Here is a 72089-nt window from a genome sequence, read left to right on the forward strand (position 1 = left end):
GTGTACATGCAACCCTAAATACCTTGGATCTATGTTTTCTCTATTATACATACAATTATGAACATCCAAGGTATTATCCTAATCTAGCATACAAAATAATAAATATAACAAGATAGAATACATACCTCTTTGATGTAGAATGTCTTCATGAAGCTTGAGTGCCTAGTGCCCCAAGTGTGACAGCTCAAATGGTTCACACAACACCAAATACACTTGGAATAACTTGAGAGAAACTTGAACACTCCTTGAAATCGTCTAGCCCTCACACTCACACATTAGTCCACGATTTCTTGAGCCATGGGATTCTTTTATATGGTGGCTATTAGGGTTACACCATGTAACTCATAACTTTACCCATTCCTTATGCTCCATGGATTTTAACCTCCATGGAGTATCCATGGGTCACCCCATGGACTTAGTCCAACATAAGGAATCTTAGATCACAAGCCCACATATATAAGAATGAATGATTTACACAATCAACCCATATATTTAATTAGTCTCCTTTTGATCACTCAATTAATTCCAAATTAATTCTTGATCAATACTAATTAAATAACCTTATTAATATATTAGAACTTATAATATATGAACCAACCTTAAGTGTTATTTCTCTCATTATAGTCTATCCAAATGCATGATGCCATGCAACCCAAATGGACCATGCCGGGTCGGGTCAAGTCTTACCAATTATAGTTATGGAATTAGACATTAATCCAACAAAGGATAAGCTGCTAAGCAACGTTAAAGCAATGAGGATCATCAGGTTTTCTTTGCCACCATAAACTTTTCGTTTGGTTAGTTCATGCGACACAGCAAAAGGCATTTGGGATAGGCTTAAGGAACTATATTTAATTGATGCTGATCTTGACCATTCTATTCAAACTCTACTGCTTTCAGAGTTTGGAGCATTTATATAAAAGTCTGAAGAGAGTATAGATCAAACTTTTGATCGCTATAATCATCTGCTCAGTAGGATGATGAAGCACAAGATTAGACGTGAACTGCTCGAGCAAAAAGTCATGTTCATGAACGGGCTAAGATCTGAGTGGAAGGCTGTAGTTTCCACTATAAAAGCACATGAGCAGTTCAAGAACTACACGTTGGCGAAGCTAGTTGGAATACTAAGGTCACATGAAGATGATGTGACGAAAGAAGGGAAGATAGTTTCTAGGATGGGATCACTGGCCCTTGTTGCGAAGGGTAAAAAGGAAGTAGATGATGATGGTTCGGAGTCTGATCTCTCTGATTGTGAACTTTCCAAGGAAGAATATGCATTCATGGTATCCAATCCAAAGAAGTTTGCAAAGAAGAACTTCAGTCGCAACAAAAACCGAAACTAGCAGGGTAGTTATAGCTCTAAAAAAGTAAAAGAGGAGAGTATGAATAACTCTCAGAAAGAAGAAGCGAAGAAGGATAAAAAGCTTATGGGGGACTCTGGCTATGATTGTAATTACTATCATGGCAACAACCATCTGGCCAAGGAATGCATGCTGCAAAGATTGAACGAGAAGAAGGAGGGAGAGGATGACAAAACATATTATCTCTGAAAGCTGGAGGAGATAACAAAGAAGAAGAACACTGATAACACCATGCCTGCTTTTATTGTGCAGGAAAACGAAGTTGAAGATGAATTTGGCAGAGTCGAGGTTTGGTCAACTGACTCTGAAGATGAACAGGTTTGCAAACCTACTCATGGAAGGAGCTTCGTAGAGAAGGATGAAGTTTCACAGTTCAATGGAAGATGTTTGATGGCTACTAATGAAGTGTCAAAGATGAGAGGTTATGCAACTGATGGTGGACGTGGCGCTGATAGTTGTTTCGCTACGAAACCAGTTATGGAGCAGATAAGCGAGTGCGAGCAGGTGATCAACAAGGTAAACTCTATTCTTGAATCATTGAATATACATGTGTCTAGATATGAAACTAAACTGAACGACTTAAAAGACACATTTTCAAGTTTCGGTGATAGTCTAAAACAAACTCGTTTAACAAATTCTAACTTAACCTATCAACTCGGCAGGGTTTCGTCAAAAAGTGAAGAGAGACACATGTGGATTGAAAGTTGGAATCTGATTTGTCTAAGTCTAGGGATGAGTTAATTTATTTGCAGAGAGATAATTTAGATCTTTTAAAACAGCGTAATATTTTTTGTTTGATTGCCAAAAGAATTTATTTTTATATTACTCAGCTGCATCTTAATTGTGAGATTGGAAAGAAAATTCACAAGATGATTTTGCCATTCCTCGAATTAAAAGAGGACAAAATAGATGTTGACTGCTACACGTGCGAATCCATTGTCTCATTAGACGAAGTTTTAGATGCATATAAATTAGGACTAGACAAAATCGAATCTTATATACAGTCCAAAGACCATAAAAACATGCTTAAACAACTTTTGGATGAAAAAGACAAAGAGAAAATCAAATCCGAAACTGTACAGAAGTTTGACTCCCTAAGCACCAAGTTGAGTTCAGAAAATAAACTTGATGTTGAAAACGTTTCTGAATTCGACGATGAAAGTGTTATGAGTGAAATCTCCGTAGAGGATGAGGTTGACTGCTTTGAATTTGTTAAAAGCGAACCTGAACCTGCTAAAGTTTTAATTTCTGAAAATTCAGTTGAGTTCGCACGTATTTCTGAGAACAAATCCAAAGTTTTGACAGAAAAAGCAGTTGTTTTCCAAAAGGTTCGTACTGTACCTAACCAAGTTTTTACAACTAAAGGACTGAACAAAAATCAAATAGTTGAATTACCGTCCATGGTTGAAGATGATAACAAAGATGGCTGTGATGAGTTCTTCTTATCTACTCTGATCGACAATGCAGACGAAACCAAAGGTCTGTCTGAAATGACCTCGTGGAAAACGAAGAGCCGCTATGTAGCAGAACCCTTAAACAAAGTCAATTCAAGCTACGAAAAAGGAAGTCCAAGTGGAACTAAGAACGTTCCAAGTGACACATCATCTGTTCGGACCGAAACTCCTATCAGAAAGCCAAAACCTATGGCTAGTATTCACAAATCCTCTAAGCAGTTTGCAGCTCAAAAATGCCAAAGGAATGCTAGATACAACAAAAATATCAAGGAAAGAAAGCAGTTATGGCAGTCTAAGAATCCCAACTTTGTTCACAAAGAAAAATCCAATCCAAATACGAAAGTCTCTTCACCTACAAAACCAAAGAATTTCCAACGAAATCAGTCTCCACAGGTTACGAAACAAAAAGTTTTTCAAAAACCATCCTTTTCAACTCATGTGAAACTTGTGCAGACAACCAAGTCTCACTTTTCTGCTAACATGTATGTTTCACATTCAGCCAAGACATTGCAAGATGTTAAAGGCAAAGGAAAGATAGTTTTGGAACCTAAAATTCCTCTCAAAAGATCCGAAACTAATCCCAAGATAGTTGAAAAGAAAATTGTCAAACAGCAAATCTAAAATAAACAAAAGAAACTATCCACCAAGGATACGAACTCAAAAGACAATAGGATTACTGTTTTTCAAATCACAAAGAAAGATAAAAATAAAATTAATAAAACGAACTTATCTGGTTGATCCTGCCATTTCTTTTCCTGTATCTGTGAAAACCACATGAAGGCCCAAAAAACTTTGGGTTCCTAAATCTGCTTAACTTTCGCAGGTAATACGTGACGAGCAGTTCGATTCGGAATGGTACATCGACAGTGGCTGCTCACGTCACATGACACGGAGGAAGGAAGAACTATGAGAGTTTAGAGCACTAAAGGATGGAGGAAGAGTGAAGTACGACAATAATTTACTTTGTGAAATCAAGGGTTATGGGATGATAACAAATGGAGAGTTTTCTATTCCCAAAGTTGCATATGTGGAAGGACTACAACACAACCTCATTAGTGTTTCGCATCTAGTAGTTGGTACAGGACTGAAAGTATCATTTGATGATGAAGGATCAGAGATAATCGAAAAGAAGTCCAAGACAGTGCTTCTGAAGTCAAAACGAAAAGGCGAAATGTATCCGCTAAATATGAATCCCATCAAAGGGAAGCCTACAATCTGCTTACTTACGAAAGCTTCTACTGATGATAGTTGGCTATGGCACAGGAGACTCTCGCATCTCAATTATAAAGATATCAACAAGCTTGTTCTTGGTGATCACGTACGAGGGTCACCACTCTTGAAATTTGACAAAGAACATCTATGTGCAGCCTGCGAAATGGGGAAACATAGCAGGAAGAGTCATCCAACAATTGTCAACACGAAAGTCATTGAGCCACTTGAACTTTTGCATATAGACCTTTGTGCAATTGAAACCATCGCTGGTAATAAATATATTCTCGTAATCGTAGATGATTTTTCTAGATTCACTTGGGTGCATTTTCTTAAGAAGAAATCAGAAGCCACTCCCAAGCTCAAGGATTTCATAAAGCAGATAGAGCTACAACTGCGAAAGTTGGTTCGTAACATTCGCAGTGATAACGGTCTGGAATTCAAAAATCAAGCGTTTGAAGAATTCCTGACTGCCATAGGAGTAACTCATAATTTTTCAGCTCCTTATACTCCTTAACAAAACGGGGTAGTCGAAAGACAAAACCGTTCATTGTGCGAAGCTGCGAGAACCATGTTGTCATTTGCGAATCTGTCACTTTACTTCTGGGCAGATGCGATAGGAACTGCTTGCTTTACCCAAAATTGCTCAATCCTGAATAAGCGATTCTCTGTCACCCCATACGAAATCATAAATAATCGAAAACCTAATGTCAAGTTTTTCCATGCTTTTGGTTCCAGGTGCTTTATCTTAAACTCAAAGGAGCAACGTAACAAATTCGATGTGAAGGCTGACGAAGGTATTTTCTTGGGGTATTCTTTAACTTCTAAAGCATATAGGGTTTTTAACAAAAGGTCCAAAAAGATAGAAGAAACCTACTATGTCACTTTCGACGATAATTACTTGAAGAAGGTTCAGAAGAATGACAGTTCATCACAAGAGATCTTTCCCAAAACGAATCCTGCTACCATACCACTCTGCAATCTCTACGAGGAATTCATAAACTTATTTGATGAACCAGAAAAGGCAATCTCCTCAGAGTCCAAAGCAGCAGACAACAAGGAAGACGAACTCAAGAAAATCATTGATGATGCTGCGAAAGATATGGAACATGAGCACCCCACTACGAAGGACCCGAAAGCTTCGTCTCAATCAACAAGTGCGAATGCTACACCACAGGGGGAGGGCTCAACGTCAACCTCCACATCTAATCCACCAGTTCAGGGGGAGAACGAAACTCCTGTAGTCAACTTAGAACTACCTTTCCATGGGGAGAATCTTAATCCAGAAGAAGATATATATATATCATTCGAGGGGGAGAGTGGAAATGTGAATGATGATTCTGATGTTCAGTCAGAGTTTGAAGAAGTGAATGTCGAATTGGATCGAACATATAATCCTAATTACCATCCATTGGCTAAATGGACGAAAGATCATCCTAAAACTCAAGTCATAGGAGATTCGTATTCAGGTGTTCTTATGAGAGCTCGACAAAGGGCGAAGCAAACTGCACTATTCTTCAAATTGCTCTTGATCATTCTGATTGGGTGCAAGTAATGTAGGAGGAGCTCAATGAATTCGAACGAAACAAGGTTTGGAGACTAATTCCCACTCCAAGCTGGATAAGGAAGGCAATGTGATAAGAAACAAGGCATGACTCATTGTAAAGGGATATTGTCAGGAAGAAGGTATTGACTACGAAGAAACCTTCGCACCCATTGCAAGGTTGGAATCTGTTCGTATCTTTCTGGCATACGCATCACACAAGAACTTTGAAGTATATCAGATGGATGTCAAGTGTGTATTTCTTAATGGGGAACTAGAAGAAACAGTGTATGTGGAACAACCACCAAGGTTCATAAACAAAAAGTATCCGAACCATTGTTACATTCTGGACAAGGTAGTTTATGGTCTGAAGCAAGCTCCAAGAGCCTGGTAAGAAACTCTAACTCGTTTTTTAAAACATGCTAAATTTAAATCGGGATCGGTCGACCCAAACTTCTTTCACAAGAAAGATGGTGACCACTTGATGATCGTCCAAATTTTCGTTGATGACATCATTTTTGGATCAACTAACCCCAGCTTAACAACTGAATTCTGAAAGTTTATGGAAACTAAGTTTGACATGAGCTCCATGGGTCCGATTAAATTTTTCCTTGGCTTGAATATAAGACAAAGTCAAGAAGGTATTTTCATCAATCAGGAGGCTTATACAAAGACCTTACTCTCCAAATTTGGAATGGTGGGAGATTCAAAAGTGAAGGTTCCAATGGCATTCAGAATGAAATTAACTCCATCTCTGGACAAGCCGGTTGCTGATATGACACTCTATCGTCAAATGATAGGTTCATTGATGTATCTGACTGCTAGTCGTCCAGATATCATGTTTTCGGTTTGCTATTGTGCCAGGTTTCAAGCGAATCCTCGCGAACCTCACACGACTGTTGTTAAGAACATATTTAGGTATCTCAAGCGAACATCCTCACTAGGAATATGGTATCCTTCGAGTTCGGGTTTCTTTGTGCAAGCGTTTTCGGATGCAGATCTTTGAGATTGCGGTCTAGATAGAAAGAGTACAACGGGAGGATGCCAATTTCTTGATGGCAAACTCGTGAGTTGGCAATCTAAAAAGAAAACTTGCATCTCCCTATCAACTATTGAAGAAAAGTACATAGCCGCTGCATCTTGCACTTCACAAGTAATCTAGATTCAGATTCAGCTTCGTAACTATGGCATCAACATGAAACAAATCCCCTTGTATTGCGATTCAGAGAGCGCCATTCGCATATTTCACAACCCAGTGCAACACTCCAAGAATAAACACATCAGACTGAGGTATCACTTTATCAAAAATCATGTGGAAGATGGAAATGTCGAGATACCATTTGTAAGATCCACTGATCAGTTAGCCGACATCTTCACGAAAGCCTTACCTGAACAATCCTTCAATCGCATTCTACAAGGCTTAAGAATGATAGAGGCTGAATCCATTCTAAAACCACATGCGCAGTCATAAGTTTTTAATAGGCCTGCGAATTGATGCGAACGTTCGCAATGACATGCAGTCATCTTTTCATCTTGTGTATCGGTACGAACGCTCGCAGTAACTCGCAACCAACTGTTCACACAGCGAATTGGTGGGAATGTTTGTAGTGACTCGTAGTCTACTGTTCATTCGTGGTTTGGAACTTTTTGTATCCTTTGTACATTTTCATTATTTCTTTTTATTTCTTTCTGTTTCTAATTTCTTTTCAAAAAAATCAAAATTTTAAAAATATTTTGTTTCTTTCTGTTTTTATTCCTTTTTCATAAAAACAAAAATACAAAAATATTTTCTTTATTTTCATCATTTATTATAAAATTATAAAATACCAAAAATATTAGCTAATTGGGCAGGTTTCAAGGCAAATATCTTGGTGATCTCAATTACGAATGATATGGCAGATATAAATTCTGAAACTTCACACTAGTTAAGTGTCCCTAGAAGCATGTTGTTGTATGTCGAACAAAGCCTCAAGACTTTCTATGTAGAAGCCTTAATGAATCGATAACACCAATCGTTTCTTCTCAATAAGGCTGTTTATTCACATAAGTCATGAGCTACCTTACTCTTCTCACATTGAGTTAAGAGTTAACTGCTTGGTCACTTTCGCATACCATAGGCATACTGTTTCTTTGGAACCACCTCTTACCAATTCTCCATCACTTTCGCATTAAAAAATGTAACCCTGGAGACTCTCAGAAGTTACCCCTGAGGTTTATGGTTACAATCAATTTTGTGTTCATGAGCTTAAATTCGTTATAACCACAAATTGAGTGAAACCCAAAATCCAACACATATATACATATTGTGAACAATATACATGTTCTAGATATTTCACCTTGGAATTAACGAATGTCCACCTCCGTGCTCAGTACCAAGAAATCTCTTTTTCTATCTGCGTGATCTTAATGAGATGTTCTAGACCTAAGAGGATTGTTCCCAATAGATCCAGTTTTTATTTTTCTTGAGATTTCTATACTTATCCTTGTCACTTAAAATAATTCCAAAGCATACTTGTTTTTATGGCTACACCAGTCAGACAAGTACTTCACCCGAACGTTCAGACTTATATTAAGTTTCGTAGTTTGGTTGAAGATAAAACCACCTTAAATCCTAATGAAAAGATGCCTTTCACTGTTTCTCAATAAACATGTGATCGTAATTCAACGGGAAACCACATAGACACTTTAGAGTCTCTCTTGACTCCGAAGGAAGAGATCATTTCACGGGATCCATCTGTTTGGTGTCCTAGTTAGACATCACTAGAATCCCTTAGAATAATATTGATTTATTTCTTTATCTTTGGCGCACTCTCGCACGAATATCCTTATGATTTTCCAAAGTCTGGTTCATGGTCATCATATTTACTTTTAGTTTCGCAGACAGGTTGATGATTGTTCACTGCGAAAGTTCATAACAGAATCCACTGAGAAAACGCGTAACTGACACGGCATCTTAAATGATAAGATTAGGCACGAGAATTTGAAACGATGTTGATTTGACGCCGCCTGACACACATCACATCTATCAGTCACGCCTTTTTAGGCGCCTTTTCAGTAACCGATGCAACCAATCGACGCTTCTTTAATTAATTACCACTCTCAAAAAGCAAACAAGTCCTACGGCGATCATAGTCTCTACTGTTCATCGTCTTCTTCATCAAGCTTCAATGGAAGCTACTTCAGAGACCCCTTCAGTTGCAAAAAACGCGGCATAGTCCTCAATCCTCAACCTGAAAGCCAATAAAAACTTGATCCTTGATATTGATCCAACGAAATATGAAGTGTTTCTCTAACCAATCGTCGAGTGCCTTAAGTACTCCCCACTCGTTATCGCGCTTACCAAGTCTGAAATTATTCCTCTGGTGCATCTCTCAAAGGCTTACTCCACTGCTAGTTATACAAAAGGGGAAGAACGGATCTCGTTCGAGATCTTCAATAAAAAGACCCAAATAACAAAATCGAGGTTCTGTCAACTCATAGGGCTTCAAGAGGGTCGTGACCTAATTTCCCCTGAGAGCGTCTCCAACTCAGCAATTCTTGAGATGTTCTACCAGATGGGCTGCAAGGAAATATTGGTAGCAGTTTCTAAGTTCAAGAAGCCTAACTTGTCGCCGATGTGGAACGGTTTATTCACGATGATCTTTAAGAGCTTCTCGGAAAGGGTTACTGGCTCGGACTGTGCAAGCAATCTGTTCATGATTGTGTTGTACGGAATCTACTCCGGCATCAACTTGGATTACGGGTCTATTCTTTGGGCTCAGTTGGTTCAAAGCACTCTTTCTTCCTCACGACACAGTGAAATCTCCTGTGCTCGTTTCTGGACCATCATCGTTCAATGGGCGATAAACAAACTCAAAGTTCCTGCCTTAGAAGGGTCTTGTTTGGCTTCGATCCAAATTTTTCACACAACGAACATCATACTCTCTGATAACTCCAAGTTCAGCTTTATCGGTTCCATTCTTGAAGCAATGTTTCGTGATGTTCCGGCAGCGAGTGATGTGATGTGAGCCTATCGCAGTTTGCCCATCTCAGGCTTTCGCCCATTGTCTGATGAAATGTGAAAGGTTCTCGATGAGGTGGACAAACCCAAGAAGGGAGTCAAGAAAAAGGGTGCGAACGATGGCCCATATGAACCAGCACAAACACCCAAGAAGGACAGGAAAAGGAAATCCAATGAAGGACCCTCCGGCTCTCCTCAACCTTCTAAAAAGAAGAAGATCAAGAAAGCTGCTCGCAGGACATGATCTCCAACACCGAGTGTACACAAAGATTCACATTAACACACGGTTTCTGAGATTCGTGTTCAGGAGGAGGTTCACAACGAAAATGAGGCAGACGCTACTTCTCATCCGAAGGTAACCTTTGAGATCCAGAGGTAACCTTTGAGATCCCAACCTCCGTTCCAATAACAGATGACTTCTTTCAAGATTTTTTTGTTCCTTTACCCACATTTACTGTCACAACTCCAATCACCATTGCTCCATGCCCACCAGTATCTTTGGGTGTTTCGCAAACCCAAACCCCACTCTTTACTGAATCAACCACAACCACACCTACATTTACTGTTAGTCACTTTACTCCACCTATTTCTCCTCTTAGACAAGATGATTTGGATACCATTTTTGGTGGTGATGTTCGTTTTGAAGATTTTACCTCCAGTCCTTTCCATGTTCTTGACGAAAGTGATGATGATGCTCCAGTCACTCAAAAGCAAATCAAGGAAATCAATGACAAGATGGACTCGCTAATTTAATCTTCCAGTACTTCATCCAGCAATGCTTATTCTTAGGAAGCAATCAAGGCCTTATTTGAAACAACTTTAAAGGAACATGATGCGAATATGGAGAAGACAAACAAAGTTGTGGAAGATTATGCGGTCACATGCAAACAAGCGACCAAAAAAGTCAATAAACTAATTACTGATGCTAGATCGTTCATGAGCACCTTTCAGAACTCTTTTAAGTCCAAGAATATGAAAGCTAATAAAGCTATTTCAAGTCTGAGTATTTCTCTTTGCAAAGAGAAGGAGGCTCTCAAGAATGTTCTCACTAGGATCAAGTCTGATAACTCCAAGCTCAACACCTCCATCACATCCAAAATTGTAAAACTTCAAGAAGACTTGGTTGTTGAGAGTAACCTAATGGATGCTCTTGCATGCAAGACAGAAAGAGTTCAGGTATTAAACGTCAAACTTGCGACTGCTGAAAAGAAAATAGATGAGCTCTGTACTGAGAGAGCTGTTGTAAAAAGCTGTGTTTCGGATGTGAACTCCTTGCTGTCCAACATTATTGAGGCTCGTGATCCTTTGATTCCTATCACTCTTCGGAAGCATCTGGCAGATAAGCTTAGGCCTGCATTCACAATTCTCAACAGGCTTGAAGGTGTTTCGGAGTCCACGGTCCTTCCAAAACAAGTGGGAGAATAAACGAAAGAACCAACCCCGAAGGCTGCTGGTACTTCTGTTAAAACCAATGATTCTAAATCATCAAACGAACTGAAGGTTAATGTACCTTTGGGTTCAAAAGGAAGGAGAAAGTGACATAAGAAGAAGAATAAGAAGAAGAAGAAGAAAATGAAAATGAGAAATTAAAGCGCAAGGCTCGTGATGCCATTCTTGATGAAAACTTACGCATTGCGAGAGAGGCAGAAGCAAGAGAAAAGGCAGAACGTGATGCTCAAACTGCCCTAGCTGCCAAGAAACTGCTATGTCCTCCTTAGTCCATGGAGCGAATCCTGAATGAAGCAATAGACAATCCGACCCTTCACTGGTTGGAACCAGTAACTACTTTCGAGCTGGTGAAATCTTTCGATTCGCAGCTCGATTTCCCCTTCACACCGAAAGCATTCCTATTTCGTTGTTTTGATACGGTTGCGAACACTCCAGACTCTGATGCGAATGTAGACAAGTCTCTAATGAATTTTTATCTGAAGTATGGCAAACCTCAGTTTCAGACTTGGAGTTCGTAGAAGATCAATGTCGTCAAAACTTACCATGCTTAAATCCTTATGACTGGATCGTCCTAGTGTATTTTCTGATGCAAGACGAGAAGAAATATGAACCTGTTGTTGATCACATCAAAAGGATGTTGGTTTCTTATATACTTGAAGTTGCAAAGTTTGATGTTGAAATCTCTTCAGTATTACGAAAGAAACCAACAGTCCTTCCCTTAGGCCCCGCAAGTGAGATTGAGAAGATGCAAATGGGGAAAATTGAAACCGATAACTAGACGGTTATGTTTCAGAGAGGTTCAAAAGAGAGAGAAGACATTCAAAAATGTTTGTTCGCACTGCCAGATAAGCATCTATTTTCTACAGTTTGCTTGAACTTCATTTTGGACATCACAGGCAGTTGCAATGCGAACAATGCTGCTGCGAAAAAGTGTTTTTCTGACATGATTCGCTGGTACATCGCCTTTCGCAACACTCTTCTCAGTATTATGCCCAAACTGTTCAAGACTCAAAAGCGCATTCAACAATGAAGGCCTTCCTCCCAATCGACGCAAAGTGGGAGATTGTTGGGTATTTAGTGGTATTTAGTGTTGCATCTTTATGGGCTCTTTACTTAGTCCATATTTTATCCGGGTTGGCCCTGTCCACCCATGATTAATGATTAGGGTTTTACTATTTAAGGTGCATGCATGCATCATGTATTAGTTAGTCATGATATTGTAAACCCTACATAGCCTCTACAGTAGCAGTTCTTAATCGAGCTCTTCTGAGGCTGTGACTTATAATCATTCGACACATTCTTGATTCATATTCTGTGTTTGATTGTTTTTACTTGTTTGAATCTATTCGATCTTTAGAATTTTATTGTCTACGCTATAAAATGACCGTCATTGGGTATATACTCTTACCCACCGCTCTCTTGTATAATGAGGGTCATTAAAAAGTATAATACTATTAAAAGTAACTAAACCTTTTATTAAAAAATCACAATCTTAGTTACTTTAGAAAAATGTGAATTTGTATGCTAACCCATGAAATTACACATTACACTTTATAATTCGTTAGTCGAGCATGTGTGGTTAACCAGCACACTAATAGGGACTAATAAAGAGTTGTAATGGGTATCTCATAAATTATCATTGTTGATGGAGCATGTGTGTTTTACCGGCACATCAACTGAGATGAGAAACGACATTGAGGTTACCAAGCACATTTTCATGGTTATTCACATCTTTTTTATGATCCTCGGTATCCCAGTCACAAATAGAAGAGCATAATGTGAGATTAAACATGCCATTGAATAGTTTCAATGAATCTCAAAAGACCTTGGAATTTCACTAAACTTAATTTCTTTTAAATTTCGTTTTCCATTGGTGGAATTGGGAAATCATCATTTACCTACCTTTATAAAATTTACATTTAGATTATGGCATCCTTTTTCTAAGTTGTGAATTATATAGTTGGATCCTAGCCTTAACATTTTATTATGGTTTTATATTAAGGATTATTGTTAACTAACTAAAACTACTTTCTTTTATAGATGTCTTCCAAGGCTGAAGCTTCTGCTTCCTCATCCTCCTCCCATCATAACTTCTCCTTGCTATCGATCTGCTCCAAAGTCATATTGGATGGTTCCAATTATAATGATTGGATGCTAAACATCAAAATGGCACTTCGCTTCGAGAACAAAGAGTATGTCCTCGAAAAAGAACTCATTGAAGTCGAAGAGGCCAATGTCACTCCTGAAGAATACACATCTTATCAAAAACACTACGAATATGCAACAAAAGTTGCTTGCATCATGGTCGCCACAATAACCTCCGAGTTGCAGAGATTATGTGAGGATTACAGGCCATATGAGATGAACAAGGACCTTATGGAAAAGTACCATAAGCGAGCTCGTCAAGAAAAGTACAAGGTGGTAAAGTCCTTCATGGCGTTCAAAATGAAAGAAGGAAAATCTGTTTGTAGCCACGTATAGGGAATGCAACGTTATGTGGAGTGCCTTGTTAGTCTTAATGTGCACTTTGATGAGGAGTTGGCTATTGACATAGTCTTGAACTCCTTACCAAGTTGTTATGATCAGTTTATTCTAACTTATCATTTGAAAAACAATGAGACCACCTTGACTCGGTTGCACAATCTACTATAGACAGCTGAGGCAGGAATGAGGGGTAAGAACTTAAACCCTAATCCTGGTAGTGCTCCTGTTCTGGATATTGGTCAAGGAGAGGGGAAGAATATGAAAGGTCCTCAAAAACAAAACTAAAAGGGAAAGTATCATGTTGGGTCATCAAGTAATGGACCCAAAGGGAAATCTAGATCTAACGCTCCTCTAATTTCTGATCCCAAAGAGGCCACTTGCTTTTACTGCAACGACAAAGGGCATTGGAAACGAAGTTGCCCACAATATCTGCAAGATATCAAGGATGGAAAAGTGAACCCATTAGGGACCAGCCAATCCATTCCCACAATCACCTTGCTCTCGCGCAAAGGTATAGGAACCAAATCAATCGGATACCAATCGTTAAATAAATCCAGAACATAACGTCGATGTACCCTCGATACCCGCAGTGGATGATCATCGACAATATCTACCTCTAATGGATAATCAAGCTCCCTTGGAGCGTCACCGAACCTCTTGCTAAGCGCAAGAGATAAAAACGATCAGGTGGTGCCCGAATCAAAAGCAACTAAAGCTGGAACACCGTTCACTAGGAACGTCCCTATATAACAACAATTATATTTATTAAGCATAAACATCAAAATAAATAATGAAATAGGGAGAAAATACATACCCGTAACCATAAATGACACCGTGCGATCCTCCTCGGCTGACAGCTGAAAAGCTCGGCTCCTCACCACTAGCGCCTCCACCTTGCTTAGCGATCGTCGGTAATCGTCAATGTCGCCGGAGTGGGTGCTACTACCGCTCCTCCTACTGCCAAACTCGGACAATCGTCATTCTTGTGGTCCCTCTAATTGCAATGAAAGCAAATCAAACCTGATATGTGGGTGGTGGTGGTGGCAATACAATCCCTGCTGAAGTGACCACTCTTGTCGCACTTGAAGCAGCCAGAACCACCCGCCCTACAAGGTCCCTCGTGTGTTCGACCACACCGACCGCACCGACCCCAGCCCTGATGGCCCCTTAATCTTGAATCCACAATCTTGGGAGTCTTCCCCGAACCCTCCAACACCTGCACCTGAACCAGCTTCCTCTTCCTCATAATCTCCAGATCAATCTCCCGCTGGCGAGCCTGAGCTATCATGTCATCCAATGCCTTACAACTATACATACTCACAAACTCCCGTATCTCATCCTTAAACATATCATGGTACCGGGCCTTCTTCATCTCTTCGTCCACCACATACTGGGGAACCAATAAGGCCCTCTCATGGAACATGGCTGTGATCTACGCCACGGTCTCGGTAGTCTGGTGAAGGTCCTGAAACTCCCTCGCCAGCCGCTGAACCTCAATCACTGGCACAAACTCAACCCTAAATCTCGTAAAAAAGTCATCCCAAGACATTGTCTCAACTGCCTCGCCTCCCAAAGCATAGTCCACCTCCTCCCACCAATCGCGAGCTTTATCCTTCAGAAGACAAAATGCAAATCTGACATTCGACCCCTCAGGGAAGAAGCTAGTCTGGAAGGCGTTCTCGATGTCCACCAACCACCGTCTGCTAGTAATGGGGTCCTTCATTATGAACAACTCAGGAGCCCCACATGCACGAAACTCTCAGAAATTCAAAGAGCTTGCACCCACCATATCCACCATCTCAATGTGAAATGCGCCTAGATGCTCATCCAAAATATCCATGATGCCCTCCTTGATCAAACCAAATATTACAGCAGTCTGCTCCAAAATGTTGAGGGTAATCTCAGACGAAATGAACTCCCGTATCTAATCATCCAAGGGTCCGGCTCCAAAACCCGAACCTGGTCCCTCACCAGGACCTGAAACACCTTGAGTGACCACCATACTGAAAATAAACCATAAAAACCATCAGAAAATAGTCGAAGAATCTCACACAAAGTAGGTCCCTTGGTATCCTTTTGACTCCCTTGACTCGAGTACGAATCTTGTGCTTCCTGTAGTACGGGCCCAATACTACCTTCTACACCTATCCGTACTTTCCTCAAGAGTCGTCCCGATTCCCCTAAGTGATACACTAAGTTCAAACATTCTAAAATACCACTACACCATGCATCTGATAATGTGAACATGACTCCTAGGTTCTACTAGGATTCCCTTCCCAACACTCTCCACCAGCAGTTGCAGAAGAAACCCCAACAATCACCCGCTAACAACCTTACGAATATAACTACATGCAACATACACTAGATAATTCTTCGACTGCAAGGTCTCACACTACAACGATTTGACTTAAACAAGTGTTCAATAGAGTTAAACCTAACTTTCTAAAAGTATCTAATTTCTGCAACATGTAACCTAGCAAATTCGCTTGATAGTCAGCTAGCACTAGTAGTGGTTCCTAAAAGCACAAAACAAGCAACATTCGAGCATCGAGTTCTAACCAAATCACTTCCTAACAGGCCATCCTAACATAGCAATAATATGTTAATCTCTTTTAATCCTCATTTAGCATTCATGAATGGATTATGTAACATCCCAAAAATAATAAGTAAAAATTTCATTTTTAGGTTAACCAAAAACCGTCAAGTATTCATATAAAACCATCCATAAGTATGTCAATATGAAAATAGTTATCAGAGAACAATTCCCAAAATCATAATAATGTTGAACACGGGTGGATGCACTGCGATCAAGCCGGGACCTTCCCCTTCGAACCGGAAGTACTTGAAACATAAACTTAAACTATAAGAAAAATCTTACTGAGTTTCCTCAAAATACCACATATGATACATATAATGGGCCTCACCCGACATCTATCGGGTCTCACCGGACATTAGTCCCCGCCTAGTATGATCTGTTAGTAACATGCGATGGGCCCCACCCAACACATTCATCAGGGCTCGCCTGGCATCGGGCCCTGCCTATTATACATACAAACAAATACATTACATGCAAGAGTCACAAAGACATCTAGAATCCTAATAAAAGTAATCAATGGGCCATTATTGGTGCCTTTGACCAGCCAAACACTGTGAGAAGACTCACCTCAATCTGACGATAAGCAAACACATGCAAGCTACAGCTACAATGGCTCCTCACACTAAACACATTCGAACCAACCCAAATCACTATTTAGGGTAACAATCCGCAAGTAAAAGTCCAATTCATAATCCATCTCAGAAAGAGTAAAAGACCCTTTTACCCTTCCAAATCTAGGCCCAACAAGTCATGGCCCACATTGGCCCAACCTAACCCCTAGGCCCAAAATGGCCCAACCTAACCCCATCGCCCAAAATGGCCGAAAAGGATTTCAGGTGAGTACTTTGTGCGTACCACCTTTACGCCCATCGTACTAGGCTACGATCGAGAGCAAAATCAGGCCAAGCCCGTTACTCCCCGTGTACGCCTCAGAAGCTCAGAATCAACTTTTAAGCACTTAATGCTTTAGACCAAAAAGTTAAACTCATATATCTTGTTCTTAGGAATGTCTTAAATAATAAAGTCGTCAACTTGATGCCTTTGCATGGCTCAAAGAGGCCCAAAACTAATTTCTAACCTTCTAACTCCATATTATAAACATCAACTCTTTCATGGTTGAGTTAAAGCCATCAAGGTGTTATTTTCGTTAACAAGGGACCTCAAAACATCAAGAAATGTTTACCCAAACTTTTGAAGTAGCTCTTACTCATATGAATCAACCCATGTGACCAAAACAAGCCAAAAACCATAACTAGCCTAGATCTAAACAAAGAAACACCAAGATTGAGACTTTATACCTTCTAGAAGATGATGAAGGTGAATATATTCTAGATCCACAAGCTTCAAGCCAAACAATACACCTTTAATAAGCTCCTTTTTCTTCAAAATGCACTAAAATCACTCAAAGGCTCAAGAATCACTCCAATATGGGCTAGGGTTTCGAGGAAAGTTGCTTAGAGGATGGAGCCTAAGGATAAGGTCAGCCTCAAGGGAGTTAATGAGGTTTTATAAGGTCCAAAACCCAAAAATTATGGTTTGCCCCTTACTCGAGTACGTCCTGCGTACTTTAGGTATGCCCAACGTACTAGGGGAAAACACCGTGTCCAGGTTTCAACAAGGTACGTCCCACATACCTTAATTACGCCCAGCATAATAGGCCATAATGCAAAAATAATAAACACTTAGAATTTTAAGGAATTTACCTGGGAACCGGGCATTACAATTCTCCTCCACTTGAATCAGACTTCGTCCTAAAGTCCGCTGACGCAAATAACTCTGGGTAATGCTCTTGCATCTCATCATCGGGCTCCAACGTCTACTCTAAACCCTTCCGGTGCTGCCATTGCACCTTTATTAGTCCCACAACCTTGTTTCGCAAAGTATTTGTCTTATTGTCTAGGATCGCAATTGGTATCTCTATGTAATTTAGGCACTCATCCACTTGGATATCCTCCAAAGGAACCACTGTGGAATCATCAACCAAGCACTTCCGTAGCTGAGAGACGTGAAAACAGTTGTGAATATGAATGAGCTCCTCGGGTATCTCTAAACGATAGGCAACCCTGCCCATCCGAGCAATAAACCTGAAAGAACCAATATATCTGGGGCCCAGCTTGCCCCGCTTCTTGAACCAGATGACACATTTCCAAGGTAACACTTTCAGGAGTACCATATCCCCAACCTGGAATTCCAAATCTGACCGATGTCTATCAGCATAACATTTTTGTCGGCTGTACGTAGTCTACAATCTCCCGTGCACTTGTTGGATCAACTAAGTAGCCCGGAGCACCACCTCCGTGCTACCCATAACTCGCTGACTGACCTCACCTCAACAAATCGGGGTCCGACACTTCCTTTCGTAAAGCATCTCAAAAGGAGGTCGATCAATACTGGCGTTGTAGATGTTGTTTTCAGAAACCTCAGTCAATGGGAGACACGTATCCCAACTACAACCAAAATCCAGCACACGTGTTCGTAGCATATCTTTCAAGGTCTGGATAGTCCGCTAGCTCTGACCATCGTTCTGCGGATGAACAGTTATGCTGAAGTGCAATCGAGTACCACACTCCTCATAGAACCTCTTCCAAAACCTGGAAATGAACCGAACATCCTGATCTGAAATTTCCTAATACAGTCTTTTAAGTGTTTTAGGGACTAAAACCATGAAAATTTCCAAATTTTAAACCTTCTTTGTAAGTTGAAAATTTTTTGGACTCTATCAATAGTTTGTATTTTTATTATTATTTTTTTTTGTAAAATCCTTAGGCGTCAAGTATGTAGTTTTGTCAAAACTATATGTTACATTGTAGCTATTATTTTAACGAAAAGATCATTTATGCTCAGCATATGATATGATTCAAGTCTCTCCTTGAAGACTATGTTAAAAAAGATGGCCAAGTAGTCACCTATGAAGACAACGAAAAGGTCAAACAAAACTACAAAAGGATTCAGTACAATCAATTTGTTCATACATTGTAAATTTTTTACATGTAGGTTTGCCCAATAAATTTATCTGAAGTATTCAAAACGTATCATTTATGACCGGTACGTAATTAAATGTTTATCGTTTCCGATGACTTCAACCAATAAATATTTTAGGGTAATAAAGTTTTGTTGTTGTAAATATTTAGTCATTTTTTTTACATATTTAACCAATAAACTCATATATTTGTATCAAATTTATATAAAAAATGTGACCTTCATTGCATTGAGAAAAAAGATCGTGAAAGTTAGCTCTCATTCCATGTGAATCCTGAATAGACCGTCAGCGGCTCAATTATCTCTTTCCAATTTGTAAAGAGTAAAAATGGTAGCACAAACATTTTTACAAATTATTTTTTACAAAATTACTATTTGTTTACAATTTGAAAAGTAAAAAAAAAAAATGCAACTTTAAATATATGAAAAAGAATAATTAATAAAGTTAGAAATCATTTGTGAAAACAAATTACACAAGACACTACTTTCTGTAAGCATAAAATATTAAAAAATACATAAAAAGAAAATATTTGGGAAAAGTTGCATGTTAATGTAATAATGTGTGTAGTTGGTGTTATAAAAACAGTTAAGTTGAATTAGTTTGTTTGCTAAATTTAACAATTACTCTATGTTTACATGTCAAAAATTTATAAATAAATGATTAAATGTATTTAATTGTAAAAGTATTACACTTGATGGTGTAGTCATATTTTATTTTTTATTTTCTTCGTGTCACCCTAACGGTCATTTATTTTTCACTCATTCTTCCTATTGGAAAAAAAGGAAATGATCACATTTCATTTCCCTCACTTTAGTTTTCTTATTTTACTTAATTTAAAATACTATAATATAATAAATAAATAAAATTAAGAAATTGGTTAACAAAAACAAAATTAATTAAAATATAAATATTTCATTACGTAAAAAAGACTACATAATTTAAACTAGATGGTTATCCCCCGCTACACGGGGGCCTGAAGGTTTCATTTTTAGCATCTGTGTTATTTTTATCGCTTCTGAAATAAATAATATTTATTTGACTGCGTTTGAACATGTATGGCAGTTCTGTTGGAGCATCATGCAACAGATTCTGTCTGGAACTGTTGATGGTGGTGTACGTCGTTTGGACATCTGGCAGTTCTGTTGGAGCATCATGCAGCAGATTCTGTCTGGAACTGTTGATGGTGGTGTACGTTGTTTGGACATCTGCCAAGGACAGCTTCATCGTTTCAAGCTGATCGATGAGTTTCTACAAGACGGTATCCATGATGTTTGTTTGCGTTTTTGTAGACGAATTAGTTGGTTTCTAGTCTGGTTTTATAAGTGATTATTGTGGTTGTTGAATGGTATTAATTTTGCTAATTTAATTCTTCTGCTGAGAAGTGGTAGATAGGGTGGCTATGAGGTTTGCTTGACTGATTTGGTAGATAGAATTGTTGACCTTGGATTTGGTAATTAATTTGATGACTACTGTTTGGTGGTTGGATGTGATCAAGTGAATCTAGTATAATTGAAGTGGTAATTTATGTAAGTTTATAAGTATTGATCATAAATATTCTTTTTCTTATGCAGTGTGTTTGGTGGAATATATGTATCAGCATTTAATTGCGTAATGATAATGGTTGTTACCGTAATATATTATTAATTAATGGATAATTTAAACGGATTATTTATTTAAATCGATATGTGTGTATTCATGTTTTGGGTAATGGCTACCGTGCATGTTATTACGTAGGTGGTGCGTTAATTCATAGAAGGAAAGAAACTGTTATATAGATTATATTTGTTTAGTTTTATTATTCTTTGCATATGTATGTTCGACAGGGTTTTATACATTTAAAGAATGATGGATGGATCTGCATATTATCAGTGTTTTTCTTATGGAAACATCTATGAAATTTAGAAGAAGAGGATTGATACAAAGAGAAGTTATTTGTTATTGTTTACAGTCATAGGGGGTCATCATGATATGTTTATATTAGAAAAGATAGTGACAATTGTTCAAACACAAGGATCATGATGATATATTTATATTACAAAAGATAGTGATATTGGTCCAAACAAAAGATGCATTTTGCGGTGCTTGTCTATGATGTCTGCTGTTTGGCTGTCCGCTTTGCATTTTTTTCTTGGTGTAGATTCTGTTAGACATGAATTGAAAATTGTTAGTATTTTTTTTGGATTTTTGTTTTTGAATTTGATTTTGTTAGTGTGTGTTTACCTGTGGGATCGTAGGTGAGAGCACGTGCAACATGTTGAACAGGTGTTGATGGCTCTGGTATTGTGTCACTTGGTTGCATTCTTGTCATTTGTGGTTGAGCTGGTGTTGCTGGCACAGATGTTTGAGCCCTGGTTGTTGGGTCTTCAATATCTGTTATTATGAAGCGTATATTGTCGGGAGTTGATGCTCTAAGCATTTGGATCGACATCTTTTTTGTTTGTTCTTTGTGGTTAGTGATGATAGGAGGTAGGGTGTTTCTTTTTATGTGTGGGTTGTTGGATATAAAGTTCTCAAGTGATGACTTTAACAGTTTCTGACATGATGTCTCGGATATCAGTGCTGATATCGTGTCCGTAGCATCAGTGATGGTTACTGTTAATTTGTACCTATGAATGGAAAATATTTGTAAAGACTTTTGTTAGAGAAGAATGATGCTTTATTTAACTCAAAAGATGCTTACATGTAAGTGGGCTTTTCGATTAGTCCATGTGCACTGCAGTACCAGCTTTCACCTCTTTTGAAGATGGGATCTTTGCATATTGGACATATTGGTTGGAACCAGTTATTTTGATAGTGAAATTCTTTGATTGAAGCCTGTACAATGAATGTTTTATCCTGTAGATATAAAAGAATTGGATGTGGATGTCTGAAGCGGATGTTATTTGTAAATAGAGATATTATTAAGATGATGTTACCAGAAGATCATATCTGTTTTTTGTCTTCATGTCATATAGGGTTAACGGTGTTCCTGATAGTGGTGGTGCTGGTCTTGAAGGTCCTGTAAATCTAATGTCATCTTCTTATTAGTATGGGAAGTTTACCATATGGAATATATGATTTGTTTGTAATTTATGACTCACGGATTAATGAGTGCTATTGTTTCTGGTATGTCCGGATTCACATAGATATGCGTAGCATGTGATGAACCATAGCGTAATACTCCTATAGAAAAGTGATTTGCAGATTGAATGCATGACATAACATCATATTACAATGATAAGACTGATATATACAGGGCTGTGTAGAAAAAAGTACCATTGTATATGGATGGTTTTAGGTTCGTGACCACAACAACCATTGTCGCAGGTGGAGGATGTAAGGAGTCGCAGTTGAATTTGTCTGGATTGGTTATACATTCTTTCCATAGATTGATTGCAAGTTCACTACCACTAATAAAATTGAAATTTTTTTTGGTGTTAGATAGGTATGAGAAAATCGATAACTGTCATATGCTTTTTAGTATGTATACCTTTCATCGGTTAGTATGAGCAACACAAATGATTCCCCGCCTGCTTTGGTACAGTCTCTGATCTTTGATAAGACGCCAATGTAATCTGTTTAGTAGTAAATGTAAATGTTTAAAAAACAGCTATGTAATCAGATTTGTCGGTATTATGATTACCTGGATAATATGGTGGTCTTTCTCCAAGGTCTATGAGATGTGATTTTGGTACGAACCGAAACCAGGTTTTAGGTATTGTTAATGTATCTGGAATTGGTTGTATGATGGATTTGAGGCCAACATCGATATAGAACTCATTTTGAAGGAATTTTTGATAGTTATCTAATTGAGGACAGCTATAATCTGATATGGTGTAACACTGTGAAACATGGAGGACAGACTCAATGTAGCTCTGATTTGTTCGCTGTCCAAGAATTTGTATGGCATCTGCCTGTAAAAAGAGATTGTTATACGATTTGATGAATGTAGTTTCTCAGTCATGCTGTTAATAGGTTGATATTAGATCTGTTTTTATTACAAAACAGGGATATTTATGATTTACAGATTATGGCATATTATATACGAATGTACCATTTCTTAAAGAGATGATTTTTTTAAAATAACAAATTGGGTGTTTTTATAAACATAAAAAAATTGTTATCAGTAATTTTATTGTAAGAACTTTTATTTGTACTTTCTGTAAATAATTTATTTTTTGTTAACAACATACTTTTTAATATTTGAAGAACATCAAACTATAAAATTTAGAACCTGATTTTGTTGTAATCTTTTTTGGTGACTACTTACAAATCTATCGACAGCAAGATACCAAGTCTCGTATTGCCGGACATCATGTTTCCATTTCCGTAGGATTCTAACTTGTAGCGGGCCTCCAATACCATCAGTCTTCAAGTCAGAGATGCTCGTCATGAGTTGTTTGCGTTTTCTAATGGAAAGAAATATGCGAAAATCAGTGTTATATTCGGAAAAGAATAAGAAATTCTATAGATATGTAATTTATGTGGAAGAAGTGAACAGCAAATATGATTTCAAAAAGTAGTAATGGTCTTTAGAAAAGGATTGCCGAAAAGTATGACAGGTTGTGATACTATAGACCTCTGTTGAAGTAAGTTTCTGCAGTAAATCTTTGAACACAACATTTTTGGTTTGATTCTCTTCCACTGTGTCATTTGTCTTTATTAGTATTTTTATGGAATCTGGTGATGTTGCTCGGGATATTGCTACATAAAGTTGTCTGTGTGCGAAGACGGGCTGTGACAAATACATTCCTATTCTACGCAGTGACTGTCCTTGACTCTTGTTGATAGTCATCACGTAACAAACTTTCACTGGAAACTGTTTTCGTGAAAACGTGAATGGCAAATCTGATGATTTGTATATGAATTTTATCCGTGGTATATATGTACGTTTTCCAATGCAAGTGCCGGTTATGATGGTTGCTTCGAGAACGTTTGGTAACAATTGGGAGACAATGAGTCGGGTACCGTTACATAAACCTTCCCTCTTATTTATGTTTCTTATCAACATTATTGGACAATGTATTTTAACTGTAAGCTCATGTGGTGGTATTCCTGGAAAGTTTAGTTGGTTTAGGTATTCAATTGGATACAAGCCTTCCATATCTGATGTGTGCTTGCCATTTGGTTCCATGATGTCTGTACTATTGTATGTCCTATTACTTGTTCTCACGATTTTTAAAATGTGGGTGTTTATTTCGTCGGCTGTCTCATTTGTAGGAGAAACTATTGCTCTTACTGAAAGGTCTGCAGCAGTGGGGTCGATAAGTATACCATCTCCATAAACAAAATCTATCAACGTCTGTAGAGAGTTTGGAGTGGCAGATATTAGGAGTGAAGATGGAATTTGTACCCAACTTGAATCACGTGGGTCATCGTTGTCTGGTACACCTATGACTCCATCTCCAATAGCTAGCAACCATCTTGCAAAGGCTGATGTGGACATTGAATTTTGGGTTGTTATGTCAGACGATTGTAGTCTCATGTTTGTATGTAAAATCCGAACTATGAAATATGGCCATAGGTATGAACTTGGTAAAGTTAGTGCAATGATTTCCGAACGCGTGCTTTTTGGTACAACAGGAAGAGTCTGGCGGAAATCACCACCAAGAAGCATCGATATCCCTCCAAACGGCTGCTGATCACAATCTAGCACATCTCTAAGTGAGCGGTCCAAAAATTCAAAGCACCTTCTGTCACTCATGGTGCTTCATCCCAAATAATGAGTGTTGTACGTTGCATAAGTTCGCCAAGGAAGGTGCGTTTTTTAATATCGCATGATTTTTTGTCTGTTAAGTCGATAGGTATCTTAAATCTTGAATGTGCAGTTGTTCCAGAAGGTAACAAAAGTGATGCAATTCCAGAAGCAGCAACAGCCAATACAATCTTTCCTATGGATCTGAAATAGGAAAGAATGGTTGTCCATAGGAATGTCTTGCCGGTACCCCCATGTCCATAAACAAACATCAGTATTTGTTTTTTGTTTTCTATGGAACTGACAACTGTGTTATAGACCGATCGTTGGTCACTGTTTAGTTTTGGCACCAGCTCATTGTGCTCTTTTAGTAGCCCTTCCTTGTCATAGCTCAATTCTTCCAGTAGAAGCCGATTTCGTAAAATACCAATGACGTCAGCTGAAGGAACAGGAAGGCTAAAGTCTCCCATTGATTTGGATGGAACAGCGGAACGGAGGATGTTATCTAAATCATGAAGCAACTGTTGTTCAATTATGTCAGCAGCTGAAGCAATATTCTTATCTGGTATTTGGAGTTTCAAGGTATGTAGATAGTCATCTTTCATCTTATCACATGCACTTTCCCATAGTAAACGTGGATTGCTGACCTCACAGAAAAGCAGTAGGTGGCAAAAAAGGGATCATAGTTGTGATGCGGTTGCCCAGATGGAAGCTTCTGTGAAACAGGTAAGCCATTCCATATCATCCCCTATCAATCCAAGTGCATTGCAAGCGGCCCGAAAGGTTGGGTAAACGGTACCTCGTACGGTACGCAAATCTTGAAACGATGTACATCCCTTTTGGTGACAGAGTAGCATCCGTAGGTAAAATAATTCCAGATGTAGGATGTACGAATACAAGCCGACCTACTGTTTTTGATGACTCATAAATTCTTCGGCTCCATGACTTAGATGACTTTTCCCATTTGTAAGATTTTGGATAATCTAGGTATGTCAAATCATGACCTTTTGCATCTCTTGCATTACTTTCAAACCACGCAAGTAGGGTGGTAATACTGTTGTTCGGATTTGATAGGACATCAGGTATTGTGTTTTCTCCATTGAACAGCAATTGTTGCATGTTTTCCTCATGTACAGATAGAATATGTACAGCTGGATGACGATGATGTATATGGAAGTCTAAAATCCGCCATGCTGCTTCGTGTAGGCATATGTAGCGCCCATCCAAAAAGTTATGTACCTCGTTTATAGCACATATATCTTCATTTTCGGATCTGTTATGGGTAGTAGTGGGTGGCGCTGCGGATGGCTGATTGGTTGATTCTGCCTTTTGGAGAGTGTATCTTATGCGATCAGCTCCTTTGGAAATATATTTAAACAGGTACTTAATCATCATATTCCAGCCACAGTATTCAACATTGATGTGTGCACGGAAACGGGAACAAAGCCTTTTATTGTAAGGGACGACATATCCATTGTCTACAACCTGTCCATATTGGGTAGTATGATGTGCATTTGCGCTACGTTTGTACCGTACATATCCCTCTCTGTCAAAGAATGTACTATCAACAAAGGGTCTAGGGAAATGTTTAGTACATTTACCATCTCTCATACATGGAGCCTTTTCATTAAGCGGTCCACACGGGCCCTGGATCATGCAGCTTGTTATCGTCTCGTACAATTCTGTCTCGTTAATTGGATCCGGCAACTCTGCTGTAATATATCTGTCAATATCAATTGGATCTTTTATTCTGTCTGAACTGTTTACCCAAAGTAAAGTATGACAATGCGGAAGACCTCTCTTCTGGAATTCAATAGTGTACAAATCTGTAATTATGAAGAATTTTCAAAATATTAACATTTAATATTTTTCTATTTCTAGATAAGTGTGTAAGCATACATTGAAGTTAATATCTGTACAGATATCAAACTGAAAACATATCACATTTAATGGAATATAGATAAAAAGAACAAATAATAATAATAAAAAATATTAAAAAGTAGACATCTTTCAGATAGATATGGAATCTAATGTAGACCAGTTATAGTATGGAGAGAAACATATGAGAGCATAAAGTAAAAGCTTTCATGACTGACAAATAACAGGAAGATTCTATCTCTACCAAATTATAACTAAAAAAACATTAAAAAACACACTTAAAAACAAACTGTAGTGAATATGTTAACAATCTGTTACCAAAATTCAAACACAAATGCTAGTACATATAGAAAGCTATATGAATCAAATAAAATATGGATACTGTGAACAGTCCCATACCATTATAACATGACATCTTAATGATTTCATGCTAAAAATAAAAGGGAGATACAAAATTAGCATATAAAAGATACCAATATATTAACAAACATTGAAAATTCAATTAAATATACTTTTGCCAAATAAGGGAACGAAATATTATATATTATGGAATGTAATAGATTCTGTTAGAAAAATAACAGATACAAAAAGTCAGAAACAGAGTGAAAAAAAATGGAAAAAAAAAACCAATAAAAACTGAAAATTATTATGTATGAATAAAGAAGGATATTTCGAATGTAATATAGCATGTGTAGGAAGATATGGAATGTAATGTATAGCTGTTATAATATGGCAAAAAAGTTACACTTAGAACTAAAGAAAATAAAATAAACAAAAAAGAGAAAAAAAAATAAAGAAAAAAATTAACTGTCAATCGTTACTTATGAATAAAGAGCAGTGTTTGTAAGCATCAACTGGTTTACTGCATTAAGTAAAGTATGTGTAAAATAAAATCTTCAAGAATCAGGACGAAACCATGTACCAGCATGAACTAAAACCTTTTATTGCAGTCAAATAACAGGAGGATTCAATATCTACGAAATCATAGCAAAAAAATATTATAAAACACACCTAAAGCAAACACTAAAAAGTATGTTAACCATTCGTTAGTGAAATTGAAAGACAAACAGTAACATATGTACAAAGGGGTACCTTTGGAAATGATCATTAATATGATTGATGTTTGCAAAGATATATAGCTGGATATGAATCGAATAAAATATGAATCATGTAACCATTGGAATACTGAAATCACATCACGTCTTAATGATTTCATGGTAACAATAACATTATATTTAAAATATATATATCAAACGAAGACAAAATGCAAAACATATATGCTTCAACCTCACCAAATGTTTTGTTCTGTTTTAGAAACCGAACAAACTCATCAACTTTGATGTTGAGGACTATAGCAGTGATACCTGGTTTACTGTGGACATCTTTTTGGATATGCGTATCCATGTACTCTGTTATTTCTGCCCACTTCACATTACATGTAAAACCGATAAACCATTGTGGATTGCCATAGACCCAATATATAGAAAGCAGATCAACAGGGAAATAATAGCAAAATTCAATTTATACCAAATTATAACAAAAAAAACCACTATAAACATAGTTGAAAACAAAGGGTAAAAAATGTAAAAATGTATATTAACAAACATATGTAAAAACAAATATCGAAGAATATGTTAACTATTTGTTACAAAATTGGAAATACAGATGGTAACATATCTACGAAGGGGTAGATTTGGAAATGATGATTAGTATTATTGATATCTACATAGACATATAGCCTACATGAATCAAGTAAGCTATGCATCATGTAACCAATGCAACAGTGTTATAATATGACATGATAACGATTTCATGATAAAAATCACATTATATTAAACACGTAGAAATCCATAAAAAGATGACAGGTACAAAACTGTGACAGACTGGAAAAAAAACTAAATAAATAAATAAATAAATAAAAACCAAAAACTATTATGTATGAATAAAAAGGGATGTTTTGAATCTAATATACCATTTACAGCCAGTTATGGAATGTAATGTATAGCTCTTATAGTATCTTACAAATGTGAGAGCTAAAAGCATAAAAAAAATGTAAATTATTACATATCAGTAAACAGCCGTGCTTGCAAAAAACTAAATAAATAAATAAGTAAATAAAAACCAAAAACTATTATCTATAAATAAAAAGGGATGTTTCAAATCTAATATACATATGAGTAAACAGCCGTGCTTGAAAGCATCTACTGATTCAGTACATTGACTAAAATGTGTGTTAAATGAAATCCTCATGAATAAGAATGAAACCATATGACAGCATAAAGTAAACATTTTTATCAGACGAAAATAACATGGAAATTGGATTTGTACCAAATGATAACGAAAAAACATTAACAAACATAGGTAAAAACAAATATTAAAAAATATATTAACCATTTGTTACAAAAATTGAAAGACAAATGGTAACATATCTACAAAGAGGTAGATTTGGAAAGTATTATTAGTATGATTGATTTTTGCAAAGACGTATAGCCTACATGAATCAAATAACCCATACATGAAAGGAATACAAAATTGAAAACATACATGCTTCAACCTCGCCAAATGTTTTGTCCTGTTTTAGAAACCGAACAAACTCATGAACCTTGATGTTGAACACTCTAGCAATGATATCTGCTCTGTTGTGCACATCTCTTTGCATATGTGTATCCATGTAGCGTGTTATTTCTGGCCATTTCACGTTACATGTAAAAGTAATAAAGTATTGTGGATTGCCATACACCCTACATATAGAAAGTGCGTCTTGATAATGACTATACATAAATCAGGGACCACCAGTAAATGATGCTGGTAAGAATACACGTTTGCCAACAACACTTGCCTCCCTGTGTCCCTTTGAAAGCGCATCATACAGGCCGCTAACATAATCAGACCGAAGATTAGATTGATGCTTAACAATGTAATTAAGACGACATTCTTCTATACATGTGTATGCATCAACCAAATATTGTTGGAAGAGCCGAGATGAGTTGACAATAGGAGACCAGATATGCTGACAGGCATGAATTTGATAGGCATAATACATATTAACGGTAAGATTTTGAGCTGTTGCATCAATCCTATTTCCAATTTTCAAACGGGGTGACCAACCTTCTTTACCATATGGAAACAAAAGCGGGTATTGTAATGGCATATAGCTTGGATGCAGCTTACTGATACGCTGAAGCCGACTCGATTGCAAATGGATAATGATGTCATATGTTGTAGAGATTGTGTCATCACCAGTTACTATACAACCCAAAGACCCAGGCGATGGCAAATCATACCTACGATCCGCAACATTGTTAAACACTCGCACCACATATGACTGTAAAGTACTTTCTTCTGCTATTTGTTTTGCAGTCTTGAAGGTGCGCACATATTCGTTATTAGCCCCTAAAAACTTGACCAGATACCTGACAATGTTACAATCCAAATCCCTCTTTGCAGGATGATCAAAAGGTTTCAATCTGTTCTCTACTTCGTTCCCAGTATCAAAGAGGTAAAGTTGCAGAAACCTGGGACCCTTTACAGGATCCGGACAGAGCGACCCAATCTTGTGGTTAATCTGACCAGATATCTTAAAAACATAAGGACCACGGTTATCATTCAAATCCTCATCTACGTTTGCCCCAAAAGAAGTCATAGAAAACATGCTATTATAAGCCCTAATATCCCTTAAAAAACCCGAATTTTGATACAGAGCAAGAAATTCGGTGGGAAACCTGGAAGGATAAGGAAGTACTACATCTCCACCTCTACAACAATGATTATATCTCGGATGATCAGCTGTAGATGCATTAACGACTCTCTCAATATACCAAAACAACGCACCGCAGAAGGCACAAACACACGTACAGTCACCACAGCCCATGTAGTCGGGAAGAACATATAATGGTTGTAAACATCGAGACCTGCGCCGACAGCTGACGGAGGGAGGAACAGACGACGAACCACCGTCGTCACCTCTCCGCTTGGACGGAACAACCATCACAAAATAAACGCACCACAGAGAAACAACAGCCGAAAGGAAAAACGACAGCAGAAGAAGAAAACAAAAAAGAACAGAAGAAGATTACCTCAAACAGAAAGCATGAGCGGTGGAGGAGGCTTCTGGATTGCCTGAGAAAGGGGTAATAAAGCAGATTCCATCCACTAACCCCGGTAAAACCCCGGTAAAGAGAAGAAACCTGATGAACAGTACCTGGGGTCAGGTACTATTCATAAGAAACAATTTTCATAATATATATATATATATATATATATATATATATATATATATATATATATATATATATATATATATATAATAAAAACATAGCATGAATTAAATGAAAATGAGCACAACTAAGCAATGATATTTTTTCCTAATGCTGACTTTCAACATTAAAATCATTTGTAGCCTTCGTCCGAAAGGTGGTTGATATTTTGTATAAAAAAATTCATATCGTTGAGACATTGTTTTTGTCATGTGCCTTTTGCTTTTATCACACGCTTTTTGTTTTTCTTCGCGTACGCACCTTTACTTTTTTGGGTTTTTTTTTTTAAATGTCAAACATTCATTGAAATCCAAGTTATAATGTTCGAAGCTTATTTCCTTTTTCTGGATTTTCTTTGTTTTGTTGAATCTCGATACATTTGAAGAAGACCGCTTTCTCTTTGTCCGTACCCATCAAGTGGAAAAATTCTTGTAACCCAAGCTCGTCATATTCATTTAAGTCTAACCAGACATGCACATCGTAAGAAGTTGTGTAACTAGTCGATGACGTTTTTCTTCTTTTTCCTGGAGTGGCTTCAACCTCTTTATCTTTCGTATATTTCCATTTCAAACTAAGTTTTAAAACTTTCCTAGAGTCATATTTGGATGGTCTTCCATTGTTTCCCTCGCGAAATAATTCATGCTTCTCTTGGAAAGCTTCTTCGTCACTTTGTCTATTTTTTCTTTGACTTTTTAGGTTGTTGTACAACCCATTAATCAATTTAACAGTCTTACTAATATCACGAAACTTTGTATTTCATTAGTGTTTATTATAGCAGTCACCATTACCCATATATTCGAGAAATTGTTCGGTAATGTGTAGCCAAAAAACATCAACTAGTTGTGCATTTCCTTGTTCTGCGTCCTTGGATATGTCGACCCACGCTTTTGTCAACACCAATTCTTCCATCAGAGTCCACCCGTAAGGGGTTTCCTTTGTTTTAGTGATACCATTTTCTTTCTTGTTCTCAAAGATGTCTTCGGGTGAGGGGCTTGACTTACCATTACGAAGTTGTCATCCGGCTCGTCGGGGGTATGGGTTGTGGCTCGTCAAAGGGTTGGATTTGTAGCACGAGATAGGGTTGGTTTTGCAGAATATGATCTATAAAGCCACAAAGTTGTTAAACGTGTTCAGCGTAATATTTGGCATAAACACGGGATAATATTGTTGAACGTTTTAATATTGAAATTGGAGGGGAAATAAATATGTGTTTACCTGGGGATGATATGGTGGTATTGAATCGAAATGAAAAATATTTCTAGCTGATATACTTGAACTAGCAACAAGTGATTTCTTCGACCGGATTTTAGGATGGAGTTGGTGGATTGTATTTTGTTGTAAGAATGAATAAAAAAGAGAAAAGATGGTATCTGAAATTAAATGTTAAGAATTGTTGATATTTATATAGTGATAAATTGTTTTAAAATATTATATATATATATATATATATATATATATATATATATATATATATATATATATATATATATATATATAACCAACAAATATTGTGTGAATGTGTCACCAATTATGGTCCAATAAATATAGAGTGGTAATTTTAGCATTTTACATATGATATATTTATTTGCTATCAATTAAATATGCTATATATTTGGAATGAATAAAATTTCCTTTTAAATATGTCAATCGTTTCCAAATTTTCATGATGGGATTCGTTATAATGATTGTAAAATAAATGAGAAGTCATTGTAATTTCTTTTTTATGAATCGCAAGTTGCAAATTGTGTCAAGAGAGTTTTTATCACTAAATAGTTTTTGCAATTACAATAGTGTGACGATTGGTTATTTGAAAAAAAATGGATATAAGGTAATTTCTTTTGTTTGGTTAAATTTAATGTAAATGTTTGTTTATTGTTTTTTATTTCATAAGAATTTATCAATAAATTATGAAATTATGGTTTTGATTTTGATGCATCGTGTTGTACGATAGCCATATTGGTAAATAGTGTCGTTCATATTAAGTTGTATATATATATAGTTTGAATTGGTTCTATGGATATTCTTAAAGAATTTGCAAATATAATATTTTAAACCATTCCAAAATGAAAAAGTATATAGTTTATACTCAATTGTAACTGTTGTACTTTTTTATTTTTACTATTGAATAATCATCGTATTTCCAAGTGTTGTATTTATTTTTACTATTTCAGCTAATGTTGGTTGTTTGAAGATGAATAGAGGTGATAAAAAAGATGAACATCGGGGAAGAATGTATGATTTTCGTATTTCAATTTGACTATTTGACAGAAATATTCTAAAGGAATATAATATAATTTTTTTTGTATATTCTTCAAGAATGTTGTATATATACAAATAATGTAGTATATATTACAACATATTCTTAAAGAATATATTATAGAAGGTTGTGTATATTCTTCAAAATTATATATATGTATTCATGTTTCATGTTATAAAAATGGTTGTTTTATGTTATAAGGATGATTCTTATTTCTATATTATATATTCTTGATTTGATTATATTGCAATATATTTTTATTAAAGAATGATATGTTAATGTCTAATATATAATATATGCACCTATATTCTTTTAAAATGTTAATTGTAAACAAAACTCTTTCAATGAAATCGTATTCTTTAAGAATGGAAGAATGAAAAAATGTGTTCATATTCTTTAAGAACGAAAGAATGAAAAAATGTGTTCATATATCTTAAATGACGTCTTATTTTGAAAAACAAAAAAAAAATATGATATTTGATTTGTTTTTTATTAATTAATTTTATTTAGTTTCCTAAAATATATGTATTTTTAATTTCTCTCTATCTTAATAAAATGTCATATTTTCCCTTATAATTAATTAAGTGCAATTATATAGTAATGCTAGTGCATGTTAATAACATGCACCCTAAAATCTCATTATTTTATTTTTTTAATCTAATGGTCAGGATTTGGTCACACATTCATACAATACTTATCATTCATACAATACTTATGATATATATATATATATATATATATATATATATATATATATATATATATATATATATATATATATATATATATATATATATATATATATATATATATATAGGAGAGGAGGAATTAGAGGAATTTTTCATTATATCATGTTTTAAAATTTGATATTACAAAATAAATAGAAATGACTTATGAACCAAAATTCATGTTGTCCCTGTAACGATGTTAGACTTTTCGCGAATCCATTCATTTAATTTGATTGAAAAGTTATAACCACTGAAATTGACATGTTTCGTGTACGGTATTTTGTTTTCTCTATTGTTTGTTATATAAATACCGATCGGTTAAATTATGGAGTATGTTTTATATCAAATATCATTAAATAAATGTCGTTGTACGTAGGGTTTGCATACAAGTTGTTTGAAAATGTTTAAAACATAATGAAGAAGCATGATTACAATGAACTCAATACCCAAAAAGCCGAAGTGTGATGAGTTGAAGGTATTGCGTAAAGGTTTCTAATACATGTGAAATCATGTTTTAGTAACATTTAAGCATACACTTCATAATTATATGAATTATTCATGTCCCATTTAATCATTAATGTCTTTTTTTTTATCTAAAAACAATTACTAACAATCTAAATTATGCATATAATAAATCGAAAGAGCTACTGAATCATATATTTATTATTGTGCTTTGTAATGTAGTAAATTAGTAGTATCCCTTGGATGTTGACATGTGTAGATGTTGATGATCACTATGATGATCATTCTCTATGCTGACTTTGAGCGCAAATATGAGTTCATGTTGATCTTAAAAATCACATGCACGACAAAATTGATATTTACGAAAAATCATATTTGATGATTTTAGCCTTATCGGTCATTCAATGTAATTGGAATTATTACGTGTGACAAATGAGAACTTTTAACATGATTTCATAATTACAAAGTGCATACCTATATATAAGACAAATTTTATCTCAAACATGACGATATTTGGGGGTTAAGGAGGTGACGACCTTTTACCAGGTTTGAGCAGTTCTCGAAAGCCGCTACATAATTTTGGACCTAAAGTGAACTGGTAAAGCTTGTTCAAATTGAAGTAACGTTGAAGAAACATTCGAGTTTTGTGTTTGGGCAGTTTTTCCAAATTGGCATGTCTAGATAGTTTTTTCAGAAACTATATATTTAAACTACAAAACAATTTTCATTGACATTATCCAGGTTTCAGATAGATGAGTAGATATACTTATATTTTGCTCATTTTAAACTCATTTACAAAATCTAACATTCCATATACTCTTCAGAAACCTACTTACTGTTTCGTGCCTAAAACTTTGAGTGTTCCTTATGTATTATTCCACATTAAATATCGTGTTAACCCCATCAGTAGGGAGAAATATCAGTATAGATAGTGAACTTATACGATCTATGAGAAATGCAAAATCTTGATTACCAAACTCCTGTTTTCACACCCTAACTTCTTAACAATGTTTAAAAAAAATGGTTTTATAAAAGCATATTGCACCAAAATTTAATAAACCATGAACAAGTATATGTGTAACATCATGCTAGTTAATCTATTCATAGGTTTTGGTTGATAAACCATGTAACGTCCCCCAAGTACATGAAAGGATGGTACTACACACCACCTAAACATCCTACATAGTATAGTGAGAAGACTCACCTCACGGTCGAGAAAACTAACACCACTGATCGCAACAGTAAAGGATTGTACTACACATCACCTAAATGAAAATCAAAGTTCAAACCTCAGTCTACTGACTAAAACCAACGAGTTGACCAAAAGTTAACCTGGTTAAAAGTCAACAATCAACGGTTAAAGTCGACCCTACAGACCACCATGCCATGGCAATATCATGGCCACGCCATGGTTTAGCTTAACATAAAAATATGATGGATCAAAATGGAGGTTAGAGTTTTGTTCTCTGCACTTAGAGGTGATGGAGGATGAGGGTGGGAAAAATCCTAGCCATTACATCCCTTTAAATAGGGACTAAGGCCCGAGATCTAGGATTTTGAACCCTAGCCACCACCGCACCGTGATTTGGTATGTACTTGACCCGACCCGGCATGGTCCATTTGGGTTGCACTTCACCGGCACAATTTATATGGATAGTCTTTTGAGAAATAGTATATTTATGATTTATATTAATATATTATAAGTTCTAATATATTAATATGGAATCATACTATTTAATTAGTATTGATCAAGAATTAATTTAGAATTAATTAAGTGATCAAAAAGAACTAATTAAATATGGACTCTTATATATATGGAATGGGCCAAGTTCATTTAGGTTGGGCTAAGCTTTCATGGATGGTCCATGGAGCTTTTAACCCATGGATCCTATGTAAATGAAAGGTCATGGGTATTAGGGTTTACATGGATGTAACCCTAATCCTCCATAATATATAAAGGGGTCCTTGGCTCACAAAATGGGCACAAGTGTGTGAAAATAAGAATGAGCCAATTTTAGTGTGCATACATATTCTCTCAAGTTCTTCCAAGGTGTTTTGGTGATTTGTGATTCCATTTGAGGCTTCCACACTATTGGGGCTAAGCTCTTAAAGCTTGAAGACATCAAGCTACATCAAAAGGTATGTCATAAAACTAGAACTTTGTAGTATAGGTGCTTCATAATATGCTAGTTAGGATGAAACCTTGGAATAATTAATATTTGCATGTATAATAGAGAAAACATAGATCCAAGGTTTATAGGGTTGCATGTACACCATAGGAGTGTTAGAATGCTCAAAACCAAACAGTGGTATCAGAGACATGGGTTGTTTTCTGTTATATTGATGCAAATGTTTTATTTTCAAGTTGAAAAAAAAGGAAAAAAAAACATGACGTTTGTCAAATTTTAAGATAATTACTTGTTTTGTGAAAAACGAATTATTTGTAAAATTTGAATCATTTGTTATATGAGTTGAATTAGGTCAAATTTAGTAAAAGATAAAATGATATGATTATTTTATTAGTTTTAAAATTTGATCTAAATGTTTTAAAGAGTTACATAATTTGTCATAAAATTTTGGAGTTCAAATTTTTTTTTTAAAGTTGTGATCTTAAGGGTTTTTGAAACTTCCATAAGTTATGGATATGAAAGTTTTTTTTAAAAAAAAAAAAAAAATTTGATTCAAAGTTTTTATGGAGTTACAAAATTTGGTGTTAATGTTTTAAAGAATTCCATAACTTGTTCTTAAGTTATGGAACATGGAAAGTTTCATCATAAAACACCATTAATTCCATAAGTTATGGAATCCAAAGGTTTTCAAGAATTACAAAACTTGCCCTCAAGTTTTGGAATTTGAGAAAAGTTTTTTATGAAAAAAAGAATTGAATTCTAAAACTCTTGGGTTCATAACTTAAACAATTAATTAAATGGTTTTAATTTTGAGTTTAATAATTGGAATTATGATGTTTTGTTGAATAGTTCAAATTAACTCTTATGGACTTTATTAATAGTTAATTAAAGCGTTTAATTAAAAGAGTATTATTAAATCCATAAATATATGGTTTGAGTTTAATTAAATTAAAAGTCTAGTTTAATTAATAGATTAAACCACCAAGTATTTTAAATGTCTAAAATACACTCTTATACTATTATAATATTAAAAGTTTAATATATTATATGTATAAGAGCAAGTCGTCTTACCATTAGTAGGTCTCATTCACGAAGCCGGTCTATAAGGGGGGTATAAGGTTACTGCCTATAAAATGGCAGTTTAATGGGTGTCCACTCTCACTCACCGCTTCCTTGACCGGTGGAGGGTCGTTAGCCGAATAGGTAGGACAAGGACTATAATTCTCCCTTCATTATAAGTATAATGATAAATACTAAGTAACTAAACACTTATAAATTCCCAATCTTAGTTACTTAGGAAAATGTGAATAAGGTGCTAATCCATGAAATTACACTTTGCACCTTGTTTAAGCTGTTAGTGGAGCGTGTGTGGTTAACCGGCACACTAACCTGGACTTAACAAGGTAGGCAAAGGGTAACTTAATGTTTATCATAGTATCGTTGGAGCGTGTGTGGTTAACCGGCACATCGATTGAGGGGTAAATATTAAGGGTACCAAGTATATTTGCATGATTACTTCACACCTTGTTTTGTAATCCTCGGCATCCCAGTCACAAAACCTGAAGGGCACACTCGAGATTGAAACATGCTATTGAAAAGTTCAATGAATCTCAAAAGAATCTAGGAGTTTCAAAACCAATTAAAACCTAATAATACATTTCGTTTATCTTGGTGGAAATTGGTGAATCGTCATTCACCTACCTTCAAATATTTTATAGCTTGGATTACGGCATCCCTCTTCCAAGTTATAAAATAGTTTGTTGGGTCCTAGCCTTAATATATCATATTGGGTGTTATATTAAGGACTTAAATCAACTTTACGTGAATTTCTCCCATTGTTGATGTCTGGTTTAGACAACAATGATCTTCCCAAACCAAGCTTTCCTAATGAATATGACTTCCCGAGTTTGGCTCATGGAAGTCATACTTCTCTTCCTCCACCTCCTCCAATTATTCTCCCTAACCCACAAGTTTAAGGTCACTCAAGCCCTAATGGCAAGCAAGGTCTATGTGTGATCACATCTTAGAGATGAAGTCACATATTGACAAGCCGGGAGAGTTGGGTGTCAAAGTCTTGAGAAAGTTGGATGTTCAATCACTTTCTAAGTCACATAGTGAGTTCCTTTGGGACTACTATGAAACAGACTATGACATGAACCTTAATGATCATATCTATTTGCTTGGTGCTGCTGAATCAGCAATGATTTGGAACGATAGTAAAGCAAATTTGATTAGAAGATCAACTTCCCAAAAACTTTATGGACAGTGACAATGGTGACACTGGAAATCCAGAAAAAGCATTCTCTTCCCAATGGAAAGGGATTGGCCATAGTCAACCTAGTTGACCAAATGGTAAAGAGAAAGGCTAAGTCTGAGATAGTCCTATTACCAAAGGGTCCATATGTTTATTTTGCCAAAGGAAGGGGCGTTGATTGCAAAGCTGCCAAATTTACCTAAGGATGTTAAAGTCAATAAGTTTGACTCTACATCAGGTAGAGCCCATTATCTAACTCTGTTAAGTTCTATTCTGAGATCCTCATTACATGATGTGAGTGGGTCACATGTTGATGTTTTAAGAATCAAAGAATAGAGAGAAATCTTAAAGGAAGTATATGCTGATTCTGATCGCGAAGGTGGATTTCGATCGCATCAGAATTTTGAGTAGTTGCTTAAGAAGTTATGATATATTGCTAAGGAATAGATAACAACAATTTTCCATGTGGATTGTAAGGATAAGTTTTTCCGCAAAGTTTTAAAATAAAAGAAAATTGTTTAATTTTATTTATTTGAAGTATCCTTACAATGGCATTTGTGGAAAATTGTTGCTTATATGATTCCACTGACAACAATATTGGAAAATGGATTTGATTCTTTCATTTGTGGTAGTGTCTAAATTTACCAAATCAGGAAAGTTCCTCATCACCCAAGTTTCAATTGGACCGAAACTTGGAATCATGCAAGTTAAATAGTATGATGAATGAGAACTTTCAAGCATTGGAAAATCAAGACTAATTACTTGTTCACATGGATGTGTGAGTCAAGTGAAGGACTAAAGGGATCGAGTACACATTCTTGTGCACTGGTCATGTCCACCACAAAGCTCGTTAAGACTATTTGATTTACTAAAGTTTAGTAAATATGGTTATACTTACAAGTTTAAGTATAATTCTGAAACATTGGAAAAGTCTCAATGTATGGCAGAACGAATGGGAAGAATCAAATTAGGCAGAAAGATAAAAGTTTCTCAAATCTGAAAAGATGGGAGAGTACTTTAGTATCATGTTTGTGATCATCTTAATGATTTAGAAATCATATCACAATTAGTCCTCTAAAGGTCATCTTAGTGCATTCTTATGACTAAGAAGAGGAGTCATGAATTGTTGAAATTGTTAGATCAGGAAGATGAGTCATACTTCGTTCCAAAACAATTCTTAGAGTCATACTCCGAGATTGTAACTTGAGTGACATATCTTAAAGAAAGGTTTAAAACACTTGTCAAATGTAAGAGTAAAAGTGTCCTACTCTTGTACATTTGAAATTGGTAAGTTGTGATGTTTTGGATAAAACAAAGACCAACTAAGGCCAATTGTGTGAAGTGTTTGTCTTGATAAAGAATCCGCACTATCTCTTGAATATTTGGGAAGATAGTCTTATATGTCAAGAGGATAGTGGGAGTCTTAAAGATCCTAAAAAGAATTTCAAGAACTAATCAAGAATAAAACCTAAGGTTCTTCACTAGCACACGACTTGAGGTTTATAACCTATCGTGTTGACATATTCTGTGCCCATTCCAGTTAAAGTTGGCTTTGCATAGGAGTTCTGAAAGTTCTCAATTGGTTGCATAACAACTTGGAAGCAATGGAAGACCCTATACTGCCAGGTGGCAAGAAGTTAAGATTGCATAAGTTCAGTCCATATGAGTTTGGATTTGTCATTATCCTTGTCTTGTGACTATGGTTTTGACGATTCACATGGATAAGAACACATACACCATAAAATCTAAGGGTCATAAGGTTTCTCTCCGATTCATGAAAATGATGGTGAGGAAACACTTCCACCAAGTAGATTTGAAGCAGATGGCAAAAGGTCTAAACAATTAAGACTATGATTACGACATCCCTTTTCATAGTTCTGAAATTGTTTAGACACACATGCATGCTATCTAAGAAAAGGTGTATGATTTTGATAAAGTTTTATCAAAGCATCTCATATCAGAAATCTGAACTTTGGTAAGAAAGTCAATAAAGTATTGATTTCTAGAAGTCCAGCTGATTTCTGAGTACATGTCAAAGCTAGTGGGAGCATAAGTGTTATGCTAATAATCATCATGTTAGTGGGAGCATGATAATTATTGTTAGTGTTGCAAGTTAGCAATGTTAATTATAGAAAACAAAAGTTTCAATTCGTGAGGCTGCAGGGATTGAAAAAGTTGTTTTGCTATAATTAAGGGAGAGGATATACTTCATTTATAGAAAACAAAGCAATGTACTTTGAATATGAGACTTAGTTTCCATGGAGTTGATCTCCATTGGAATACCTTATAATGACTGTTGACAAGTCTTTGTGACTTTGTACATATTCATTACAGGAGGGTCAGTGCATATAAGTTTAAAATCTAAACAGATTTCGATAAATGATAGGAATTTGAAATTCTCACATTTTTCGATAAGGATTTGGGAGTGTGAAATTAGAATCATTGAAATTATGTTCAATTGGTTTATTTCACAAAGTAAGGATCATAGACAAACATAGAGTGCATACTTGGTGTATGGCAAAGCTATTGTTTAAGAAAAACATAGTGTACATGCTTGGAGCATGGGACAACTAGTGTTTTTAATTCAAGTATAAAGTTGATAAAACCGAAACAATGAATAATGAGTAATCAGTATGGTGATAAATAAAAGTGTTTATTTATATTCATAGGGTTTGATACCATATTTGATTCATTTATTCTTGTGTTTCACTTTGCATGTTTTGACTTCCAGAATAACTAAGTCGCTCTTCCTGAATGATTAAGTTATTCAAATCATCCACAGTCGGTCATATGTTGGAAGTAGATATGAATCAAGACTGTCATGGGTTGGTTTGTAGAGGTCCAAGTTGGTGGACAAAGTGGTGCTACAACACTCATGAGTGCTCATAATTTCTGAGTATTGGATTCAACCCGTGCTCATTTGAATCACTTCATGGATTTTATCACGAGTGATCATGAGACGATAATATCTTATATTCTTCAAACCTAGAGATATGAGTTGTTACTATGAGTTGGTTATACATTGATTGCACGAAAACGCATTTGGTAACTCGATGTTATAAAACGTGCCTTTGTGTATGATTCAACAAGTAATAGAACAAGCCATATGAGTCGAAGTTTATCCATTCCTTTTACCTTCGGGATAAAAGCGATATCTGTGGGCCCCTCGATGATTTAGCGATGACACATGTGAGTGCTTGGCCAAGCCAGGACTGATTTGATTTGTTCAATCAGTCAGTCATCATAAATCGAAAATCGGGAAACAACAAATGGACAGAGAGAATGATTATAATCCATGTCTCAGTCCATATGATATCTAGAATGGAGGAATATATGATCCCTTATCTAATGGACAAGTCATTGACAAGGTCAGAGTTCGACAGCGGCTTTAAGAGCTACGATTGCCAGTTAGGTTTTGAAGTCATACTCAATAATAGTTTTAGACTTATCCAAGTGGGAGACTGTTGGATTAATGTCTAAGTCCATAACTATATTTGGTATGTACTTGACCCGACCCGACATGGTCCATTTGGGTTGCACTTCACCGGCACAATTTATATGGATAGTCTTTTGAGAATAGTATATTTATGATTTATATTAATATATTATAAGTTCTAATATATTAATATGGAATCATATTATTTAATTAGTATTGATCAAGAATTAATTTAGAATTAATTAAGTGATCAAAAAGAACTAATTAAATATGGACTCTTATATATATGGAATGGGCCAAGTTCATTTAGGTTGGGCTAAGCTTTCATGGATGGTCCATGGAGCTTTTAACCCATGGATCCTTTGTAAATGAAAGGTCATGGGTATTAGGGTTTACATGGATGTAACCCTAATCCTCCATAATATATAAAGGGGTCCTTGGCTCACAAAATGGGCACAAGTGTGTGAAAATAAGAGTGAGCCGATTTTAGTATGCATATATATTCTCTCAAGTTCTTCCAAGGTGTTTTGGTGATTTGTGATTCCATTTGAGGCTTCCACACTATTGGGGCTAAGCTCTTAAAGATTGAAGACATCAAGCTACATCAAAAGGTATGTCATCTAACTAGAACTTTGTAGTATAGGTGCTTCATAATATGCTAGTTAGGATGAAACCTTGGAATAGTTAATATTTGCATGTATAATAAAGAAAACATAGATCCAAGGTTTATAAGGTTGCATGTACACCATAGGAATGTTAGAATGCTCAAAACCCAACAGAGGGACTAACCACGTTGTGGTCATTAAATGGATCTCGCGCCTTGGTACAAGCCCTACTGTAACATCCTAAAATTTTATGATTGGTTCTTAAATAAATAAAGTAAATAAATAAAGGGTGATTTATTTAAAAGAATCACAATAGGATAACCATATCATTAGTTGATATGGAGTTTCGGAAGTTAGAAGTGGAAATCATAACATTTTTAAAAGTTAAATGACCAAAAGTGTCAAGTTGGCAAAGTGAGTTGACCAAAGGGTTGACTCAATTAATGGGATGGGCTATAAAAGTTAAATAATGGATGGAGGAGGACATATTATGTCGAAACTTAGATTTAAACACAAATATTGAAGTTTGGTGTGTTTTGGCCAAAAGATTTAAACTTGAAGGACCAAATGTGAAAAGTTAGGAAATGGGATGCATACACTCTTCCCTTATGGAGGAAGAACGGCTTTTGATCTTCAAAACCCTCTCTAATAGTGAATTTCACGTCCTTGGCTCCTAGGGTTTGAAATAAGACAATATTTGAGCTTCCAAGCAAAGGAAAGAAGAACCAAAAGGGCTTTCTAGGTATAATTTCTTCTCCATTTAACATAGAAATCGAGTTTGTGAAGTGGGTTAAACCCCAATGTCGAATTTGATGAGATGAAATGATTATGGTTTGGTTTTCTAACCTCCATTGAGTGGTTTTGATGATCTCAATCTCAATCCAATCATCCCATTGATGGATTTAAGGATTTGGGAGAAAACCCTCATGAACCATAGAAAATCCAATTGGGGATATTGCAATTGATGATGAAATTGGATTATATTCTATAATCTATATGATGTTTGACAACAATAAATCCAATGGGATTGCTCAAACTCATCCATGATGATAGAATCATGTATAAGCATGGACTGAAATGGATTTTTGGGAAATGGTGATAAAAGCAATGGAACCCTTTGTACTTGAGCAATTGATGGATAAAGGAAGTTCATAATCATGAATGGATACTCTTAGAATGATTTGGATTTAAAACATAAGGTGTTACTTGATTCCTTGAATTATTTGCCATAAGGGCAATTTGGGAATATGGAATGGAATTGAGGATTCCAAAGCTAAATTAAACATTTACAGCGGGATTAGTGATGCTTTCAAGTACTGAAAAACTTTCAAATGAGTGTACAATGAGTTAGGTTCAAATTTTGTAAACTTTGGAATGTCCAATTCCATTGTAGCCTAACTAACCCTTCTCTTAGAAAAGATGAGAATCACTATGATCTTAAAGGTTTCAATGAGCACTTAATGGATTAAGTGGGGTGTATTTTGATGATAAAACACCTCCTAAACATGTGTGAGAATTTATGAAAATAGTATAAAGTGAATTGAAAAACGCCTTCAAGAACTATGCATAGTAGGGTGTCAAAAGAAGAAAAAATGTGCACAGCACCATTCACTCCGACAAAGTAGAATTGATGGGTTTTATAGAAAACAAAACATCTACTATGCTGAAAAAAATTAACAATTAATAGGGTACATGCATCCTATGAAGGTTTTATGCCATACACCTTGAAGGCAACATACGATGAACAATTAAACCTAACATAACCCTAACGAATATCGAAAACCACCAAGTTTAGGGTTACGTACCTTTTGATTTGTTATTGCAAACAAATCACACCAATCCCTGTAGTTATTTGTAACGCCCACAGATTCGGGCTAGTCAGTTTAGAGACAATAAGTGTCGAAAAAGACTTTTTGATAGAAGATTATTTAGAATAAATAATCTCAACTAAGTTTTAGAATATGTCACAAGGGTTTCATACATATAAAGAACGCCGAAATCCGAGTTATAATGAAGAAGTTATGACCCGTTGAAGTTTTACGGTTAAACCGACACCACACCACGTAACGTAAAAAGTGAATTTTTTCATAAAATACTTTTTAGCCTTAGATATCTAAATGAAAGTTGTAATATACGTTAAACCGAGAACGTGCATAAAAAGAACGCCCAAATCTGACTTCATATGAGGAAGTTATGATTTTTCTAAGATTTGGCATTGTAGTGCACAACCCGAAATTCGAATTTTAGATCGATCGATTTTTGGCCAAACCTAAATGAGAATTGTAGATCTCATTAATAGGAGCTCAACGATAAAAAGACAGACGAAAACAGAGTCCGTAAGTAGAAGTTATGAATTTTACGCAGTCGTTTAACAGTATAATCTTCTCATATTGTTAAATTTAAAATCGGTCGAGAATTAGCCAATGGAGTCAAAAGGAAAGTTGTAGATCTTGTCAATACCTACACGTGGATATAAAGAAGTCGGGAGTGTGCTGTTGCGAAGGGGGTGACGTGGCGCGATCTGAGCCATTGCTTTCTCCCCAAGTCTTACCACCAGATGGTGACATGTGGCATGGACTCGACTAGTAGGTTTTCTAACTCAGCGAGTTGACCATATTTCCAGCCTATAAATAGAGGTGCGGTGTCACACCCCCAGCCATCGGTGGAAACACCAGGTGGTGTAACGTCATTCTTCGTATCATAGTTATATAACATACATTGAATAGTACTAAAGAAAATACATACCTTTATTGATAACTAAAAGTTACATAACTGTTTTTCTAGGACCTATTACATAATATCCGACTATGGCATATTTCTTAATGAACAGAAAGGTAATAGTAAAACTTCTTCTGTTCGAATACATACCAGCTTTTCAAGTTCCTGAAAACACATGCATTTTAAAATACGTCAACATAAAGTTGGTGAGTCCACAGGTTTTGACTCCATAAAATAATACATTTTTCCACGTTCAAAAGTATAGTTTTGAAAGTATCATTTTGACTCTCCAACATTTAGTATTTATATTAGGTATAATAGTTTACTTATCAATTAAGTGTTATACCTAAACAGTCCTTAAACCTAAGGTATAAGTAGGGGGAAACTTATACTTAACATTAATACTTGTATACGACAAAGTATAATGTTTCTAACAATTTGCTACCATGAGCCTGTAACTGCTGCTTTGACATAATACCTCTGATAAAACACACTCATGATTTACCATGAGAAACAAACACACTCATGATTTACCATGAGAAACAACATCGTACGCTTCATCGACGCCGGAACAATAACAAATAAAAGGATAGTTCATCACTCGCTTTTGGTTGACTGTAGCTAACAGTCACAAGTGGGGTGGTCAACTCGTATACTAATTATACACGACTTCCTCACTCACACGGGATTAACGGTTACAGTTTAGAGGATTTCCGCTAAGATCCCCAATCTTAGTTGATGAATACAATTACTCATGTAGACTTCGACGGCTTCCTATAGCTCTAACAACAAAAGCATTTTCATGTCTAAAACCCTAAGTTACTAGACTATGCTTTTAAACAGTACTCCTAACTTCATAACATTTAGGCAGTATAACAGCTATATCTTGAAGTAAAACCAGGTTTTATCTTGACATAAAACCAATAATAACAACATATAACGTTCCTAGTTTTATCTTGACATAAAACTATCAATAACAATATATAACATACTAAGTTTTATCTTGACATAAAACTAACAATAACAACATATAACATACAAAGTTTTATCTTGACATAAAACCAATAATATCAACATACTTTATAACTTAACATATAGAACTTCCGAATATAACTTCGGAACTATATCGCACACAACATATATATAGAATCCTAAGTATAACTCAAGATCTACATTAGTAAAATAACATGCTGACAAGTTGATAATAGTTGTATATATTCAAAATATTATATTTAGAACAAATATACCCCGGCTATTATAACTATATACTATCATATAGACATAATAATAATGTATATATAATATTTAGCATGCGTTTTCCCCCGAAATATTAGAAAGTGGGGCTGTGAAACTCACCCTAGTAGCGTGATTTTATGTAATCTAAGCAGGAACGGTCAGCGTACGAGGTCGTCGGGGCTCGGGATGCAAGATGGCCTCAGCAAAGGAGAGAGGAGAAAGAAGTTTTGGTGTAAGAATGGCTGAAGCCGGACCTGCTATTTATAGTAAGGATTTTCGATCCCCATGTCGTGCGTTTTATAAGGCCCACGTCGTGAGTTTGGATCTTATCCCCGTAGACTTGCCATTTGCGTCCCTAGCTTCGGAAGGTGGCCATGTGACTCATCACGTCGTGAGATATCCTTGCTCATGTCGTGAGTTTTGATCTTATCCCCTCGCAGCCTCGTCACATACCTTCTAGATTCCGAGATGTGGATAAATGACTCCTCACGTCGTGAGTTCTGTGCCCACGTCGTGAGCTCAATCAGATTAGGGTTTCTGACAGCTGAATCTTCGGAAGGTCGTAACTTTCACATACGAACTCCGTTTTTGACGTTCTTTATATGCACGCGTAGGTATTTACAAGTACTACAACTCTCGTTTAGACTACAATAGCTAATTATAAGTATATTTTAAATTCCTCTTATTATAGAGATTTACAGTGTTCGGTTTATCATAACTTCTTCATGCGAAGTCAGATTCAGACATTCTCTATATTTTTGGAATCGTATGGACGTATAATTTGACTTGTATCATAAAGAAAGTTCATATTTGTATTAGAATTTATCATGAACTACATAACACTCTTATCACATTACATGATTGGCATAATCACATGTGATTGTATATTGACCTATTTTGACTAGTGTTACATGCGGGGCAGCCTCATTTTCCACACCATTTCCCATTCTCTTTCTCTCTCTAACACTCCCCAACCCCCAAAGCCTAGGGTACCCCCTAGCACCCGAAGGAAGCCCCGGAGCTCCCGAAGGCTCCGAGAAAAAGAGCTTTTCGGCTCGGAAACGCCGCTCCAGCGAAGCCCGGTTTTTAATAAAACCCGTTGTAAGTGAGATACACTTACCCTACCTTAAATATAGCTTATGTTTAAATATAATATCGTTATTATGAACCTATAAATAAGATTTATCAGTGATTCAAATTCGTTATACTGATTGAACTACTTACGGGAGAGGTGTCTAGAATGGTTACGTTGGGTTTGGTTGTTGGATTTCTAGAAAAGCTATATGCTGAAATGGCCCTGCCTCCCAACTGTCCTGCCTGGCTGATCCTAACTTGATAAATCATGAAAGTAGACTTTGAGTTAATGATGAATCTAGACTAATAATTAGTTGCAATAAAGATTAGACTAAAACTTAGCAATAATAATTTTAGGTTTCATCAACGGAAAATAGAATCGTTAGAATCGAAGCGCTGCCCGAGTTTGGAATCATCACTTTAACAAGTTAGTGCATAGTCCCTTTCATGAACATGATTTTAATACAAGTATTGATTGAAGTATTAAATATATGTTTATGTGCGAGTTATTTTGATGTTGCCGGAAATACGTGTTGAAAAACATACCTGATTATATATGGTGATTTAGGATAAAGAGTAAACCTAAATTAATTATGAGGAATATTGGGTAGTATCTTCTTATGAGTATGAGTGAGTTATACACAGAGATTAGAACTTTAAAATATGTCATCGATCCGGGAGCATGGATCAGACATAGTCATTGTCCTTAGTCCAAGAGTATGGATAGGACATAGTTGCTTTACATTAATCCGGGAGCATGGATTAAGACATAGTCAGTTGTCCTTAATTCGAGAGTATGGATAAGACATATTTATTTGTCATTAACCCAGGAGTATGGATTTAGACATAGACAATTGTCCATAGTCCAAGAGTATGGAACGGGCACAATTATTTATCCGAGAGTATGGATTAGATCCGGGAGTATGGATTAAGTAAAGAGGTAAATTTTAAGGCCCGAGAGTATGGATAGTCTCGTTGTGAGGATTGACGGGATAGGGTAAGAGTTGCTTATATATATGGTGAAATTGCATATTTTGTGAGTTCTAAATTATATATATATATATATATATATATATATATATATATGATATAACATTGTGGGATTGAAATCCCTATGTACTCACCAGGTTTCCCAACCTGACCCACTCAAGCTTATTTCTATCACATGTGTCGATATGTCACACCCCCAAACCGAAACGGCGGAAACGTTCGGGGGGGGGGGGGAGGACGTCATGTATAGTATCACAACAATTGAATAATAGTAATCAAGGAAACAACAACCATTGTATTAATAGTATAGTGATTACATTACATTACATTTGAATCATACACTATTGACTCCAAAGGTAAATAACAAGTGAAGACTCGAAACTACAAAGCTCTGTCTTCTTGAATCCGGTGCGTGTACCTGTCTACTAACATCCTGAGAATACAAGTAGGTTTTGAAAGAGTATCAACATAAAGCTGGTGAGTTCATAAGCGTTTTGTTTTGGAAAACAGTTCTTTGATTCTTCAAAAAGTGCATTATGTTTCTCCAGAAAATCTTATATTTTCTAAAGTAATGAAGTAAAAATGATTCTTACAAGTTCTTCCTGCGAGTACTTAGTGTATACAAATCATATACAATCCAGATCGAACAAACAATCGATTGTGTGGTTCTGCCCCAAGCCCACAACCAAACAAGGAATAGGAAATGAGGCGGAGGCCACACATTCCACTGGTTGTCGGATCCTCATGTACATAATCCTGAAGTATTCACTAGATACTTACAAAGTAACCGTATTGATTCTTTGATATCTGTTGAAAGTGTTCCTCAAGAAAATTCATTATTTTCTTATTGAATGCATCATTAACCAATTCTTTTTATAACTACTTAGCTCATACTAGCTATGTATAAACTAATATCGAACAGACGATTGATTGTGTGGATCTGCCCTAAGTCCACAACCAAACAAGGAACATGAAATGAGGCGGAAACCACACATTCCATGGTTTGTCAGATATTCTTCACACATAGCCTGGATGCATAAACTAAGGAATTACAGAATTATTAGTAATGTTCATTAGTAAAATGAATAACCGCTTGTTTCTAAAGTACTAATGTTTACCCTGGAAAATCCTATATTTTCCCTAAGTGTAAGTTATTGAATTATCTGTTCCAGACCGAATAGTATAAGCATCTACCATACTTATGTTATTAAGCATTGTTCTGTTTGAAAACCAATATGAAAACCTTTGTATGAATACCTTTGTATGAAAACCGTAGTGTAAATACCATAGTGTGAATATCGTAGTGTGAATACCCTCATGCGATCACTTAGTACATACGAGTTATAGAAATCTGGATCAAACAAACAGTCGATTGGGTGATTTCGCCCTAAGCCCACAACCAAACAAGGAACAGGAAATGAGGCGGAGATCACACATCCCACTGCAAGTTGGATGTTAATTTCATATTACCCTAGTGTATATACTAAGTAATCACATAGTTACTAACCCTAATGTCTGTTTGTTAGATGTATTACTATGTGAACCGGTCGTTGTTTCACCCGTGGATTCTTATAACCATACTATGGACGATCAACAATACGACCTACCCGGACGTACGCCGATAAAAATGACGTTTGTCACCCTCGGTTGACTGTAGCTAATAGTCAGGGTGCGGGATTGTCACTCCCGTATAGATCGATACACAAACTCACGCTCTCCTTCTCAAGTGACTCTGGTTGTAAAACTGATCTCGAGTCTAGTAGTAATGATGTTTACCATGTATGCAAGTTCTATGATCAATGTATACTAATGATAGGAAAATATAATAAATCAAATTATATTTTTAAACACAAGATTACTTGTGCTTTTACTTGTATTCCCCCTCTGAAAACATTAAAAACTCGGAAAATATAGGGGTATGAACTCACCTTATGTGTTTGATTCGATTGAAAGTTCGTGTAAGGATGGGGAGTTCCACGAATGAATTCCCAAGACACAACGAGTCCTAAATGACATATAATAGCATATATATATATATATATATATATATATATATATATATATATATATATATATATATATATATATATATATATATATATATATATATAGGAATGTAATTAGTGTTTTGGACAACTAACATGCAAGGAAACACCCTTAGGGACTAGGAAACACTTGAAACTAAGTGTTACAATCACATGTGATTGACTAAAAGGGGTCTACGGCCATACAAGAGAGTGTACGGCCAGAGGAGTACGGTCAAGGTATGTGTACGGCCATGAGTGTACGGCCATGGAGTGTACGGCCGTACACCCATAGAAGGAACATGCAAAATGGGTGATTCGATCCATGGGGAAGCTAGTGGGTCTAATGTTAAACAAGAAGATGGGTAGAACACTTGATTTGGACCCTTTTTGGGTGTGTACGGCCAACCTATGAAGGTTTTACGGTCGTATACCCTTCAAGATGACGAACTATGACGAATTATGATGAATCGGGGCTGGGATCTAGTGGTCTTTCATGTATAACAAGTTTAAGGTTGAAATACTTACGTTTTTGGAGCCTTTGGGGGTGTTCACGGCCGATGATAGTTGAGAGAGAATAGGAGTGATCTTGGTTGGGAGGAGGGAAAAATGAGGAGAAAATGAGCACTTCATATATATATAGAAGGTGGTGTACGACCGTGGACCCTGTGTACGACCGTACACACCTTGGGAAGGGTTTCCGGAACGAGTCAAACTCTCCAGCTTCGAATAAACACTAAGGTTAGAAGCTCTTGAGGTGGAAATTAAGGAATATGACACACATGGGGTGAGTTCACGACCATAGATGGGTGTACAGTCGTACACCCATGTGTACAGCCATACACTCCTCTTGAAGGAGTGTTCGGCTTGAATGCAACTCGATGAACTGAAAAGAACTCATCCTCAGAACCAAACCTTGAATGTACTAGCTTTAAAACACTCAAACAGACCCTAAACAATGCCAAAGGATAGCAGAAACAACTCTGACTTTCAATGATCGAGGTAACTTAGAGACAGAGATTTTCGGGTTGTCACACGATATGAAGCTACTTTACACTGAGAGATTTAAAAGAGATGTAGATCACTAGTGTAAATGAATGTAAGTTCTGTTTATGCTTATGTTTCTGTATTGACGATGACATCCCAATGTTTTGAAATGAATAAAAATACATTTCTTCGGAAATGCTTTGATAACATTTTTATCATGTTTTTCTGGGAACAAATTCCGCAACATTTGTATTAAAAGGACACTCTGGTTTTTATAAAGCATAAACAAAATCGGTCTTTTCTGGCCGTAAAAATGGGGATGTCACATTATTGAACTTGGAAAGCCTAGCACCAAAGAGGTGATGCCTCTAATGGTTTATACCCAAACCCTAGAAACAAGAACACGAGAGGCGAGAGGAGAGAGGATCAAAAATTTGGCTCTTCTAATTGTATATATGTAAACGAAAATTGGGGTGGGTCCTATTTATACCTGATAGGATAACCCTGGAAACCCTAATCTGGAATAAAATAATAATATATTTAATCCCGATAGTTTTCCAGCTTCCTTTTATCAGGGAGGCTTCCAGAATACCGCATAAGGGCACTCCAAAACCGTCCACAAGGGAAGGTTTTGGAACCCCTCCCTTATTCAATGTTTGAACATTTTCAGCTACAGTCCTTGCACCTTAATTAATTTTAATTAATTACAATTAATTTTTGATTAATTCTAAATTAATAATTATGATTTCCAATTAATATATATTAATAAATAATTTATTTTAATTTCTAATTATTTTATTATTCACATAATAAACTAACAAATTATCCTCTATCTCCAAATGCAACCCTTCTCAGTTGCTAGTTCTAAGGGCAACCCAAAAATGACATTGTTTCAAATTCAATAATATATCAATTTAGTTATTGGCTTAGACACCATAATCCAAAAGTCTCCCACTTGGATAAGTCTGTAACTACAATTGAAAATATAGACCTTGAAGTAAACAACAAAGTGTGCTTTCCTAAGCAACTGCCAAACTCTGATTCAAATTAGTCGTCGACCCTAAGATAAGTGATTAGCGATTTCTCTGTTCTTCAAGATATCATATGGACACAAGACATGGATCAAAATCAATCTCATTATCTAAGATTTGATTTCCAGATTTCCTAATTTGTAATGACTTTATTGGACTACAAATTAAACACATCAGTTAGTCGTGGTTGGGCCTATCCCTTATAATGTCAACATCAAATCATCGAGGGGCCCAATGATATCGCTTTTCCTGTTAGGGAAAAAGGTTCGGATAAACTTTTATTACATAATGGTAACCTTTACTCACCAAATCATATATGATACTATGTTTATAACATCAAGTTACTATTGCATTTACGTAATACCAATACACAACCGATTCATAAATTACAACTTATGTATCTCCGTTTGAAAAATAGAACATATTATCGTCTTATAATTACTCGTGAAAAGATCCATGAAGTAATCTCTAAGCGTAGGTTTGTCCAATACGTAAAATACCTATTTTCAAAGTACTCATGAATATTATAGCAATTCAAATTGAAATCTCTTAACCTCAATCAACAATCTACAATCAATTCATGACAATCTTAATTCACTACTTACTTCCAAAAGTATGAAAGACTGTGGAAGTTTGAATAATTCAAATTACTCAGGAAGTATAAACATGCAAAAAGAAACACAAGAATAATTAAACAAGGCAGTACGATACTCATAAATAATTCTCTATTATTCATTCACCAAATCAATTTCATTTATTTTGTTACAGGTTTCAAAAAATATCAACTAACTACTAAAATTAACATCATCTCTTAAGCCTATGCTCATAGCATGCTGGTAGTGTTTGACTCTGCTTAGAGCATTTGTAAAAGGATCTACAACGTTATATTCTAATGATACTTTCTTCACCAGAAGGTTTCCTTCTTCAATCCGATGTCGAATGTGATGATACTTTTTGTTCATATGCTTGGATCTACCTTGATCCTTTGGTTCTTTTGTCAAAGCAATCGTGCCTTCATTATCACAGAATAGTTCCATTGGTTCTTGAATCGATGGATCCACTCCAAGATCTCCGATAAAGTTCTTTAGCCAAAACGCTTACTTTAATGCTTCAATCGTTGCAATGTACTCCGACTCACAGGTGGAATCAACAACCATGTCTTTCTTGGAACTTTTCCATGTAACCGCTCCTCCATTCAATAAGAATAACCATCCAGACTGCGAACAAAATTTGTATTGGTCCTTATGAAATTTGGCGTCACTATAACCACTTACTCTTAACATATCACTACTGCCAAGAACTAGGAACATGTCTTTTGTTATTCGTAGATACTTAAGAATATTCTTCACTGCTATCCAATGGGCTCTACCAGGATTCCCCTGAAATCGACTAACCATTCTCAAAGCCTAAGACACATCAGGTAGAGTACATGTCATTGCAAACATGATCAATCCTATAGCCGAAGCATATGTGACTTGACTGATGTCAGACATCTCTTCATCAGTACTAGGACTTTGATTCTTACTCAACTTAATAGTACTATGAATAGACGTTTCCCCTTTTCTTTGAATTCTCCATACTAAAATGCTTCAGTATTTTATCCAAATATGTTATATGGCTAAGACCAATAATATGATTCTTTTTATCCCGATGAATCCTTATTTCTAGAATATAGGTCGCTTCCCCTAGATACTTCATAGCAATATACTATCCAGGCCAAGACTTAACTTCCTGCAAAGTTGGAATGTTTTTTCCAGTATGTGTCATAAACATACAAGACTAGGAAGGTCACTATACTCCCACTAGCTTTGAAATATACAAAAGACTCACAACTACGAGATGCGTGTTTTAAACCATAAATGAATTTCTTAAGCTTACACACCCTATCAGGAAACTTGGCATGTACAAAACCCTCTGGATGTACAAAACCCTCTAGATGACTCATGTAGACGTCCTAAGATAAATTCTCATTAAGGAAAGCAGTTTTAACATCTATCTGCCATATTAAATAATCGTGAAATGCAGCTATGACAAGCATGATTCTAACACACTTTATCTTAGCTACTGGTGAGAAGGTCTCATCATAGTCAATCCCTTAGATTTTAGTAAAGCCCTTTGCAACCAACCTAGCTTTATAGGTGTGTACATTCTCATCCATGACAGTCTTCTTCTTGAAGATCCATTTGCACCCGACTGTATTTCGATCAGGTTCATGATCAACCAGGTTCCATACTTGGTTATCATACATGGACTGAATCTCACTGCCCATTTCCTCCTTCTATTAGCAGCTTCAGGGTCTGCCATTACTTCCCTGTAGTTAGCAGGTTCATCCAAATTTATCAGTATACGATCATTGGCAAACGTATCACCATCTGTAGTAATATGAAAACCATAGAACTCAGATGACATGCTAACCCTATTGGAATGAAGATGGCGTAACGAGTTGTCAACTGGCTCAACTGGATTTTCTTCCTCGGTTTGCGTACTAGTGTTCTCTAAGGTTCTTTCATTGGATGACTCTTAAATTTCTTCAAGATCAACAGCACTCCCACTATCCTATTTGAATATGATCTCTCTCCCTCTCTCTCTCTCTCTCTCTCTCTCTCTCTCTCTCTCTCTCTCTCTCTCTCCCTTTCTCGCGAAAGACTCATCTTCGAGCTACAAAGACCACATTCTCACTAGGTCTGTAGAACAAGTATCCAAAGGAATTTTGTGGGTAGCAATGAAATAACACTTCTCGGATCTAAGTTCAAGTTTTTTGTGAGTCTCTCGTCTTACGAGTGCTTCACAACCCCAGACCTTGATATGTATGAGTGAGGGAGCTTTCCCTGTCCACATCTCATGAGGTGTTTTGGAAACCTTCTTTGTTGGAACAATATTCATGATATGTATGGCTGAATCTAAGGCATACCCCTATAAATGAATAGAAAGAAAACCTTGACTCATCATGGAACGAAACATATCTAGTAAGGTTCGATTACGCCTCTCAGTCACACCATTAAGTTGTGGTGTTCTGGGAGGAGTTAATTGTGAAACAATTCCACATTCCTTAAGATAGTCGTAGAAATCGATATTAAGATACTCATCACCTCTATCAGATCTGAGCATCTTTATTTTCCTGCTTAATTGATTCTCGACTTCGTGCTTAAACTCTTTGAAATTTTCAAAGGTTTACGATTTATGTTTGATTAAGTAGATATAAACATATCTGCTATAATCATCTATAAATGTCACGTAATATCGATTAACATCTCTTGTGGTGGATCTGAATGGGCCACACACATCCGTATGGATGAGGTCTAACAATCCTTCACCTCTTTCACATGTTCCAGTGAAAGGTGATTTTTTCATCTTGCCCATTAAAGAAGATTCGCATTCATCATCTGTCCTAAGATCAAATGATTATAACACTTCATCCTTTTGGATTTGGGCGATGCGTTTCTTGTTTATGTGCCCAAGACGACAATGCCACAAGCATGTCTTGTCCACACCATTGGATGAATCAATATGAAATACACTATTGCCTAGATTATCAATACAAGTCACAGTTTCATACACTCCATTACAAGGTAAAGCTTTAAATATAAAAACACCATTTTTTGAAAGTAGAAATTGAACCAAAATCATTATCAAAAGAATATTTAAAACCTTGTCTGAACAATGCATGAAAAGAAATAATGTTTCGTGTCAATTCTGATGAATAATAAAAATTCAACAAATCAATCCTAAAATCACTACTAAGCATAAGCCCATATGTCCCATTCTTGGTAACAAGTGAAGATCGCCTATTCCACATTATCAGATTAAGCTTCCCATGATCCACTTCCTTACTTTCTATTTGACCATGCAAATCAGAACAAGTGTGGAAACCACATCCTGTATCAAGGACCAAATAATGAGAAAGTTGTGTGTTATTAACTTGCATTAGTAAGTACCTAATGAGGATGCCTTGATATTTCCATATTTCAAGTCCAGCAAGTATTTGGGGTAGCTTTTTCTTTAATGACCCTTTTCTCCACAATGGAAACAAATGACCTCATTTGGATCACTGATCGCAGGGACATCAAAGTTGGGCTTTGACTTGGACCCACTGCTAGACCCTCCAGCATGGGCCTTCCCTTTCCTATTGGATTGGGAAGGAGCCTTCCATTTTTCCCTTTGATAGATCAAATGTCTAGGGCATGAGCACTTGTTGCAGAAGGAGCATGATTTTTCTTCATCCCCGACTCAGTAGTTTGCAACAAGTTATGGATTTGGGTCAGTGGTTTCTCTGTGTTGTTTAAATGATAAGTTAGAACAAACTGATCATAACTAGGAGGCAAAGAGCTAAGGAAAATGTTAATGGCCAACTCCTGTCAAATGACACATTGAGCCTTTGTAGTTGCTCCACATATCTCTGTATCTTTTGTATGTAAGCACAGACAAATTCTCTTACCTTAAGCTTGCATGCCATAAGAGACTTGACCACTTTGTAGCGCTCTTGTCTCGCGTTCTTGTGGAACTTTCATGCAAGGTCTAGACTCATCTCATATGGCTAATAGTCCTCATAGAAATTGACCAATTCTGGTACCATAGTGACCATCATGATGCAAGAGACCTTAATGGCATCATCAGAGTGTTTTTTTTTATGGGAAACGATTTCCTCATGAGTGGTGGTGGAATGATCTATTTCAATGAGAGGATTTTCGAGGATGTATTCTTTGCCCTCGTATCGAAGATTCGTCTTCAAGTTTCGCGTATAGTCCATATATTTAGGACCAGTGGGCTTCTACTTTTCCAGAATCGAGAGTAGGGAGAAGTTTGTGTTGGATGAGGTTGTTTGAGTAGTAACGAGATCACCGTTTCCAGACATCTATATAAAGAGACATAGTTTTAGTTAGCGATATAAATCCTTAATATTTTTAACCCAAAATAAATATTCAAGGCTAGGATCCAAAATACAATTCACAACAAAATAAGAGGGATGTCGTGATCTAATTATGAATTTATTAAGGTAGGTAATACAAATTTACCAAATTCAATCTAATATGAAATTCCAATATCAATTGAGATTCATTGAATCTTATCAATGAGATGTTTAATCTCAGATTATGCTCTTCAATTTTTGACTGAGATGTCGAGGATCACAAATAAGATGTGAATAACCATGTAAACCCGCTTGACAACCTCAATGTCATTTAGCATCTCAAATTAATGTGCTGGTAAACCACACATGCTCAATTAACAATGATAATTTTCGATTTGTCCATCACTCTACTTTATAGCCCCAAATTAGTGTCTTGGTTAACCACACACGCTCCACTAATGATGTATAAAGAGTGATGTGCAATTTCATGGATTAGCATACATTTCACATTTTGTACTAAAGTAACTAGAGTTGGGATTTATATAAAAGGTTCTAGTACTTTAATAGCATTATAATTTTAAGGGGTTGTATCCTATCAGCCCGTTTGGCTAATGACCCTCCACCACACAAGGAAGCGGTGTGTGAGAATAAAGACCCATTCAACGGTCATTTTATAGGTTGTTTCCTTATACCCCCTTATAGAATGGCTTGTGAATGAGGCCTACTAACAATTGACTGATGTCATACCCCGGCCGTCGGCGGAAACACCGGGCGGTGTAACTTCATCTTTGTATCACAATTATATAACATACATTGAACAATACTAAAATACATACCTTTATTAATGGTTGAAAGTTACATTATTATTGTTTTCCTAGTACTTATTACATAATATCCGACTATTGCACACTTCTTAACGAACATAAAGGATAATATTAAAACTTCTCATGTTCGAGTAACATACCAGCTTTATCAAGTTCCTGAAAACACATGCATTTTGAAAATACGTCAACATAAAGTCGTTGAGTCCACGGGTTTTGACTCTATATGAAATAATACTTTTTTCGAGTTCAAAAGTATAGTTTTGAAAGTATCATTTTGACTCTCCAACATTTAGTATATATATTAGGTATAATAGTTTACTTATTAGATAAGTGGTATACCTAAACATTCCATGTACCTGGGGTATAAGTATGAGGAAACGAATACTTAACATTAATGCTTGTATAATGACAATGTATAATGTTTCTAACAATTTGCTACCATGAGTCTGTAACCGCTGCTATGACATACAAAACCTCTGATAGATCCCACTCATGATTTTCATGAGGACGGCCACTCATGATTTCCATGAGGATTTCCACAACATATACATAATACCGCACGCTTCATTGACACCGGAACAATAAACAAATAAAAGGACAGTTCGTCACTCGCTTATGTTGGGTTGTAGCTAGCAACCACGAGTGGGGTTGTCAACCCGTATATTATTCATACACGACTTCCTCGCTCACACGGGATTAACAGTTACATGTCAGAGGACTTTCAGTAAGATCCCCAATCTTAATTTATGAATACAATAACTAATGTAGACTTTGTCGGCTTCCTATAGTTCTAACAACAGAAGCATTTTCGTGTCTAAAACCCTAAGTTACTAAACTATGCTTTTAAACATTACTCATAGGTCTATAACACTTTAGGCAATACAACATCTATAACTTGAGGTAAAACCACGTTTTATCTTGACATAAAACCAATAATAACAACATATAACATACGAGGTTTTATCTTAACATAAAGCCAATAATAACAACATATAACATACCTGGTTTTATCTTGACATAAAACCAACAATAACAACATACTTATCAATTAGCATATAGAACTTCTGAGTATAACTCTAGAACTGTATGGCACACAACATATATATAGAATCGTAAGTATAACTCAAGATCTATATTAGCATACTTCTATAACAACAGCATGTTAACAAGTTTACGATAGTTGTATAGATACAAAATAATTATATCCCGATTAACGAACATAATATCATATAACTATAGTATTAACTTGTATTTAATATTTAGCATGCGTTTTCCCATGAAAACATTAAAAAGTGGGGCCGTGAAACTCACCCTAGTAGCATGATTTTATGTAATCTAACTAGAAACAGTTAGCGGTTCGAGATCGTCGGGCTCGGGATGCGAAATGGCCTCAACAAACGAGAGAGAAGGAAGAGATTTAGGCGTAATAAGCCTTGGGGTCGAAATGGCTATTTATAGGCTGATTTTTGTCCTCTCACGTCGTGAGCCATACATGATCACATCGTGAGCCATGCCTGCTCACCTCGTACACCCGCTATTTGGTCCCTAGCTTCGGATGGTGTCCCTTTGACTCCTTACGACGTGAGAAAATCCTTGCTCACGTCGTGAGCTTTTGACTTATCACTTCGTAGACTTGACATGCGTCTTCTAGCTTCGAAATGTGACGTTTTGACTCCTCACGTCGTGAACATCTATGCTCACGTCGTGAGCTCAGTCAGATTAGGGTTTCTGACACGTGTCACGCTCTCAGATAGTTGTATCTTTGGAAGGTTGTAACTTTTGCATACGAACTCCGTTTTTGACGTTCTTTATATCCACGCGCAGGTATTTACGAGTAATACAACTCTCTTTTGGAGTCCAATAGCTAATTCTAAGTCTATTTTAAATTCCTCTTATTATAGAGATTTATAGTGTTAGGGTTTATCATATCTTCTTCACGCGAAGTCAGATTTAGACGTTCTCTATATTTTTGGAATCATATGGATGTATACATTGAGTTGTATCATAAAGTATGTATGATAGTTCATATTTGTATTAGAATTTATCATGAACTACATACTAAGTTTATCACATTACTAGTTTAACAAAATCACATTACATGATTGGCATAATCACATGTGATTGTTATTGACCTATTTTGATTGGTGTTACATTCTCCCCCCGTTAGAACAATTTTGTCCTGAAATTTATCTTGTGGATGGGTTTTGTCAAATAGTTGGGGGTATTTTTATTTCATATGATCTTCACGTTACCAGGTATATTCAGGTCCTCGTAAAGAGTTCCATCAAACTTCCACTATAGGAATATGACTTTTCTTTAATCGTTTGTCTTCTCGATCCATGATCTCGACAGGTTCTTCTACAAAGTTGAGTTTGGTATTGACTTGTATCTCATCGAGAGGTACAACAAGAGTGTCATCGGATAGACATCTTTTGAGATTTTATATGTGGAAAACATCGTGTATATTTCTTATCTCTTGAGGCAACTTAAGTTGGTATGCTACATAACCAATTCTTGCTAGACCTTCAACATTACTTTATCTTCAACTTGGAATTCTAAAGGCTTATGTCTTACGTCTGCATAGCTCTTTTGACGATCACGTACAGCCTTTAATCGATCCTTAATTTGCACAATATTTTTAGTTGTCTCGTGGATTATTTTTGGTCCAGTACGTAAGGTATCACCTGTACGTTCTCTGGCCATTTGCGTATCTCCAACTTCTGCCCAACATATTGGGGAACAAAATTTTCGTCCATAAAGAGCCTCAAACGGTGCAGCCTTGATGCTGGTGTGATGACTATTGTTGTAGGAAAAATCAATTAACGGTAAATGAGTATCCCATGCGTTTCCAAAGTCTATTACACAGGCTCAGAGCATATCTTCTAAATTCTGAATGGTTCTCTCACTCTGACCATCAGTCTGTGGATGGTAAGCTGTACTCATATCAAGACGTGTCCTAAGGATTTTTGTAGAGATTGCCAAAATCGTGAAGTGAATCTACTATCTCAGTCAGAAATAACATAATTTGGAACTCCATGCAATCTAACAATTTCCTTAAGATAAATTCTAGTCAACTTCTCCATCTTGTCGTTCTCCTTAATTGGTAAAAAATGGGCGGACTTAGTCAATCTATCGAATATTACCCAAATAGTGTCGAACACACTAGGAGTTTTGGGTAACTTGGTGATGAAGTCCATTGATATCTGCTCCCATTTCCATTCAGGTATTTCCGGTTGTTGAAGTAAACCGGAAGGCTTTTGATGTTCTTCCTTTACTCTAGAACAAGTCAAGCATTTTCTCACATAAGTAGCAATTTCAGCCTTCATGTTTGGCCACCAATAATGTACTTTTAAATCTAAGTACATTTTGTCAGAGCCTGGATGCACGGAATATCTGGACTTGTGAGCTTCTTCCAAGACCAAGTCCCTGACTCCACCGAACTTAGGCGTCCAAATTCGGTTCATAAAGTGTCGTGTTCCATCATCTTTTTGTATAAATTGCTTTTCCATTCCTCGCAAAGCTTCTTTCTTGATGCTTTCTTCTTTTAGAGCCTCAAGTTGAGCTTCTCTAATTTGTGCGGTAAAGTTAGAATGGATAGTTATAGTAATGCTCGTACCCGACAGGGTTTAATATATTCTTTCCGGATCAAGGCATCTGCTACCATGTTTGCCTTTTCGGGATGATAACGAATCTCACATTCGTAATCATTCAACAATTCAACCCATCTTCGTTGTCTCATATTAAGATCTTTTTGGTCGAAGATGTGTTGGAGACTTTTGTGGTCAGTAAAAATAGTACACTTAGTACCGTATAGGTAATGTCTCCGGATTTTTAGTGCAAAAACTACAGCTCCCAATTCAAGATCATGGGTAGTGTAATTATTGTCATGCACCTTAAGTTGTCGTGATGCGTAGGCGATAACTTTTCCTCTTTGCATCAACACACATCCCAATCCTTGATTTTATGCGTCGCAGTATACGACAAAATATTATGTCCCATCTGGAAGGGATATGATTGGTGCACTACACAACATTTGCTTTAGTTTCTGATAAGCAGCTTCTTGTTTGTCTTCCCAGTTGAACTTCATATCCTTCTGGGTTAGTGTTGTAAGCGGCTTGGCTATTTTGGAGAAATTCTCTATGAATCTACGGTAATAGCCAGCAAGTCCTAAGAATTGACGCACCTTTGTTGGCATCTTTGGTGCTTCCCAATTCCCGATTGCTTCAACCTTGGATGGGTCAACATGAATTCCTTCGTTGCTAACTACATGACCTAAAAGTTGTACTTATCTAATCTAAAACTCACATTTGGAGAATTTGGCATACACTTTTCTTTTCTTAGTAATTCCAAGATTATTTGCAAGTGTTGATCATGTTCTTCCTTGGTTCATGAATATATCAATATATCATCGATAAATACGATCAAGAATTTATCCAAGTATGGTTTGCAAACACGATTCATGAGATCCATAAACACTGTTAGGGCGTTGGTCAATCCAAAAGACATAACTAAGAACTCATAATGACCATAACGAGTTCTAAATGCTGTTTTTGGAATATCGTCTTCTTGTACTCTAGGTTGATGGTATACGGATCTGAGATCTATCTTTGAGTAGTAGCTGGTGTTAGAGTCGAAGTGTTGTAATTAGTCGAAGTTTGTTTTAGTGTATTCGAACATTTTTGTAATCTATTTTACTAGGGCATTGTATTCGAAGCTTAACGCTTAGTCCTTAGTATATTTTTTGTACGCTTTCTTCTCGTTTAAATAGGAGTGCTTACTAGGGTCATAGTAACGAAGTCTTTTACAGAATTACATCTTGTAATCTGTAAAACTTGAAAGCGTAATTGAGCTGAAACAAGATCATATTTACATCATGTGTCTAAATCTCGCATCATTACTTGAGTTCATACTCTGATTAATTCATTACTCGATTCATTGTTTCTTCAATTGGTATCAGAGCAAGAATCATATCTCCGATCTGATTTTCATGTTGTTCAAAAGGTTTTTGAATTAATTTTTGATTCAAAAGATTCCACACTTTTTGAAAGTGAAAAATTGTCTAGATCTTAGTCTGTGATTCAATTCTGCATTTGAATCATTGAATCGAGTGTTCTACTAGTGATTCTGATTTGAATCATATAGTTTGTTGTCAAATTCTCAAAGTTTCTTGAAAAAAAAATTCTCACGGATTTATTCCGTACATCAATGGCGTCTTTCAATCTTAATTCCATGACTTCGTTTTCTCATCTTCTAGGATCATCCACCAAAATTCCTATGTTAATTCCTGAGTATTACGATCAATGGGTTGATCGTATGCAGGATTATCTAAATGGATTGGATGAAGAACTGTGGAATTGCATTTCTGGCAATCTCAATCCACCAATGAATGTTCAACCAATTGGATCATCTTCTGGAAGTTCCGAAGTTGAAAATCAGTCTGATCGTCTGAAAAAACTAGAGAAGAGATGTGTGAGAGAACTAAGAGGTGCTTTGCCTCCAGTTGTTTACAACTATGTGAGGAGTTGTACAACTGCAAAGGAGATCTGGAACAATCTCAAGGAGAAATTTCAGGGGAGTGAGAAGACAAAAGTTAACTCTGTGAAACAATGCTTAGTGGAACTGAAGGACTTCAGACAGAAAGATGGTGAAACGATTGAAGTTTACTACGATCGTCTTAATGAATTAATCTATCGATGCAATCGATATGGAACCATGGAGTTCAATTTAATTTTTGTTATGGGTCTTCGTAAGGAGTGGCGTAGTGTGAGCATGATGGTTAAGAATCAACAGAGCTTTGATACGTCAACCTTGAATGATTTGTACAATCAGCTGAAGTATCATGAAAGCGAAGTGAACGAAATTGCTGAAGAATCGAAGGCAAGTTTGGGAGGTCCACTAGCTTTGATTTCGAAGATCTTTGAAAGGGAAGCTGAGAAAGATGTTTCGGATGAAGAAGAAGGGTTCATCATGAACTCAGATGATGAGGCAATTGCTTTCTATTCAAACAATCGTGTGAAAAAATTATTCAAAAAGCCTTTTAATCCGAAGGAAAAATCATCTGAGACAAAAGGGAATTTTGTGAGTAAAAGTGTTGGGGATGAGAAGAAAAAGGAAGAGAAGAAAGATACAAAATTTGTTGAGGGAAAAACAGAGAAGAAGTTAAAGGGAAATGCTGGGATTGACTGTCATTATCGCAACGGAGCTAATCATTTAGCTATTGATTGCATGCTGAGGAAGAAAGATGAGAAAAAGAATAAGACAAAGGATGAAGCGTATTATGTGGAAAAGTTGGAGGAGGTGTGTGCGAAGGCAAAGAATCTTTCGTTAGTTGCTCGTGGTGAACAAGAAGAAGATGGTACTTATCAAATTTGGTCATCTGGATCAGATGATGAGGAGATGCGAAATCCAACCCACGGAGCAATGTATGCAAAGATGGAAGAAGATTCAGATGAGGAGGAATACGAAGTTCATGGGAGATGCTTCGTATCAAAAGCTGCTGACAAATCTCCGATGACCACGAAGGTACGTAATATTCTTGAATCTTTTAATATTCCAATACATGCTTATAATTCTGAATTAGTATCTTTCGATGAAACTGTTACTTATTTTGATTCGATTGTGGTATCTGCTAGCAATGAGGCTAAGAAGCTGTCTATGCAGTTGCTAGAGACACAGAAGAAACTAGATTCGAAAATTACTAAGATAGATTGTTTGGAACTTCAAATAACTAATATCATGATAGATAGAGATAATTTGTCTAATGAAACGAAACTGTTGTTAGCCCAGAGGAATATTTACTGTGATTCGGCTAAAAGATTGTATGGGAAATTAACTGAACTTCATCATTCATGCGAAATCAGTAAAGAACAACATAGAAAATTGCTGCCATTTTTATCTTATGAAAGAGCTACGGTAGACAACATTTCGTATGACTGTGAAAAAGAAATAGGTGATTTTAACAAAGTTCCGAATGATAAATATAGATATGGAATAATTAAAGTTGATGAATGTCTTAATGCGAATGAATTAGTTGATATTGTAAATGATACTTTGACTAAATCTGAACAAATTCGAATTTTGAAAAAGACTGAGAATTCAACATCTGATTCTCAATCTAATTTTGCTGATATTGAGGATAATTCTGATAATATTAGTGAAATTAGTGAGCTTGAAGATGTTGATTGTTCTCAGTTGTCTGTTGTTAATATTGCTTCAACATCTAAAGGGAAAGAAAAAGTTAAGGATTTGATGGTTGAAAATGAAACTGATATACCTTCAACTTCGAGAGTTTGTGAAATGAACTTCGTGGCTTTCAAAGACAGCCAAACTGACGATAGTGATGATGAAGATGAAGAGAAAATTTCGAAAGAAAAGGAATCTTCAAAGGAAGAAGAAATTCCTCGAATAGTTGTTGATCAAGTGTATGGTGATACACAAAAGTTCGAAAAAGTAATGAATGAAAAAGGTGAACATTATCTTGAAACGAATACAGTCGTTTATCCTAATTTCAAATGCACAGATGATGTCATTTTCCCAAATCAAGTTTTCGTCACAACTGGAAATGTTGAGAAAATCAAACTATAATTAAAGAAGTTGGTTGAGGAGGATAATTCAAAAACAACTGAAGAAGGTTTTTTCGCAAATCAAAGCATAGTTGAAAACAACTTAACAAAGAATTCGTATGTATTTCAACGTCAAAAACCACAAAGACAGTGGGTTGAAAAATCAAAAATTGAAAAAGAGAATTCAAAACCTGTTGAAAAAGAAAATGAAAAAGTTGTAAAAACTAAATTCTAAGGAATTTAAAGATCAAATTGACAAATTTTCGAAGAAAAACAACATTTCGAAAAGACAAGCAAGAAAGAAAATATTTTGTTAAAATATTGAGTCTCAAAAGATGTCTGAATTACAATCAAACAAAAATGTTTTCAAAGCCAAAAATTCATATTTTTCAACGAAAACTCAACATTCATCCAAATCAAATAATACAAAGTCTGAAGTGAATAAGCAACCAAAGTTTTTGAAAGTTTCTAAAACTAACAAATCAAGAGCATTTTCAAATAAACCTAATCCAAATCAAACATTTGTTCTACGACAAAATTTTAAATCAACAAGTGATTCAAAATATGTTTCTTCTTATCTAGCAAAACCTAAAGTTGATTTTGTTCCTCAAAAGCCAAATTTTCCTAATCATACGAAGAAAGAAACTATGAAAACGTCACGTGAAAAAGGAATGACTTCAAGGAAGAACATTGATTATTGGCTTGAAGGTAAAGGAAAGATATATCAGTCGAATGCATATTCAATTGAGAAAATTCATGATGCATATTCCTTTAGATGATGAAGTGAATTTAATTGACAGTATCAAAACCAAAGTTTGTGATTGGGTTAAAAGTTCTTCATTACATTCGAAATTAAAATCTAATTTCCAAGGACCCAAAAAGCCTTGGGCACCTAAATTTTTCCACTGATTGTAGGTACTGAGTGACGAGCAATATGATAATAAGTGGTATATTGATAGTGGTTGCTCTCGTCACATGACTGGGAAGAAGGAGAATTTACGAGATTTTCGAAGTCTCAAAAAGGTTGGAATAGTAAAATTTGGGAACAATCAATAATTGTCAAGTCAAAGGATATGGGAAGATCACAAATGGACAATTCACAGTGAATCGTGTTGCATATGTTGAAGGTCTTCAACATAACTTGATAAGTGTTTCTCAACTTGTTGTGGGCACTGGCAATCAAGTTCTCTTTAATGAAGAAGGAAGTATTATTTCGAATGTCAACACAAACGAAGTGTTACTGAAATCCAAAAGGAAAGGTGACATGTTCACTCTGGACATCAATCCTATTGTGGGCAAACCTGTTGTATGCCTTCTTTCGAAAGCCACATCTGATCTAAGCTGGCTATGGCATCGAAGACTTTCACATCTCAACTTTCGAAACATCAACAAACTGGTGGTACAAGATTTGGTAAGAGGTTTACCTGTCCTTAAATTTGATAATGATTCTTTATGTGCAGCTTGTGAAGTTGGCAAGCAACATAAACAAGGTCATCCAATTAAGATAGATTCGAAAATTGTTGCACCTCTGGAGCTTTTACATATTTATTTGTGTGGCCCTTCGACTGTTTCAACTCTCAACAAGAAACGGTACATTTTAGTTATTGTTGATGATTTTTCCAGATTTACGTGGGTTTATTTTCTCAGGCTTAAATCCGAAGTTGCACAAATTATGATTGACTTTATCAAAAAGATGGAAATAACGTTGAAGAAGATTGTATGAAAAATCAAGAGTGATCATGGAACTGAATTTAAGAACAATGTTCTTGATTCATTTTTAGTAGACAAAGGGATTTCGCATAATTTTTCATCTCCTTACACACCACAACAAAATGGTGTTGTAGAACGAAGGAATCACTCACTATGCGAAGCAGCAAGAACCATGTTGGCTTATGCGAATTTACCTCAATATCTTTGGGCTGAGGCCATATCCACTGCATGTTTTACTCAGAACAGATCTTTCATACACAGGCATTTTAATATTACACCATACGAAATTCTGAATAATCGTAAACCTAATGTGAAATTCTTTCATGTTTTCGGATGTAGGTATTTTATTATGAATCTCAAGGATCATCTTTCGAAATTTCAAGCAAAAGCTGATGAAGGGATTTTTCTTGGATATTCGTATAATTCTGTATCATATCGTGTGTTAAATAAGAGAACACGAAAAGTGGAAGAAACTTTCAATCTCACATTCGATGATTACTATATTAAACAAAATGAGCATAAATTTACCAATCATCCAATTTTACAAGAAACACAAGTTGAAACTGAATCTTTACAAATGGATGATATTGATTATGATTTGATTTTTGGAATTTCAGATCATGCAGTCGATGCTGAAGTTTATGCTTCTGATAATCACATGCCAGAATGTACGAAGTTTACTGATGAATCAATATCAATTCCTCAAGAAGGCGAAAGTATGCAAAATAATCCAGTGGAGGGGGAGCACTTGGATTCGAATACTTTAAATGTTGAAGAACATTCTTTCGAGGGGGAGAAAGAAAGATTGTATGCTAATGTTAAGGGGGAGCATAATGATGATGTTGATGATGCTTGTTCAATTGTAGGTTCAGAAAACGATGAAATGTACGAAGATGCACCTTTGGAATTTGATCCAACATATCCACCAATGGAAAAAATGGACAAGAGATCATCCGAAGGATCAAGTAATTGGGAATCCACAAGAGGGAGTTTTAACAAGAGCTCAAATTCGTGGAAAGAATGAGGTACTGAATACTCATCAATAATTTTGCATGTTCAATGTTTTCATATCTAAAATTGAACCAAAAATAGTTAAGAATGCAATGGAACACTCAGATTGGGTTGTTGCAATGCAATCTGAATTGTCTGAATTCGAACGAAACAAGGTTTGGAGATTAATTCCTAAACCTGACAATGTTTCGATTGTCGGGTTAAAATGGATTTTCAAAAATAAAACCGACAAAGATGGAAATATTGTTCGAAACAAAGCCAGACTTGTTGTTAAAGGATATTCACAACAAGAAGGAATCGACTATGAAGAAACTTTTGCCCCTGTCGCAAGACTCGAGGCGGTTCGTATATTTCTGGCTTATGCAGCTCATAAGGACTTTGATGTTTATCAAATGGACGTGAAATGTGCATTTTTAAATGGAGAGCTCGAAGAGACTGTTTATGTGGAACAACCCCCAGGTTTTATTAACGAAGAATATCCAAATCATGTTTATATTTTAGATAAGGCAGTTTATGGTTTGAAACAAGCACCACGAGCATGGTATGCAACTCTTACATCATTTTTGAAACAATCTAAATTTAAACAATGATCTGTTGATCCCACATTATTTCGAAAGAAAGTGGGGAATCACCTTATGCTTGTTCAAATTTATGTTGATGATATTATATTTGGCTCAACTGACCCTATCTTTTCTAGAGAATTCGAAGATTTGATGAAAAGTAAATTTGAAATCAGCATGATGGGAAAAATCAATAATTTTCTTGGATTGAATATTCGTCAAAACAGAAATGGAATTTTCATCAATCAAGAAAAATACACGAAAAATTTGCTCGAAAAGTTTGGATTGACGAATAACACGAAGTTACGTGTTCCAATGGCAATAGGTGTAAAGTTGACACCGTCGTTAGATAAACCAGCCATTGATATAACTCTTTATCGACGCATGATTGGTTCATTACTTTATCTTACAGCAAGTAGACCTGATATCATGTTTTCTGTGTGTAATTGTGCCAGGTATCAGTCTAATCCACGAGAACCACATCTCACTACTGTGAAGAACATATTTCGTTATCTTAAAGGAACAATTTCGTTAGGATTGTGGTATCCTTCGAAAACTAGATTCTTCGTCCAAGCATATTCGGATGCAGACTTGGGTGGTTGTAATCTTGACCGAAAAAGCACGAGTGGTGGATGTCAATTTCTTGATGGCAAACTGGTGAGCTAGTAGTCGAAAAAGCAAACATGCGTATCAATCTCAACAGCTGAAGCATAATATGTGGCTGCTGCTGCTTGCACTTCACAAATAATATGGATTCAAAGTCAATTACATGATTATGCAATTAATATGAAAAAGATTCCATTATATTGTGATTCCCAAAGTGCAATAAGAATTTGTCATAATCCTGTGCAGCATTCGAAGACTAAACATATAGCTCTTCGTTATCATTTTATCAAGGATCACGTGGAAGATGGAAATATTGAAGTACATTTCGTTACCAACTCAGGCTGATGATTTCGAACATCTGGCATATGACTTTGCTTTTTATCCCAAAAGTGAAAGAGCCCTGCCTCCATTCGAAGGGTTCTAACGGTTACAAATCATCTTGGGGATAACAATACAGGATGTCTACATATGACGTATGGTATTATGTCCGGTTCTCTAGGAGAAGTGACAGTTCCTTTTTGACGCATGGCTACTTTTATGCAGTAATGGTCCGATTTTCAAGGTGCCACGTCGGATCTCATTAAATGCATCCCGCTTCAAATTCAAAAATCAGGGTTACATATAAAAGGGGATTCAAGGGTTCATTCTCAGTTTGCGCGATCAAAAAGCACAAATTCACAATTTCTTTGTTCATCATGATCTTCAAAACCCTAACAATGGCGACTTCTGCTCATGTCGATCCATCCACTGAAGATATTTCATCCGCACCTGTCATGAAGATTCAATCCACTAACTATTACGTGGATGGTGAAGTTTCTCAATACCCAGAGGAATTGAAGATGTTCATCGTTGCTCTGAAACACTCTGTTTTATCCACGACAATGTTCAATTCCTTTTCTGTTCTATTATCCTGGCTTTCTCAAGCAGGATCCACTGCAACTTACAATAAAGCATCTGATACGATCATTTTCCATCTGGCGAACGATAAAAAGGTTAGGCTATCCAAGAAACTCTTCTGCCAGATTCTTGATATTCCGAATTCACCTCCTTATGTTGATTTCACATTCCCACAAATAGTCCATATGTTTAATGAGATGGGATATCAGCTCCCATTGTCAAAGAAAAGTGACTTTAAGAAATCTGGTCTTCCTCGGCTATGAAATTTCGTATTTGGATTTTTCTCCGATGTTTAACCGGAAGAACAGTTGGATTAGACAAAGGAAGGATGGAGGTGTATGCAATGGTTGCAGGCCTATACTATGATCTTCAAGCGGATTATTCCACACAATTATGGAAGGAATTCCAAAAGGGTATCGAACATACGAATGCAGTTCATGGTATTTCGTGTGCACGATACTGGAGCCTTATTTTGCAGTATTTTTATAATAAGGAAGGGATTATGGTACCAAATGACGAAGAGAAAGTTACTTTTCAATCATATCATTATCCGAAGGAAGTTGTAGATAATGCTGATGATTTCCCATTTATGGCTCGAATTCCAGATGCGATGCTCAAACGGGTTAATCCTACGAATTTTGTTTTAGTGGCCTATTTGAAAACACTCGATTCTTCTGTTCAGACTGGGATCTTGTTGCCTAGGGAAGAGAAGAAGTCCAAAAAGTCAAAGAAGGCTGATCATGCTTCATCTGATAAGAAAACCAAGGATTCAACATCCTCGAAGTCTCCAAAGAAAAAGCCTGAAACTGTTGGAGTATCTGTTGATGAAACACAAGTGATTGAGCCCATCATTGAAGAAACACAAGAAAAGGTTGTCATTCCTTCGAAAACAGGAATGTTTCGAAGAATTAAAATGAAATCCTCTCATAAACGCAAGTCTCCTACACAACAAATGATTCGAAAACCCCAAATTACACATCAAGGTGTGTTAATTAGAGAAGTACTAACACCTGTTTCTCCGGTGTCGAAGAAAAGGAGGGCTGAGGATATGGCAAAGAAGTTGTCAAAGAAAAAGAAGAAGAAGGCTCGAAAGTTGGTAATTTCCACTGAGTCGACTGAAGATGATGCATAAAGAATTCCAGAAACTCCAGAGTTCACTCATCTTATTCAAAGTTCCACTCCTGAGAAGATAGTTATCACACCACCCGAAGTTTCGATTGCCAAATCAATTTTTGAGGAGGTTCGAACTTCAGGCATC

The 72089-nt window shown here is 36.0% G+C and overlaps 2 protein-coding genes across 2 annotated transcripts; both read right to left on the reverse strand.

Moving 5' to 3' along the window:
• Window positions 1–24755: 24755 nt before the first annotated feature.
• On the reverse strand, window positions 24756–29299 carry LOC145164359 (uncharacterized). The gene is made up of 7 exons (XM_079083079.1): window positions 29173–29299; window positions 28601–28661; window positions 28156–28177; window positions 27916–28053; window positions 26670–26679; window positions 25550–26576; window positions 24756–25392 (listed from the first exon to the last, which is right to left on the reverse strand). The coding sequence occupies exons 1-7, from the start codon at window positions 29297–29299 to the stop codon at window positions 24756–24758; spliced, it is 2022 nt and encodes a 673-aa protein (XP_078939205.1).
• Window positions 29300–29410: 111 nt separating this feature from the next.
• LOC145164360 (uncharacterized) lies at window positions 29411–30616 on the reverse strand. The gene has a single exon (XM_079083080.1). The coding sequence runs from the start codon at window positions 30614–30616 to the stop codon at window positions 29411–29413; it is 1206 nt and encodes a 401-aa protein (XP_078939206.1).
• Window positions 30617–72089: the final 41473 nt, after the last annotated feature.

The sequence above is a fragment of the Lactuca virosa genome, chromosome 3, assembly GCF_052849685.1.
Source record: "Lactuca virosa cultivar CGN04683 chromosome 3, Lactuca_virosa_CGN04683_v6, whole genome shotgun sequence".
NCBI classification, from domain to species: Eukaryota; Viridiplantae; Streptophyta; class Magnoliopsida; order Asterales; family Asteraceae; genus Lactuca; species Lactuca virosa.

Excerpts from the sequence above, each read along its gene's own strand:
- LOC145164359 (XM_079083079.1), bottom strand. The coding sequence starts at position 29,299 with ATGGATACACATATGCAAAGAGATGTGCACAACAGAGCAGATATCATT. Across the intron at positions 28,054-28,155 it reads GTTTTTTTTGTTATAATTTG|TGGGCAGAAATAACAGAGTA; the intron begins GTATAAATTGAA and ends TGTAATGTGAAG. Across the intron at positions 25,393-25,549 it reads AGATTTGCGTACCGTACGAG|CAATCCACGTTTACTATGGG; the intron begins GTACCGTTTACC and ends CTGTGAGGTCAG.
- LOC145164360 (XM_079083080.1), bottom strand. The coding sequence starts at position 30,616 with ATGGTTGTTCCGTCCAAGCGGAGAGGTGACGACGGTGGTTCGTCGTCT.